The sequence below is a fragment of the Juglans microcarpa x Juglans regia genome, chromosome 6D (assembly GCF_004785595.1).
Source record: "Juglans microcarpa x Juglans regia isolate MS1-56 chromosome 6D, Jm3101_v1.0, whole genome shotgun sequence".
Taxonomy (NCBI): domain Eukaryota; kingdom Viridiplantae; phylum Streptophyta; class Magnoliopsida; order Fagales; family Juglandaceae; genus Juglans; species Juglans microcarpa x Juglans regia.
Genome location: NC_054604.1, coordinates 8148065 through 8220153, shown reverse-complemented (window position 1 = coordinate 8220153; position 72089 = coordinate 8148065). Strand labels below are relative to the sequence as shown.

Sequence of the window (72089 nt, the reverse complement as noted above, 5' to 3'; positions counted from 1 at the left end):
GTGAGATCGAATTTGTTCCATTGTTCCCAAATTCTTCTGAGTGTATTTCCCTTTTTTTAGTTATTCATGCACTTTGGTCTGGATGTTTTGGAGTGAGTAGAGGGTTCCTAGAGAGAGGAAAAAAACAAAAAACAAAAGTTGCCTAAATGAATGAGGCATGGTTTCCCATTTGTCAGTAATGAAAGATGCCGGGTTTCCATTATGTATAATGAATCTATACCTAGCCACATTAATGAAGCTCTCCAATTTTCTTTGCAGTATCCATTAATATTGGTCCAGCAATTGTACACAAAACGTCACAACCAGTGACAAAGCAAAACATTACCATAAAGTAGTGGTTAAAAAAAAAGAGTACTAAATTTTGGCGGGTGTGTAAAGATTGATGGCAACCCAAGTCTCTCATATACAATAGCCTGCACGCAACAGCACTTCATCCATGGAATATATATGTACTCATGTGAAAGTAATTAAAGAAAGCATGAAATTTCCACCGTCTAATTATCACTTTTTTCTGAACCCTTTTGAGAACCAAACAGTTGTTTGTTCATACTACTCGTGCTGACTGGGTGGAAAAAGTTATATATGCTTTTTCAGCCATTAAAGAATTGTAATAAGTTGTACTATTCTGCAGAATCTGTACACTCAATTGGTCTAAGTTATAAGTGCAGTAGTGCCTCATTCAATACTACTGCTTCTGCCACTGTGTCCATTAACAAAGCAGCCTAGTCTTCTTTTTAATCAAAATCAGAGAAATAAGCTAATTTCAACTATATATATGCATGATCTTCATCATCATCATCAAAGTGGGTCTAGTCCTGTGATTGATCATGGTTATGTTTACCTAATAAACAAAGCAACCACTTTTAATTCTTCTGTCTTTACTTTCCACCTGTAATTCATTGATCAAGTAATCTGATCCATTTGGATCTTTATATATAGTAGAGGACTGTTTTATAGAGTACATGTTAATTTTCTGGTGTTGAGATTCTGAATTTGGCTTACTGAATTACTGAGTTTGGCTTAGTTAAAAAAAAAAAAAAAAGGTGAAAAGGAGCAATGATCATCAGTTGAGGTTTGAAGCTAATTTACATCAGGAAATTAATCTCTTATCAGTAGTATTCCATTTGGAGAAAAATGAACACTTCGATCTTTTTATGATACAAACTGCATGCCATTTACTGACACTACAAAGATTATATATGTTGCATATTCGAGGAGATATTTAGGTCACAAGACATGGTTTTATCGTGAGTCCTATGTCATAAAGAAGAAAAAAAAAAGTGGTATTAGATTATTTTTCTTGACAAATTAATAAAAGTTGAAGACACCAACTTATTCATGATGATTTTACAGTCATCAGATTCTATAAGATCGAGCAGATGAAAGTGTTCTACTGATGGAAAAGTTCTTGCAGATCTCACTTACCTCTTTTTTTTTTTTTTTTTTTTGGGAGTCTCGCGATTTCAATTTTCGATCAGGACATCAATTTTATGAACCAGGAAATGAACTCTCATTTGTTGATCGAAACACTTTATTGCATTTGATTTCAAAAAGTAATTCCTTCTGAGTTTTGACAAAACCTAATTAATATGAAATAATACACAGAAAAAAAGAAAGAAAAGAAAAGAATGCTACAGTTCCATTTATTTTGAGCCAATGCCAGTGTATTAGAACAGTTAGATAACTAATCTTTAAATTCTTAATTAAACCCACATGGACTTGGATTAGGTATATACGAAACTATATATATATATATATATAGTAATACTAGATACAATCTTAGGATGTGCAAACTCCGTGTATTTCCTTTAAAAAAAGGGTGTGGTCCACTTTAATATTTTTTTATGAAGGTCTTATATTTATCTAGTTTTTATTAAATATAGTGTGCGAGATTTATATATTTTAAAACTATAAATATCATTTATCATGTATATATATACGTGTACACACACTGCAAAGAGGAATTTTGCTTGGAGAATTACCAAAATGCAACCAACAAACATATAGAGTATCTATCAGTGATAGTGATGAAGGCTTACTAAAATGCCAAATCCCAAAACCAACTCTTTAGTCCAAAAGCCGAAGGGGTAGGAAAAGGGTCCCACATAAAAGTTCTTATTTATTTTGCTCTATCCTTCATATTTTTGAAATTCATTGACTCTTTTGAGTATTTCCAAAGCATTGCTGGTGAGTAGTACTTGCTGATCACTACCACATGCACCATTATTGCTTATATGAAGCAACACATGCAACTTTATGATTAGGTCCTGTGTATGTGTGTGTGTATATATATATATATATATATATATATATATATATATATATATATATATATAGAGAGAGAGAGAGAGAGAGAGAGAGAGAGGGGGTAGTGGATTTGTAGTTGCTTCATATATTTAATACTAAAACAATCTAAAATGCATTATCCAGTACCCATATATTATTATATTGCATAAGAGAAAGTCCAGAAATATATGTACGTGTATTAATGGCATAGAAGATTTCATGAGAGAGGTGTTGGGAGTTTACTTCTGCAACTCCAGTAATACCACTCAGCTTTTCTTTCCCTTTTTTTTTTTTTCTGCAACACTAAGCAGAAAGCGATTGAATAAAATTGTCCCAACCACCAAGATTTTTACTGGCTAGCTGGCTTGTAAATTGATTAAAGCTTGATATGCTTGTAATCCATGCAACTTTTCTCATCATTTTTTATATCTTTATTGGTTTTTGATGGGTGGTGTCGGCTCAGCTAACTGCTGCTGTGCATGCAATCCAGAAATTTATATATAAAACCCTCATATATGATATTATATATATATATATATATATATATAGCTGACATAGGTTGGGCAGTTGCCCAGCTAGCGCTTGATCCCAAGCAAAGAAAGTAAGTTGGCTGAGGTTTCTAGGCCAGTACATCTTTTCATATTATTACTTCTCACTTGTTTGATTTTCATGATCTATGGTGACCTCTTCATGAAATGAGTGGTACAAATATTGTTGGAGATTAGATGGGAGATAATATATATATGTAGAGGGTTTTTTTTTTAAATAAAAAAATCATTTTTTGAATTTAATAGATTCTTTTAGGAGAATATGTTTTTATTTAATGAGTGCTATCGAGGATTCTCACCGATTAGTATTTGTTTTTATCTAATGATTAAAAAAGTATTTTTTAATAACTTTATGATTTTAAAAAAAATGTTTAAGAGGTTAATTTTTTTTTTTTTTTAACAAAAAAAAGGTTGTTTGGTGAGACTTCTCAATGGGTGTAGCATCACCCTTTTTTTAAAAATTCTAAAGGTAATATTTTCATTTAAGGGAAAAGGGAATATACTATAATTTTTGAATAGTTTGCGGGATGATTGTCGAAAATTAATATAATAGTTTGAGAGGTGATTGTAAATTTGATGATAGTTGGAGAAGGTTTTGTATATATTTCTCCCATTTAGTTTCTTGATGGTGAATTAGTAAGAGAAATAGTTTACATATTTACAAGAGATAAAAATGTTTATTTCTTAGTTGGAGGGGTAATAGGAGAAAGGGCAATTGAAGGGAGAGTAAGAAAGAAGAAAACAAAATCAATATTGGCTTTGAGCTAAAATATTATGAAGGAAATAATTTACATCTTGAAAAAAAATATGATTGATTTTGTTGGGTTGGATCTTAGTCAAAATTAAATTGAAGAATACTACTAATAAGATTAATTATTCAGCTACTTGTATTATGCATGTTTAGGGCAATAGGATCTCTTTTTTCTAAAAAATAAAAAATAAACATAAGATTTTTGCTAACATGGTATCTGTATGGCACAAAAGATATATATTAATTGGTTTAAACAAAATGGTGTTAGGAATTTGGCGTGGATATAATCATATACAGGGAGGCATAAGAGTAATTGCTTGAGGGAAGTGTTAAGAAAATAAATAATAAAAATTTATCGCCTCTTCCTATTAGTTTAAATTTTTTAGATAAGTGATAATTATACCTTATATCAAAACAAAAGATCCTGACTTATGAGTTCGAATCTTAATTCTACATTCTATCTCATTTAATAAAATATTCTACGTGTTTGGTTACTCATTAAGAAAAAATCTGATCCATACGTGAGAGAGTATTAAAATATAAAATAAATAATAAAAATTTATATTTTTTTTCAGATTAAAATTTTAAAATAAATGATAATTTTATACAATAAAGATGTCTCAACATGGGGCATCTTTTATCTTTCAGACTCTCGATAAACTGCTAGAAGTAGGAATGGCAGAAGACAAAGGAGTGGGTAATCTTTCCTTGGAAGGAGTGTACTTGTCTATTTCAGCATCACTTTTGGAGGGCCAACTCTCTTCTCTTTACTCACAAGTGAAGTCTCCTTCAGCTAGCAGTAGTACTCATTATGCCTAATGAAAATTATTGAAACCTAATTTAATATTAATCTATTGATCTTAGATTCTGAATTCGGGAGTCAACGGTTGGTTAGATGAGCTTAGAAACGATGCCAATGGAGGAGATACAAAGTTATAAACATAATAAAATAAAGGCAAATGGCAGGAAAAAAAAAATGAAACACTGAAGTTTGTAGTTTGACACTAAGATCTATGTTCATAAAATCATGGGAAAAAGTTTCACCATAAATTGTTTATAGATTACTAGCGCTCATATGTCTTTACATCTGTTACCAGGAAAAGGAAAGATGAGAAAAATTAGAGGTCAGGTTGCCGTGGAAGAGGTAGAGAAGAACCCTAAAAAAGCCGTCTAGACCTTTTAAGTTACTACAACAATATTTGGTTTTTGGGACAATTTTTGTTTGGAATGAAATGAAAATCATTCCAAAAAATGAGATGTAGGGATGAAATTCAGAGTTTGCTCCAAAAAGACTGAAACATGTTGACCGTTCGAACGTGTTCGAATGGTATATGTAGGGACGATAAATTTCGTCCCTAATAAAATAACAGTTCGAACATGATAAAGAAATTGGCTGGTTAAGCGCCAGAAATTGATTTTCCATTCGAACATACCACTTTACCCTTCGAACATGTAGATCATCAATGTTAAAATGTGGATAACAGAGTTTGAACGGTTTTTTTTCATTCGAATGGTATATGTGTTGTTCGAACGCTAACATTAATTTTAATTAAATAATATATAATATAAATCAATAGTTAGTTTATAAAAAAAATTAGATTTAATTCATAATTAATTAAATTTACCAAACATCAAATATTGTCCATACCAAAAACAAAAGAAAATATAAATTAAAAATACAAAATACTAAGATCCTAACTCTCTGCACACATCCTCGACTGAAGTAAGGCATGCCTCTAGCTGTGTTAGTCGAGTATAGATCATGAGCTGAGTCTCAGACACGAGATCAATCTCCATACGTAACTCAGAAATAGTAGCAGTAATCTCTGTAGTAAGTCAGAGAAGGTAATCCAGATCTCCGTACATACTGCAACGACCATCTTTGAAGCTTGTGTGCGGATCTCTACACGTATTATATTAGTAATTTGGTTAGGAGTAACAGTGCGTGAGGCCTCGGGTTGTGTGGATGTCTCACCGGCCGATACTCCATGATCTTTCGGGTGTGCATCTCTGGCATGAGTATCGACTAACTCATCCCTAGGAGCACGATGATGAAGTCTCGAGTGCATTGTGCTCTGTGATAGGGTGGAGGAGTTGATCGGTCCAATCGACTCTTGGACACGCTTGACAATATCTGGAAGACCTCGGCTTGTAGCAGAAATCGCGTGATGAGGATCCCAAAAGGTAAAATATATGTCGTAATGTAGAAAGCCTCTGATCGAATCCTACTGAATATATTGCCCACAATGTCGCACCATACGTTATATTTTTATATTTTTAAATAATGAATTTACATTGATATTATTATATTTTCTAAGTGATAATAGATGTATATATATTTTTCAAATATGACTTCGAACTAAATTTTAGTCAGAGAGAGGAGCGTAAGACTGTCGAAGAGCTTATGTGTAATGCATTCCGTAAATATAATGTAATGTGTCATGAGCATTACAATAAGTATAAAAATAAGGAAGATGTACACCAACATCATTTTCAAGATGTTCGACCTTCCAATTGGGAAAATTTTTGCGACATGTTTGAAGATGCATCATATAAGATAAATTAAATGAATTCTTTATCGCTTATTAATATTTGCAACTTCTATGCATGAGCGAAGTTCTATAAACAAAACAAATAGATCGTAGTTGAAGATTCATCATCATGCAAGCTCAAAATCTTTCCATCACCTCTCTATGAAATTGGTAATATAATTTTTATTTTTTATTCTATATAGTTTGTTTTTTTGGAGGTACTAATTTTAAAATTGATTTTATATATTAACAATGTCTTTTGTAGGAAGAGTCATACACCAATTATAATTTGAAAAAATTATATGTTGTATCACATACTAATCGTAATAGAGAGTGAACTCATCACGATACTCATAAAAATTATGTAAGTATTATAATCTGTTTTAATTAAATATATTTGAATATTTGTGACGATATTAATTATTTATGTTGGTGTAGGATTATTTATATTAATTAATTAAAATATTAATTATTTGAATATTTTAATTAATTATTTATATTAATTAATTAAAATAGTTGTCTTACGTGTTGAAATTGCATCAGATCAAAATTCTTCAACAAGTGATGTTAAAGATTTTACACAAGTTCTGGGTAAATGATCAGGATATTTAAGGGGTTTGGTTGTTGTGTAAAGCCTTCTAGCTCTTCCCTAACATCAAGTACCTCTATAGCATTAGAGAATGCGAATTCTAGAATTAAAAATTGACTGCAAGACAGCATGAGTTAAAGGCTCAATTGGCGAAATAAGCAAAATGGAGATGTGTATAAAACAACAAGAAGAACAACAAGAAGAGTTCAGAAGGGAGATGAAATTCTAAATGCAGATGTTTATGCAACAGTTCAGGCCTCCAAGTAACTAATTTTCGTGTTTTGCATAGATTTTGAGATTTAATTATGAAGTTCTATACGTATGACATTATTAGTATTATTCATATTTCATTTATTTAGTTCAGACTTATGACTAGTTTTATTTGTATTGAACAATTTGTAACATATTTTTTAAAATATTATTTAATTATGCCTATTTTGTTTTAAATTTTTGGTTAAAATAAAAGATTAACCATTCGAACATCTATGAAAAGTTCGAATAGGATACATCATAAACAACTATTCGAACATTACATGATACTGTTCGAATGGTTGTTATGTAGTAAATCACTCGATCCTTTCATTATATGTTTGAACAACTTACTCAATCCGTAGAAATATAATTTCCGTTCGATCATGAATTTATTTGTTTGAAGGTTCCCTCATGTCTATTTGGTCGAACGGATTAGTATCGATTAACCACCCATGTAGGATACGTTAGAACATACAATCTACGTTCGAACGTTTTTTGTTGGCATTCGAACTCCTTTCTAGGACGAAATTCAGCCGTCCAAAAAAAAAAATGGCCGTTCGAACGTGTTGGAACGGTCTAGCAAATTTTTGTCTTAAAATATATTTTTTGGGACGAAATTTTTATTTTTATCTCAAAATATCTTTTGGGACAGTGATATTTGGATGACCTTGAGATGCTTTGTTTTCATCTCAAAATGTATTTTGAGACAAAAATTAAATCTTTTGAGATGAAAATTTTCATTCCAAAAGATATGATCTGTTGTAGTGAGTAGTACTCCTCCATTTGCTAGTCATAATTATTCTTCTTTTGTACATGTCTTGTTCTATCTCATCTTTTACAAGTTATAAATGATGATAGAGTTTATTTATGTGAAATCTATGACCCGGTAACGTCCCCAACATAATCAAAATAAATGTGCTCAACATTTCGTCCCCTTCTTCTAGAGATGCTCAATACATATATAAATATATATATATATATATATATATATATATTTTGACATTTACAGTGTTCAACATGAATTTAATTTGTTGTTTTAGAAAGACATAATTTAATTTCTAAAAGGTAACTACTCCAACCAAGCTAGCTATAAAAGAAAATTAAGACTGATCATCATGTTTGTTTAATGTGTTTGAAGTTGTTCATCAAATATCAACCAAAAAAGAGATGATCAGCATCATTGGCTCACACGTTATCGTGCACACCACAAAGCTAGCTAGCCCTTTTTGGTGCATGCACCTGTTTGCAGTTGAAAAATCAGATTTTTTTTTTCCCTCATCCACAAACATTAAAATACAAAAAGAAAAAAAAGGAAGAAATGCTGAAAATCCAATCACACATTCAGACAAGTTACAGCTAAACATTGTACTCAACTGCCGGCAGAAAGGGGCACAAAGCGCAACATATATTGAGCAACTAATCACAAAGTCAATTGGATTTGGCTATACATATCGTATATATATTTTTCGTAGCTGCTGCTAATAAGACATTCACGTTGCGGTTAGTGCGATGAGAGTTGGCTTCAAAATCAAAGCGGCCGGCACTGTTTCTCACCATCTCTCTCGATCCGGGGCCATCGTCCCCATGGCCATGTCTCTGCCAATCGACAACTTTCCCGTTGTGTAAAACATTTATTTGCAAATCTGTTTATCGATCACGTGTTAAATGGATTGCTAATATGAAGGAAAGTATGAGAGCGCTAGCATTAGATTATGCATTTATATATATATATATATATCTATATATTTCTATAATATGATTACCTTAAATTAGGTTGTATTGGATTATGCGTATCTAAAAATTATTTCTACAAATTTGAAAAGGTACTGTTCACTCTCTAAATCTTATTTTATGATTTTTTTCTCTCTCCTCCCCTCTCTCTCTCTCCACCAACGGATAGAATTTTAAGAAAAAAATTTTAATAAGTGCTAAATGATAGAATTTGCAATGGTACTAATTGTAAAATATAAAAAAATAATTTTAGGAAAAAAATAAATAATAATTTTTTTTTTTTTATTATTTGGCTCAAATATATATAATCTAATGTGAGGGTTTTTCTTGATATGCAAAATTAATCTCCAAAAAATATGATTTTACATATGCATATGAAGAAACCAATGCTCGTGCTCACACATGCATCAATCGGCTGGCGTAAAAAAAATATGTATTTTATTTTATTTTTTCATAATTATAATGAATCTCATGATAAATAATATTTGTGTAACATAACTCTATAATTTTAACTCAGAACTACATCTTGCACCTCCTTAGTCTTCAAAAACTGAAAAAATATATGTAAATCTGAAACATCAGTTAGCATAAAAAAGTATTTGTGCTTTTTTTTTAAGAGTAATGCTACATATAGTCGTGGAGTGCGTAAGCGTCGTATAGTCATTTTGAAAAAGAGTGAAGTCTACTATTAAAAAATTAATTTTCTTTTCATGTGGATCTTATATTTATTCACTTTTTTTAAAATGATTACGTGGTGCTTCTACACTCATGATTGCAACTATCATTTTTTTTTTTTTAATTGTTATGAATTTTACAATAAATGATGCATTTATACACAAACTTATACTAATTAGTAGAACTCCAGAATAATAACAAAGACTACATCCAGCACTTCTTTTGTCTGTCACAAACTAAAAAAATATAGATATGAAATTAAATTAAGCACTCACAAGCCTAAGAAGCTTATACTAATTAAATATTTCACCCAAAAGCTTAGGCAGCTTGTACTAATTAATTAAATATTCAGGTGTATTTATGAGGGGAATTCCGATCCTATAAAGAGAAGATTCCCTTAGAGATTAACATAAATTCTTGCCTTTGTCTCTATGTCTAGTTTGTACTTTGTTTTAATATCTGTTTCAATTATTTAGAAAACTTGTAATAAGGTATTTTCACCTCTCCAAAGCCATAATGAGTTAGATATCCAATCAATAATTTTGAGCTCTTTATATAGAGGGTTTGATCTTGCAAAAATGGCTTGTCATGAGTAGGAGTGCATGTAAATTCACAATATATAGATCATGAGTTTCAAATTAAATGATTTCTATGCTGAAACAATTAGGAAATGCCATAAATTCTAGTTTCTTAATATTTAATTATATAAAAAAGAAAAACATAAAAAAAATCTGTCTAAAATTTATATACCATTTTCGCCTTAAAAAGAAAAGGAACTAGGTGCTATAGATGTGCAATAAAAAAAAATTAAGGTCACGTTTGAAAAGTAAGATGAGATGAAATAGTTTTAGATGAAAATTGAATAAAATATTATTAACATATTATTTTTTAATATTATTATTATTTTAAGATTTGAAAAAGTTTAATTATTTATTATATTTTATGTAAAAATTTAATAAAATTGTAATGATAAGATAAAACCGTTTCCGTATTCAAATAAACCCTAAAGCTGCCCAATTACCCTTGTCAATAGAATCACCGCATAGTGAAGATGGTTAATTTCCATCATGTCTTTCGTTCTATCCAATACACACACACATCTAAGGCTACCTAATGTATTGGATCTATGCTTAGAGAAACAGCACCATCACTTTGGCTCTTGCAGGAAAGATGTTATTCATTAAGGGTGTAACCGGTTCAGTCTTGTCCAGTTTTAGACAAAATTTAGGATCGACCGGTATATACCGGTTTTTTATTTTTTAAAACCGATTACGTCCCGGTTACATTCCTAAATCGGTACATTCGGTTTTATCAGTTTCCGGTCCGGTCCGGTCCGATTTTCCGATTTTTTTAAAATGTAAAAAATATATAATAAAGTATTACTTCTTATGATAAAATGTTATTAATAATTTAATATATATATTATGTTTAAAGCATATGATCAATTAAATTTTCATCTTTAAGATTAAACTTTTATTTTATATATTATAATAATATTATCTTATATATAATTATATTAATAACATATGATCAAACAAATTATAAATGTTCATATTTAAGATTAACATTTTATATTATAATTTATAAATTATAATATGAAATTATTTCATATATAATATATAATTATATATTATATATAAATATATAATATATAATTATATATTATACATAAAACTTATATATATATATTTTGTATAATATATAAAATTAATTTTTATACATATATATTTTTCCAACCAGTCCGGTTCGGTCCGGTCTGGTTCTGGAAACTACAGAATCAAAACCGGACGGGTTCAGACTGGTTTTCATAATATAGGAACCGGTTTCGGACCGAACCGGTTCAAAACCGGACCAACCGGTCCGATTTTTCGGTTTAAATTTACACCCCTATTATTCATGATTCTTTACCAAGTAAACATAACAAAGTATCGGTTGTAACCTGTACGTATGATTAAATTAATATAAAAGTAAACATATATAACAAAAAATAAAGATATTCTCTATTTCTCTATAAATCTACTTGTTCCTATCATCACATGAGTCGTTTGTGAACTCCATGCGTTGGTAAACCATCTTTGAAGCTTCGATATCCTTTCTGCTCTGCATTGTCTGGCTATCATGTTATTTGCTTTCTCTAAAATTAATTAAGACTTCTTATACTTTCATAGTTGATAATTAGACAACAAAACTCTCCAATAATGCTTACTCCGCTAGCTTCAGTATACAACAATGCATTTTCTATATAACACTCGTGTTATATTAACTCATATCTTAATAATCGCTCATTTTCTTGCATTCTTAATCAAACACAAAAAAAAAAAAAAAAAAAAAAATATTGAATCAAACATTAACTTAACTTGATTTGCCACTTTTTGTACTATATATATATTTTTTTATTGCACTAATGTGACATTAATGTAATGAGGAATGTTTTATATCAGTCACTATTTATTTTCACACTCCACACTTATAACTTTTTCATAAGGTATGAGGATGTTTTCATAGAATGTAGAAGTGTTTTCATAGGATGTGAGATGTGGAGTGTGAGGTGGTGAATAGTAACTGATGGGAAAAGAATTTTTGTAATGTAATAGGATTATTAAAGGAACTGTCCAACCTCTACTCATTTTTAATTATTGCAATTGGGTATTGAAAAAAAGGCAACGCTTTTGAGAAATTATTATCTCAATTTCATCACCAACCAATAAGCACACCAAACTACTCAAAACGCCCATAGAATAGCCAAGATAATTTATATATAGATTATATATGGTAAAGTGACAGAGCATGCTAGCTTCACTTTGGAAAACTAGTTTGAGGATAACTTGGTGGACCCAACTTGGGGAAAATCATGATATATGTCTTTGGAAATATAAAAATAACATTTGTTTTTTTTTTTTTTAAAAAAAAGGAGAAAGTCCAAAAGAATAACGGCCGGAGAGTGGAACCTTTCACTTGAGGAGGGAGCTGTGTATTTTAGAGAGAGAGAGAGAGAGAGAGAGAGGGAGGGTATTCCTTGATAGCAAGACAAAGGAAAGAATAGTTGGAAGGCAGTTAGTTTAGTGGGTTCCTCACCCATGGGGATGCTCACCTGGACAAATCTGAAGCCGTTAGATTTGTGGTGGCGTAGGATCCTCGGTTGAGTACACGTGCTGCTATCTTTCCACTCCTTTACCTCTCTCTCTCTCTCTCTCTTATCTTTGCTTCCATGCATGGATTTCTCCTCCAAATATAGTCAATCCCAGAGAGAGAAAGTAGTGGGAGAAAAGAGAAACGAGCGCTCGCTCACTCATTTTTAGTCTTTTTAATTTTTCTTCCTTGGCTTGTTCATCGCCATCATTAGCAACAAAGGTAACAGACCCCCCACCTTCTTCAAGTTTGATTTTTTCTTCAAATTTCAACTACCCATGAGAGAGCTACTAGTGAGAGAATAAAGCTACTACACATTTACTTGCCCTCTCCTCTCCTCCTTTCCTCGTGCGTGCGTCAGATCTTGGTTTCTGATTTACAGTTCTGTTAAATCTGAGATGGGTTCTTCTCTGATTAGTTCGGGGAGCAAGAAACCATGATCTAACACAATTTCCTAACCAGATTTGAGCTTCCAGCTTAATTTTCTGATTTGGGTTCCGTTCTCTTTCCTTGCGGTCCTCTGTTTCATTACCATTTGGCTTTTTAGTTTAAGAAACTTAGAAATCCTTGCATTGTTACGAATTCTGTGATCAGATTTGAAGTTCCATTTGCTAATCTGATCTGTGTTTTCCTTTGTGGTACTGTAATTCTAATTCAATGGAAGAAGGTCGAGCATTAGTACATGTGTGCAAGTTCTGCAGCAAGAGGTTTCCTTGTGGTAGATCCTTGGGAGGCCATATGAGGTCTCATTTGAGCAATAATTCAGCTGAAACAGAAGGAAAACTCAGCAAAATAAAGCTCTCCTCTTTCAACACTGGCAGAAACCAGACAAATACTGAGATGGGTTTGGAACCTGGGACTCATGCTGGTTATGGCCTCAGAGAGAATCCCAAGAAAACTAGGAGGCTTGCTGATTCAGGTGAAGAGGCTTCACTCTTTGACAAGTTCTGCAAAGAATGTGGAAAAAAGTTTCAGTCTTGGAAAGCTCTCTTTGGTCACATGAAGTGTCACTCAGAAAAAGAGAAGAATTCCAATAGCTTGGAGGATCAGGATTCATTGACTAGTGCTAACCAGAAGCTGGCCATGGACAGTCAATCCGACAATGAAACCGCAGCTCCAAATCGGAGGAGGAGATCAGAAAGAAAAACAAGGTACACGGCCACTGAAACCTCTTCTTTTTCTTTAGCCAATGCTTCCTCTTCTGCTTCTGAGATTGAGCAAGAACGAGAAGAGGTTGCTATGTGCTTGATGATGCTTTCTAGGGATGTGGGTCATTGGGGTGGTTTGAATTCTTCTGCTGAGTCTTCTGATAATAATTCCGTGTTCTTAGAAACTCCAGAATCTTTTCAAACTAACCCAATTTCCAAAATTGAGGGCAAGATTTCTGTCTGTAATGGTAGTGAGAATGAGAAAGTGAAGAAACTCAGTTATAAGAAGTTGGAGCCTGGTAATTTGGATTCTGAGGATCTCAAAGGGAGACGGTCAGAATTCTGTACTTCTGGCAATTCAAGAAGTCGGTCTAGAAGAAACAAAACTGAAGCTTCAAATGATGGGTTTTTCAATGATGACATGATAAAGACATCTCAGATCGATGATCAATTTGGATTTGACGATTCTGAAGTTGAATTGGGGAAGAATTTCTCCAAGGAGACTGCTTTAAGTCAAGCTCAATTGGCTTCCATTAAGTGTCACTCAAGCAAGAGAAAGTTCCACGATTCCTATGATCCTGAATTGAGATCCGAGTCCTTGAAAAATTTGACTACCAATTCTTTAGAGTCTGAAATCTGCAAGAATCCCCATAAGAGGAGCAAATTTGAGTGTACTACTTGCAACAAAGTCTTTCACTCATACCAAGCTCTTGGAGGACACAGAGCTAGTCATAAAAAGATCAAAGGCTGCTTTGCTTCAAGGATTGAGAGTAGTGAGAATAGCATCGAAACCGAACTCTCTCCCGACCCTACTGCAGATAGTAAGCTCGTGAAACTCTGCAAGAATGAGAATTCCATTGACCAAGAAATAGCTGCTGGTTGTGATAAAAAGACCGAGACAAGCCAAGGGTCCAAGAAGACTAGTAAGGGGCATAAGTGCCCAATTTGCCACAAGGTTTTTCAATCAGGCCAAGCCTTGGGAGGTCATAAAAGATCCCACTTGGTTGGGGGCTCTGACACTAGACACAATCCTATTCCTACCATTGTGATTCAGAAACCAGTCCCGGAAATTCGGGACTTTCTTGACCTCAATCTTCCTGCTCCTGTTGAAGAAGAGAGCAATGGCCATGTTGGGTTCCCACCGTGGTGGGCGGGAAGCACCCACAAGCATGAGGCCCTCGTGAATTGGATCTCTAACCGAATTTCTTAGTCCTGGCCACGGTTTCCACTAAAGATTCCCCAAGTGTATGTATACACAGACACAACAAGTTTCCGGATACTATTTCATTAATTCTTTCAAGTATTTCACCTAGTCATTCCTGCTCACTGCCTTCAAGTAGGCCATCTTCGAATTTCATAGATAAGCTTTTGTTAACACTTTTTTTTTTTTTTTTTATCTGTCAAAGGAATAAGCCACCTTTACTGCATACTAAATGCTCATATCAATTTGTTTCAACTTGAAACTTCAGTTCTGTAACCTGGTTCTTATATTTCTTCTCATACTCTCAGCTTCCATTAGAGATGTACTTTTTTCATATATCACTTCCGTTTTTGGGGGTAATTATTTATTCTTGGCATCAAAGAGAAAATGAGTGAGATGTTGAAAGCAGGTACTGGTATGCCAAGTCATGAGGAGATAAAAGGCAATTTTATAATGTTACATTACATAAAGATGGCATGTGAGCTGAAGGTGGTTGTTTAGTCACCCTCCATAAAACATGACAACCTATCTCACACTCCCCCTCCTTTCCCTCTCAAACTTATTAAGTCTTCACAAGATCACAAATCATGCCATCAAACCCCTGATCTGCATATATACTATGCTCAATATATATCTATTTTTCTTTATAGCAGAAGAGAGAATGGACCACAAGATGTAATAAGTATGGAGTTATTTCTGCGAGATAAAGCCGGTGCAAGCTGCTTCATTTGTTCCAAAAGTTTAAGCTAATGAGAAGAGGTAGATTTTATTATTTATTTTATATCTTAACACTTCTTCTCACTTTTGAGCCTGAATTTTCCTCAATGAGTAGGTCTAACAAATGTAATATTTAATTAAATGAATTAGAGTGTAGAGTCAGGGTTTAAACTCAGGACCTCTACTCTGATACCATGTGAAATCGCCACTTATCTCAAAAGTTTAAACTAATAGGAAGAAGTAGATTTTATTATTTATTTTATATCTTAACACTTCTTATTTATGTGAGAAAAACTCAAGCTGTCTGCAAATTGCAGTTATTGTTAGGTGGATGAATCACGCGAGCATGTTTTGGCCTCATTGGTCACACCATGCATGCTGAAAGATAAGAACTTGCAAATTGGGTTAAGCTTTACTCAGAGATCTGAAACTTTATTATCAAGTTTGCTAGAGACTTGGCTACATGAGTTTGAGATGGTAGTACAAAGAACTAACTTTCCATATATCTTCGAAGGGAAAAAAAATAAATTCTTTTTATAATAAATCTCTCTATATAGAAGAGAGAGCAAGATGACACGTGGCATCCGATCGTTGCTTCTTAAGACGTGAGAACAATGGTATTAAATATGAGTCAACTGTAATCAAAAGTCAACCCGGTGTTAGAAAATCTTATTTATTTTTGGAGCACCCAACTGTGGGACAATGCCTTGAAAAATGGAGAGTAACACTACGTGTACCGAAATTTTGTCCCGAATTAGTGTCCCGAGAAAAGTATATTTCATCTTTTTAAATTTTTTTAATCATCATAAAAAATTTTTAAAAAAAATAAAAAATTCATAACATCATTAAAAAACACTTCCTTAATCACTAAATAAAAAAATAAAAAAGAGTTTCGGGACACATTTTTGGGACACCAATTCGAGACGTTTAGCATTTCTGAAAAATGAATATATATATGTGTGTGCATTGGAGAATCATGTCCTGATAAATACTGAAAACCACGTTAAATGAGATAGAGATTGACAACTGGAGCAAATTGTATAAGGTGTCGTTTGGATTCGAAGATGAGTTGAGATGAGTTGTAAATAATAGTGAGATTTGTGATTTAAAGTTGATAAATAGTAATGAATAGTAGTGGAATGAGTTGAGATAAGTAATGAATATTTTATTTGGGTACGTAGCTTTGTGATCGATAGGGCTATTCAACTTTTTCAAATCTCAAAACAATAATAATATTAAAAAATAATATTCTAACAATATTTTATTCAACTCATATAAAATCATCTTATCTTACTATTTAAACGAATCCTAAAAAATCAAACTAGAGTAATATATGTTGCTTATGAAGTAGAAAGATAAATAAGCTATAGGTTGTCTTTTATTTTTTCTCCTCTATGCTCCCCCAAAGATATCCCCTCACCATTGTTTTTTATTTTTTATTTTTGAAGAAAAATGTTTTAACCAAGAAAAGATTTCATAAAAATAAACTGATGTGACTTAATGTAATATATTAGATTGTAAAGTTATTTTTATTATAAAATACGTACATCTAACATATCATATAAATGCATGTTAAGCTATAACTTCTTTTGTGGCATGCACAAAGACATCCCCGCACTACCCAATGCTTCCATCTTACAACCTGACCACCATGTGTGTAAGGTCCCCAATGCAATGTGATGGATCAATTGTTGACATCGATCATCCCTTTCACCATCGTTTCTAATATCTTATGACTTCCGTTCCGACTCGTATTAAATGCTCTTGATTAGTACATTGTCTCGTTTCAGAAAAAGCTTCGTTTATGGAAAATTAGGTAACGTGATTTATTTATTTTTATTGTGATTCTATATTCATGTTATTCTCATGATCTTTATAATATCTCTCCTTCACACATATTTTTTTACCACCGAGAAAACCCACCGACAAGGTATACCGATTTTTTTTTATTATTTAATGGTTAAGAAAATATTTTTTAATGAGTTTGTGATTTTTCTTAAATGTTTAAAGGGTTAAAAAAATATTTAGAAAAAAAATAAATTTACACTATTAGTATAGATTTTCTTGGTACCTACTTTCGGTTACTGTAGCAGTGCCCAACAATAAAGAAAAATATAATCCTTACTTATGTAATAGAGAAAATCTTGTATGCCGCTCAAAATGTACTGCTACAGAAAAAATTAGTGATTGAAGAAGTAATTTTAAGTGTATTAATGTATTTTTTTTATTTTTTAAAAATATTAAAATATATTAAAAAAATATGAAAAGAAAATTAAAAAGTAAAAGATGGTATAAACAAATGGTGGTACACTAGCGACAGAATAGCACCGCTCCATATATAATAAGAACCGATCCAAACTTGATGCTTGATACTACTTTGGAATGGGAAATTTGGCAGACGGCCCAAACCATTGGGCTTTCTAAGCATTCTCTCATGCTTTCAGTCTTTAAAGAATCACTACAAGATATTGGACTTTTATAAGGAAAAAGTTGTCGTAAGTAGTTTATTTTTCGTTGTAAAAGACTCTTTGCAACGATAGTTATTTATGATAGTTACAAATAACTATTCACGATCATCCTTTGCTATCATGTATTAATACATGTTGTTGTCTATACCAATACAAAATACCCTTCGTGTCCTCGGACCTCCAAACTTTCATTGTCCAAAGAAAAGAAAATACACATTGCCATTCAATATTCCTCCTAATAATTCTCTCTCTCTCTCTCTTTCTCTCTCTCTCTCAATATATATATATATAAGATACAAAAAAAGAGTAATTCGTGGGTTATAAGTTTAATTTTTCCTCATTAAAGATCGTAAAGCATACTCTACATTGAGATCTTATGTTTAAAATTATACCAAATAATCTATTTTCCATTTATAGTAATAATTAAATTATTGGATGAAGCAAAATCAATGGTTGTAGCTTGTGTTAAATCAATGCTTAGATAATGAGATTGGATTAAAATTTTATGAATAGTAATAAGGTGGTTTGTAAATAGTAATAAGATAGTTTGAGTTAGGCCCATTTATTTTTGCAGATGAGATGAGATAAACATTGAATAAAATATTGTTATTATATTTTTTTAATATTATATTTTTTTGGATTTTAAAAAGTTGAGTTTTTTATTTTATTTTATGTGGAATTTTAGAAAAATTATAATGATTAGAAGATATGAGATGAATTGATAATAGTTGTGAAAACAAACGATGCATGCTTTATGGAGTTTGGGAAAAGAGAAAAAAGTTGAATAAAAAATATTATAAAGTTAAAATATTGTTAGAATATATTTTTTTAATATTATTTTTATTTTAGAATTTGAAAAAGTTGAATTATTTTTTGTTTGAAAGTTTAGGAAAGTTGTAACGATTAGTTTGAAAAAATTGTAAATTGTAATAATTAGTTTGAAAGTATATGTGTTTTAGTGATGTTTGAAAAAGAAATGAGAAGAGATAAAATGAGATAGACGAGATGAGAACAAAAAAATTTCCAAATATCTCCTAAGTACATCTTACAACTAAACATATAATGCTGTCAATTTTTTTTTAAAAAAATATTAAGTGGCCTTTCCAATCTTCTTTTTAAAAAAAAAAAAAAAAAGCCAGTAGCCCCATACATAGTGACCTCGTCCTAATTAAATAAAGTATAAAATACATCAAAGTTTGGGTGGCTTAGACGTCTATGCCACATCTTATTTTCAGAACTAACATTACATGCAAATGAAAGTAAAAGAAAATTAGGAATAATAGTAGAATGAGAAATGTGAAGAGGAAAGAGTCGTCCCACTTTAGGCCCTTTTGTGATCATTTTCTCTGACACTTGATCCTGCACAACACAACTAGAACGGAAGAAATAGACATTATAATTATTATCAACCAATTGACCAACAGAAATAAGATTTGTGGAAAGGTTAGGAGATACAAAAATATCAGTTAAGGAAGATAAAAGATCACCAACAATATTGATAGACAAAGAACTGCCATCAGTAATGTTAATTTTCGAATATTGATAAGTATATAATATAAAGTAAGTCAATAATAAATAAGAAAATAATTTTGTTGGAGTCATCTCTATGATAACTCCAATAAATATATCGATACATATATATGTATATGTATATCACTAGGTGCATTGATATTCCCGATCCGTATCTATGGATGTCCATGCAAATAAAGAGGAGAAAGACATCTTAAACAAAGAACGAAACATAGTTGCCTGCTGCTGGTTTCTTATTTTTTTTAGCGGTGCTATTTTATCGTCTGAGTAATATCGTTCAGTATTATTGATTGTTATTTTTATAATTTTTTTTTATTTTTTTATTCAAAATTTTTAATATATTTAAATATTTTTAAAAAATAAAAAAAATATACTAATACATTTCAAATTATTTTCGTCATTATTAAGTAAAAAAAAAAAAAACAATTTCGTTAAATGGAGCAATAACTTTTGGGGCGGTACGCTAGTTTTTTTTTTTTTTTTTAATAATGCTTCTGTACAAGTTAACCCAAAGTTTTGGAATTGTCTATGTTTATGATACACGAAGCCCAAGGCTTTAACTCTCAAGAGGACAAGGCCGCGTAGGATTATGATGTCGGTTCAAGTCCAAGCCACCCATGGCTCTGAGGTGAATTTATAGGCATTTTTCCATATTCAGGATTCACCATTTCGCCGAGTCTGCAAAGGTCTCTTTCTGCGATCAAATGCTTTTTCCATGGACCATACCGCCAGATTGACTTCACGGCAATAGAACCAGCCAAACTCCAGCTTTTCTTCAATTTTACAAACCTTAATGCATCACCAGGCACCACCACCACCCTCCTCCACCTTGGCCTCCCACTTCTCTCACCAGCCTCACACCACCATCCCTAACCCTTTTCTATCTTTTCCTCAGCCAGTGCTTCCCTCTGATCTAACCTCCAGTTCAGACCTCCACCCTCCTGGAACAGACCCGTTTGCCTATCCGGGCTCTTACCCATCAACCCATGTCGAACATGGAGCACATTTTCAGTATTATGTGGACCCAAATGCAAGTTCGCAGAATTGGGTCTCCGAACCCATTGGATATGAAGCTGTAAGTCTCTCTCTCTCTCTCTCTTGGCTGGATTTATTTTTTATGGGGTTTGGGCAAATTTGTTTTTGCGTGCAAGTAATTTTCGGGTTTTTGAGCTCTTTATATAAATTTCTTTTCTGCGCAATTTAATTCTTTTTGTGGTGTACTGGTATTGGTATTTCGTTTGACTAGAAATGGAGTTTTTGGGTGTCTCTCTATGTGGGATCGTGGTTTGTGAAGTGGGTTTATGGAATGGTTTTCTACACCCCTCAAAGTAAAGGAAAGTGCAGTGAACTACTAGTGAAATGGATTTATGGAAGCTCCAGCTTTCAAAGCCAAACTGCAAAGACTCTAGTAGAGTGCATTCATTAGAATCACCTGCTTAATCTGCATCAAAGTGACAAGAAAAGTATGACCAGATGACCCACCCGTGGATAGCCAAAGTGGTAAGGGTGAACTTGTGTGCATGAGCCCCATGTCACAGGTTTGATTCTCCCTGGGATCAAATTGTGGGGGACCATTGCGGTGGGTTGCTGTGCTAGTCACCCCCGGGGTTTAGGTTATATGGGTGAGTCCTAAGGGCTTTGCAGTGGGGTGGTTCCCCGTCATAAAAAAAAGTATGACGAGATGTGTAAGACCATAATCCATAATGCCCTTTATATGCCCAAATATTCTTCTTGTGTTGCGAAGTCAATTGGCAAATATCCTTTAGTGGCAAAAGCTGACATTTGCCTCGGTAAAAGTGATGTATTGACAAGCCCCAGCAATGCTTTGATCAGTAGTGGGGTGAGATAAAGGAGGATTTCCATCCTTTTTAGAACGTTTGATAATGGCAATAGTCAGGAAGCATAAGGTTTGCAAGTGGTGGCCATATCATGCTTTGTGAGGTTGTTAACCAAATACTTAGGTTGATGTGGAAAAGTTCAATTTCCAGAACAGAAAACCTGTAATGTAAGGGCCCTATGCTCAGAAATGGTGCTCAACTGGAATACTTGATCCTCAATTCCATCAACTTGGTGGTGATGAATTGGTCATCAACATAAACTAAAATCATAATGGTACCTTAGATAAGAGAGTTTCAAGCAAAAAAGGTTTGGTTGGCAATAAAAAGTGAAACATGGTTGCCCATGGTGGTGCAATAAGTTACCGAACCAGGCCCAAGGTTCTTGTTTTGGTACATATGGTGGATTTGAACGCTCGTCCTTGGGTGCGATTTTAGGAAATATTTTTAGAAAATAAGATGAGAATTACAGAACTTTTTAAAACTTTTCCTTTCTTTCCTAGGATATAAAAGATTCTATAGTTAAAAACTTAAAATCTATTTTGTAAATTTAAGAGAGAGTTTGTAGCGGAATTCATTAAATTAAATTACAAAGTCTTTTTTACAAAATATAAGTTCATATGTTACATAAAACATGCCTAGGCTTCTGCCACATTTTCCTTGACCCATGTCCCTGACTCTTCATTCTCATCTCGTTCCCTGATGGGGTACACTTAAAAACAAAATGAGTCGAATACTTAAGGGGATGTTTGGGGAATGGGATGAGATGAGAAATCTGTGAATATTAATGAAATGATTTGTGAATAATAGTGATATAGTTTAAGTTAAGATATTTTATTGGATTTTAGAAAATGAGAGAGAAAAAGTTGAATATAAATATTATAAATTTAAAATATTATTATAATATTTTTTTTTGAATTTGGAAAAATTTTATTACTTTTTGGTAATAAATAATACCTCCTGTGTACTTGGGGTATGCCTATTCTTGATAATAAATCTCTTATTAATTATAAAAAAAAAAAATTGTATTATTTTTTGTGTTTTGTTTGGAAGTTTGAGAAAGTTTTCATGATTAGGTAATGATTAGATGAAGAAGTTGAAAATTTAAAAATTTGAAATTGAAAAGTGTTTGCATTTGAGTGATGTTTGGGAAGAAAATTATGGTAAATTTTTATATGAGATTAGATTAGATGGTTTGTGTTCCCAAATAATCTCTTGGTAAGCATTACTTCATAATGTAAACATATATTAACATAGGCTTTCATTCATATATTCTTCATTCATCTACCTACATTACATAAATCATTTTCTTCTTTTGAAAAATTACAAGGTGGGTTTATTTCTTAAATGGTTTTTCTCCTTCATAAAAACATTTTACACACCTTGTACATTCTTTCATAAAGAGTTAAAATGATTTCACAACATCCAATTTAACTATTATCACTTTCCATTGGTTGGTACACACTGTTATGCTCCCATATGTTACGACTGGTGGTGTTTTGGATCTAGACTCCGCCCGTGGCCATATGTTGGGAATTCCTTTCAGTCAGGGGGTAGCACTGAGTGCACTATCAGTACTACTTACCCGGCATTACAATCTACCCAGTCCATTGGTATCATCATTCATTTAATCATTGGCCGTTACGTAGGTTCATACAACAAAACATTCATTTTCTTTCACTTCCTTTCTTTTCATTCATTCCTTTTAATCATTTATTTTTCATTCATCAGTCCATTTCATTTCATAAAACATCAGTTCATAACATTGAGCATAAAACTTCACCATTTCATTTCATGGATCATAAAGACAATAATTATTATATATAACACCCACTTCATCATGCATACAATTATCATAAAGATGCATAAAAAGGGGGAAAGGCCATTACATACATATACTTCAAAACATTAATACTTGGCGTAGATTCATAAAGCATCATTTCATTTCTAAAAGATTTTCATTTCTAAAAGAAAACATCTCATTTCCTTTCATTGCATAAAAAGAGCATTTCTTTTTTCATAAAAACTTTTCATTTAATTTCCATATCCTTTAGAAAACTCTAGAAGAGTATGAATGTGAAGCCCCCAGGTCACTGCTTGGGATGGAACGGAGACTTGGAACGTCAAGACATGCAACACATGGTTACATATCCCTGTTCATGACAGTTAATATGCAATGTATCTTAGTATGTACCTAGCAGTATGCAATAATCACAGCGGAATTAAGGGTGATAAAAATATTTGATGCCAAAATGGACCAAACATCCCAATGATTAATAAACCATAAATAGGTATTTCCTCAGTTAAGAGGTCCACATAAGTTCAACATAACATGAGAGATAGAATCTCCATAATACAGAACTACATAGTCAGATTAACTCTCGCATCCGCTCTATAGTATATAGGGTCAATGTTATGAATGTTAATATCTCTTCTCCAAATCAGGCTCATCCTCAACCATCCGAAGCCAGCAGTACATCCTACTCGTCGTAAGCTGGTCTTGGCACAACTTCTGGGTTGTTGCTGCCAATGAAGCCTAGGAAACCATAAACTTTGAGGGCTATTAGAATGTGAAATTTCGATTTTAGATAGTTGGGAGGGCTTAACTTAATGGTGATGTGATTGAAGCTTAGCGATGAAGATCACACGTTGGAGGCTGAAGGGGGGGAGGCAAACATGATGTTTGTAAAGGCTAAAAGAAGAAAAAAGTGCATGCTGACAGAAGGAAAAAAAGATGATAGAGTGCCAACTATTGTTGTGTTGCACAAGATGGTGCAATCTCATTTCGATTCTTCTTAGTGAAATATGATGATAAGCATTGGCAATCTTACCTACACAATAAAAGGCTCGCTAGGCGGTCTTGCTAGTTCAATGATAAGATGGCTGTGTGTTCTGATCTTGGATGCAGTACATTGAAATCCGAGGTGGGTTTTTTTCAGCTCCTAGCTAGACAGAGACGAATTTCCTAGAAGAACAAAAATGAACTAGTCTAGAAGTGATTGGAGTAAAACCATCAGGGCCGGGAAAGTTTTCTCTCTCCTAAATATTTTCTCTCCGTACACATACGAAAATTTTTTGTGTTGCTTTATGATGATATGTTAAGTTTGTGATGGGACTCATAAGAGAAGTGGTGATTGAGTCTAAATTATTCATGTTAGTTAAGGAAGGTGGTTTTGTTCGCATTACAGAGAGGGGGTGGAAGAGGAAGCAAGAACTTCTGGTGGAGAAGAGCACTGCCCAATGGCTTCCCAATGGCTTGTTAAGTCGTTGGATGTCTGTTCAAGTGGGGTGAAATAGAATTTCTATAGCACCATTAGAGAGGGTTATTGTAGTTATTTAGTACATAAGTGCTCTAATAACAGGGGATGTTACCTAGTGGTGGCTGAATACAGAGAGGGGGGAAGGAGAAGCTTCATCCTCATTCTGGAAAGCAAGGAGGGGAGAGGTTGGAAAAGAATGAAGGAAGCTTTGGGGGAGTGTGTGTAGGAGGGCAGTTTGAGGGGTGGCCAATATGGTGGAGCCCTTTGGAGGCCCTAGTTGGAGGCGGTGCACTTGTATAAGGAGGCTCTGCTTCGTTTGAGACCACGGGGTGAGGTGAACGGAGAAGGAGGTGGGGCCTGGACCACTGACAATCGCGTGCCTCGAGCCTCAATCGGTGTACGAAAGCTTGACTTTGGCATGGAGAATTTGTAGGGCCAGATGAGGAACTTGTAGAGAGAGCTGGAGGATCTACGTAGGGTTGTCAGGCGAAATATGGAATGGAATACTTGTAGGGGGAAGGAGTTGCAGGGGCCGGGCCTTGCTGTGGAGCCCAAACAGCCCATTCAGCCCAAAATAGGTAACCATCGGTAGAGGGGAGATGGATTTAGGTGGAGACGTGTGCCTGGGCCGAAAGTGATGGGCCAAGTTACTGGATCTTAGCCCAATGGCCCAAAGAAAGGAAATGTGGATGGGCAAGGGCCCAGAGCCCGGAAGTCTCACGAAGATAGCCCGAGGGCTTCTCCTGCTGGTGTGTCTAGTGCACAGCGCACACTGCGCCACTTGCCGTCGCAGGGGGAGATGCCGACTGACACCCAAAAATCGCCAATGAAGACAGTAGCACTCTTCGATGACGACTTGTAGGTGTGGGGTACTCGGAAGGCAGTGGCTGATTCTGCAAAGTGTTCTGTGACAAGTATGGGAGGGTCGTCTCCGTCGTCTGGGGGCCAGACAGTGCCAATGAAGGGAATGGAGGTGTCCCTGCCTCCGACGAACCCTTTTATGCATATTCCTAAAGACACTGAGAAAGACAGGGCGTATTCTGACTGTGAAACAAATGGGCTACTATCTGACACTGTCAATGGGGTGTCTTCTAATGAAGAAAACAATTAGGCCATAGTAGATATGGCGGATGCTATGGTGGTGGAAGAGACTCGAGGTACCTCGATGGATAACAAGGAGGGTGAACCGGTTCTGCTAAATTTTATATTCCCCATGCATACTGGAGTTTCAGATTGGGTCTTTAGGAAGGTTAATGAAATCCAGAAAGTTGTGGGATTGGAGTACAAAGAGTACAAAGATCAGTTCATGGCCTTGCTCACGACCATTGAGGTGGGGCACCAGCAACATAGGAAGATTGGTTCGAAAAAACAGCGGGAGCTCAAAGTGTTGATGTGGTCGCTGAACACTAAGGGTAGCTCCAGTAGGGGCAAGTTGAAAGGAAAGGGGCTGACCTTGTTCCTATGAAATCCAAAATTGTGTTGTGGAATGTCTGCGGGCTCAATGAGGCCATCAAACATCTTTAGATAAGAAACTTGCTTCGTGAGTGGAAGGTGGACATCATTTGTCTATAAGAGACCAAGTTGAAGCTGATCAATAGGAGAATTGTGAGAAGCCTATGGAGTTGTGCACACGTGGATTGGGTTTATTTGGCTTCCAATGGGGCATTAGGAGGTATAATGGTGATGTGGGATAGACGAGTGGTGGAGAAAGTGGAGGAATTCATAGGGAGGTATGCGGTACCGTGCTCCTTTAAGAATGTGGTAGATAACTTTTTGTGGGCATTTGTAGGTGTCTATGGTCCAAATGTAGACAGTAATAGAGTATTGCTGTGGGAAGAATTAGCCGGAGTCCACAGCTGGTGGAACCTCCCATGGTGTATATGGGGTGATTTTAATGTTACTAGATTTTTGAGCGAGTCTTCCGGAAATAGAAGAGGACGACCAGCTATGATAGAATTCTTAGCATGCATCTCTGATTTGAATTTGGTAGATTTGCCACTTGCTGGGGGTCCCGCCACGTGGGCTAACAACCAAAGTTGGTCTAGGTTGGATCGTTTCTTAATTTTGCCAGAATGGGAAAGCCATTTCCCAGATGTGTGGCAAAAGCGCATGCCTCGTATTGGTTCAGATCACTGGCCTATTTTGCTTGATTGTGGTGGCCTCCGAGGAGGTCGAAGATACTTTAAATTTGAAAACATGTGGTTAAAATCTGACGGTTTTGTTAAAAGAGTAAGGCAGTGGTGGTCCTCGTATCAATTTTAGGGCACCCTTAGTTTCATCCTAGTTGGTAAATTGAGAATGTTGAAAAGAGATTTGAAGCTGTGGAACAGGCAATCTGTTGGTGATCTAGGGGAAAACAAGAAAGGCAAATTAAGGGAGATTCAGGAACTTGAGAGGCTCCAAGAGACCAGATCCCTTGTCTCAGAGGAAGTAGCTCGGATGACTTTGTTGGATGCGGAGCTAGAGAGAATTATCTTATCTGAAGAGACTTTCTAGTGGCAAAAGTAAAGAGCATTGTGGCTCAAAGAAGGAGACCGAAGCACAAAGTTTTTCCATCGAGTAGCAAATTCCCACAAGAGAAACAACAACATAGAGATGTTGAAAATTGAAGGTGTTGAGTGTAGAGAAGAATAGGTTATTTGTGACCATGTAGTTGGCTTCTATGAGCAACTCCTAACTGATCCTGTCAGTTGGCAGCCGTCTCTTGATGGCTTGGCATTTGACTCCATTGGACCGAGTGATGTGTCTCGGTTGGAGAGGGCTTTCGAGGAAGAGGAGGTTGTTGAAGTAGCGAGGAAAATGGCTAAGGACAAAGCTCTAGGCCGGATGGGTTCTCTATGGGTTTCTTCCAAGACTGTTGGGACGTTATTAAGGAAGATATTATGAAGGTGTTTCAAGAACTCTTCGTAGCGGGAAAATTCGAGAGAAGCCTATATACCACATTCTTTGTGTTGATCCCAAAGAAGGTGGGGGCAAATGAGGTAAAGAAGTTTTGCCCCATTAGCCTGGTGAGTGGAGTTTACAAGATCATTTCCAAAGTGTTAGCAAACCGGCTAAGTGAGGTGGTGGGGAAGATTATCACCAAGCCCCAAAACGCTTTTGTAAAAGGTAGGCAAATCCTAGATGTGGTACTTATTGCTAATGAATGCCTAGATAGCAAAATGAGGGCATGCACAACAGGGATCATTTGCAAGCTAGATATGGAGAAGGCGCGATCATGTCAATTGGGATTTTCTTCTCTACCTTCTTGGGAGATGTGGGTTTGGAGAGAGGTGGAAAACATGGATCCGTTGGTGTATTTCAACGGCGAAATTCTCTGTATTGATAAATGGCAGCCCAACGGGTTTTTTCCATAGTTTGCGAGGCCTGAGACAAGGCGATCCGTTGTCGCCTTTGTTGTTTGTTGTTGTGATGGAAGGGTTAGGCAGGATGATTTCGGCCTTGGTGAATAATGGCTTTGTGGAGGGATTCTCGATTGGAACCCTGGATAGGGGGATCATTAACATATCTCACTTATTGTTTGCAGATGATACTCTTGTGTTTTGCGAGCCAGATCAAAGTCAGGTGTGTGCGTTGAAGGCGGTGTTGTTGTGATTCGAAGCAGTTTCCGAGTTAAAAGTGAATTTTGAAAAATCTGAATTGGTGCCAATTGGAGTGGTACCAAATGTACAACAATTGGCCAGTTCGTTGGGCTGTAAGTTAGCCTCTCTCCCGTTGATGTATTTGGGACTTCCGTTGGGGCAAGAGCACGGACACCCTCTATATGAGAGTCAGTGATTGAGAAGATAGAGAAGAGATTAGCAAGTTGGAAGAGAATGTATTTGTCGAAAGGTGGTAGGCTCACACTGATAAAGAGTACACTTTCAAACTTACCAACCTATTTCCTTTCACTATTTCCTATACCTACAAGTGTGGTGTACAGAATTGAGAAACTCCAACGCCATTTTTTGTGGGGCGGTTTGGGGGAGGAGTTCAAATTTCACCTAGTTAAGTGGGAAACAGTATGTTGCCCTATATCTAACGGTGGCTTGGGTATTAGAAATGTGAGGACCTTCAATCGGGCGTTACTCGGCAAATGGTCATGGAGATATAGTAAAGAACTGGATGCCTTGTGGAGAGAGGTGATTGGGTGCAAATATGGTGACTCATGGGGGGGGGGGGGGGTTGGAGCACTAAAGAAGTTATAGGATCTTATAGAGTGGGCTTGTGGAAACACATTAGAAAAGGCTAGGGGTTTTTCTTCGACACACCCGTATTCAGTTGGGTGATGGCTCCACGATTAAATTCTGGAAAGATATATGGTGTGGCGATAATGCTTTACAAGATCGTTTTCCCCCACTATTCCAAATTGTGGAATAGTGGCGGAGGTTATGGAGATATTGGGTGGGCAAATTCACTGGAATATTAGCTTTAGTAGGGTAGCATAGGATTGGGAGATGGACAATTTTGATGATTTTTATAGCCTTTTGTATTCCGTGCAGCCAAGCAATCAACAAGAAGATGGTTTGTGGTGGTTACCCACCGGGAAATGTGCGTTTTCGGTTCGTTCATTTTTTAAAGCTCTTACCCAAGAGCCCAACACTCCGTTTCTGTGGAGAAGGCTTTGGAGGCACAAGGCGCCCCCAAAGCTGCTTTCTTCGTGTGGACAACATCTTTGGGAAAAATACTCACTACTGACAATTTGAGGAAGCGGAGAGCTATCAAGTAGATTGGTGTTGTATGTGTAGGGGTGGGGGTGAGTCGGTAGATCATCTTCTATTGCATTGTGAGATTGCAAGGGGCTCTATGGTATGAGGTACTTAGTGGAGTAGAGTTGGCTTGAGTTATGTCGGAGAATGTGGTGGCAGCACTGGCCAGCTGGCCAAACATTGGAGGTATGCATCAGATAAAAGCGGTTTGGAAGATGATTCCAATGTGTATCATGTGATGCCTGTGGCAGGAATGTAATGCGCGGATGTTTGAAGACGAGGAGAGATCGTTAGAGGAACTGTTAGCATCATTTTATAGCACTCTTTGTACTTGGGCCATTGCTGTTGATTTCAATGGCATGGCCCTTCATGATTTTCTTGTCTCTCTTGTGCCCTCTTAGCCAGGGCTCCCTATTGTACATACTGGGCTAGGCCTATTCTTTGAGTAATATAGTTTTCTTACCTACAAAAAAAAAAAAAAACTAGTCTAGAAGAATGCAGAAGAAATCTTCTCAACATTTACAGAGAAATATTCCATTATACGTATGTAAATGCATGTTTATAATCATACACATCTGAGCAGTGTTAGCAGGACCGTTCTTATCTAACTGAACATTGTACGAGCCATAAAATCTCATATATGCACTCTGAGTAGTTTGATCTACACTGTTTCTTAAACCTATATCGTTTGATTTGCAGGCTATCAATTCTTTATGCGAGAATTCTATTGTGCCCACTAGTTCAAGTTCTTTATGGAGCAACTATTTGGCAAATCAAACTTTGGCAAAAGATGCCACAGGGATAATACCAAAGCAAACTGATGTTGTTCAGTCCAATAGGTGTGAGCTCTGCAAAATTGATTGTAGTGGCAAAGAGGCTTACGAGAAACACATACTGGGAAAGAGACATAATAGGAATTTGCAAGTACAAAATAATCCTACTACGATGTTACCAGGAAGCTCTGTTTCAATGAGTGACATACCAAGCCAGGTGCCCAGTATGGATGGACAGACAATATTTGGGGCTTCAGGTTTGGTTGATGGTAAGGAGTTGGAGACAAAGAAACGGAAGCTTTTGGCAGGTGGGGCAGCAGTTGATTCTGTCAGGATTTGCTCAATATGCAATATTGCTTGCAATAGCCAAGAAGTTTTCAATAAACATCTGGCTGGGAAAAAACATGCTTCTCAGGTAAATCAAGCTTTTAACTAGCTTTTTGCAGGATTCACTTATGTACACTGTTTAGCACTTACTTTGCTTTTGAAGATTCTTCCATGCCTTCCACCAACCACTGCTTATCTTTCATGGAAATAAATATTCCTTCACGGCTTGCATAAATTATTGGAGTTAATTTTCTTTTGTTGATCTATGAGATTAACTTCATGTATTCATGAAATTTCTTCAAGCCTTCTTTTGGAAGTTACATCTTCCACCAACCATTTCTTTTCTTGATTTGATTGCAGCTACCGTGGACTGTGCAAGTATTGTCAGTGATTTTATCAATGGTGTAGATTAACAATATATACAATCTGTTGTAGTCGTGTTATATGCAAATAATGAGTCATCTTAGATCCGCTGAGTTATCTTTTATGCTGGTCCTCTAAACATTAAAATGTTATAACTATTATTGAAGTTTCACTTTAATGCTTTTGATTTGTGTCCTCCATTGATTTGCAGAACTGAGTTGTATAAGAAGTAATTGCAGATGGTGTGCATCTTGTCAAAATAAGCGTGTCCATTTGGACAGCCTAGTTCAGTTTTTGTTGTTTTAGCTACAGAAAGGAAAAGACATTCATTTATACCGCATAGAATCTCTTTGAGTTGCTTCCTCCTTAGCCTTGAATTGTTGTTGTAATTGTTTCTAGTCATTCAACAAAGTGTATCGTCAAACTTTCATACTATTTATATCTTTATGGTTTCTCCAAGTACTCTAACAAGTACTACCGTACTTGTGAGAGTTCTATTTTGTCTAATAAAAGACATGCATTCCTAATTGGATGGATATGTTTATTCCTTGATTGCATTTCATTACCACCTCTCACACTTATTCCTCTATTATCCTATTTTTCCACTTCTTATGCTGCACCTTCTACTTTCGCTATTTGTGTGTTCACGGGCTTGCCACAGAAGTTGAACTTCTCTTCTGTTTGGTTCGGTTCGGGATATGCAGTGTGGTGTACATTTTGTTATATGCACGGTTTCTCTCTGATTCCATTGATAACAGTATTTTGTTGCTTAGAGAAAGAGAAGGGGCCGGGGGGAGGAGAAAAAGATAATAGTATTTGGTTTGGTTAATAATTAATCATGTTGCTCTAAAATTAATGTACTGTTTAGTTATATTAGAAGCACATCAGGGTGGTTTAGCCACTACATACTAAAATATGGCGTATGACTACTAATGCAAGAACTATTGGAAATAAGAAATAAAAAGCAGAACTTTCAAGGCATCACAATTGTTATATTTTTCTATATGATTCTATTTTGGTCACAATGCAGGCTCGCTTAATATCTCTCAATGGCGTTGGCCCATATATTGCTGCAATCAGGGCTCAAGATGGTAGCATTTGGAAAAATACTCTAAAGAAAAACAAGGTCGTTCAATCTGCTTGGTGTGAAGTCTGCAAAATTAATTGTAACAGCACTGATATCTACACCAAACACATACTAGGAAAGAAACACCAGAAGAACTTGGAGAAACTGTCAAAATCAAATAATGATACTACTGCCCTTACCTCAAATGCTACACCAGCCTCAACAAATCCAGTGATTGGACCAATGGAAAACCCAGAGGCCAGTAAAGGCAATAGCGTTGTACCAAATTTGAGGAAGAAGGTAGCACTGTCACTGGCACCAGAAGAGCTGGAGATGAAGAAACTAAAGATTCTGCAAGGTGGAGCAGCAGCTGGAGCTCTTAGAACGTGCAGCATATGCAATGTGGTGTGCAACAGCCAGAAAGTGTTCAATTCTCACCTTGCCGGTCAGAAGCATGCCGCCATGGTGAAGAAACAGATGGAAGCTGAAACTGCAACCAGAGCCGGAGGCCCTCAACTGATAACTGCAGCATAAACACCTTATTTACCAGTTATCCTGATCATTTTTCAAAGCTTTTTGTACATTCTCCTTTTGCATACTTAACAGAGCTTTGAGAAAAGCTGGCTTCTCATATTGTTAGAACAAAAATGCATAATGTTTAGAGGGTACTCCTGTAGTATATTTAAATATTGCAACTTATGTACCGTACAATTTTATGTACAGAATGGGTGTGATTTCTTTTCTTAATAAATTTCTTTTCTGGATGGCTTCCATGTCAGAAAATGCAAACAACCATCATGGTTCTCAGGAATCCATGTAAAATTCCCATTTAGGAACCAAAAACATCACCCCATTGGTCTGTATTCTGTTGAAATTGGAATCATTAGATTAATTGATAAATCAATATCACCAAAGCCTTTGATTGGTGTCTCATCCTCTTACTAAAAATCCTCTTACTAAAAAAGAGAAGACAATAAAACTAATTATATAGCAAAACATTAAAGTTTACTAGTTTCATCATTTCTTACTTGGTAGAACATGGTTTGAGAATTTTCACTTATATTTATAAATTAAAGAGATTTTTTTCTTTTTCTTTTTTTTTTTTGTCTTTTTTTTTTTAAATTTGACAGATTTGCTGCATTTTCCCATCCTATTTCATAAGATTTTTTTGAAAATATTTTGTCTTCTCGTAGATCTTGAAAGCTTAAAAAAAGCAGCTCCTCAAGCACATTCGGTCTCGTTTGTTTTCACAGATGAGATGAGTTGAAATAAAAGTTGAAAATTGAATAAAATATTGTTAGAATATATATTTTTTAATATCATTTTTATTTTGAGATTTGAAAAAGTTAAATTGTTTATTTTATTTTGTGTGAGAATTTTAAAAAAATATAATAATTAGATGAAATGAGATGAAAATAATTGTAAAAACAAACGAGGCCAAAATCAGCATGTAAGTTATGACCTATTGAAGTAGGATTTTCAAAGTACATAAAACGTTTGACTTAATAAACAACTCAGAAACGATTTATTTCATACTGTTTCATAAAGCTATATTAAATTAATCTTTTTATCAAGTAGACAACCTTGAACTCCACCTACTAAAAAACAAAAATTAAGACCATTTTGATATTCATAGGTAACATCACGATGGCATGAGGCAAAAGATGTGTGAGCAATACGTTAAAAGGGGAAGGCAAATAGAAGCCCCAAAAGCTATAAAACTAGCATCCAATAATGGATTTTGGAAGATGAACTTACCTTGTTTAAGGATTGGCTTCCCTTTTGTTCAATGTTCTTGATATAGCACCTCATACCTTCCTCCAAGATTTTTTTGAAAAATTATGTCGCATTTTATTTACGCATTCGACCTTAGACTCGAATAAACTCGAATACCTTTGTGCGAATCTCTTGCTGTTGATTTACTAATATAATAGAAAGGTCTTTTCTTCTTTATTTAATAAAATCAAGTTTTTGGCCTTATCTTGTAGGTGACGACGATATTAAGTTGGCAGCGGAAAAAGACTTGGCACTCAAAAATTTGAGAAAGTCAGAATAAATTACTAAAACTAAAAAAGCGGCCGAATAAGCAGATGGAGCGCTGAACAGATATTTGAAAGGGCAAATAGCTTTATGAAAGTTAGAAAGAAAAAATTAATTATTTTCTTTGTCTCACTAAAATTACTCACTTGCTCAAAAATGAAATCACAATTTTCAATCATTACCTTTTATCGTCTTAAATCATAAATAGGTTTCAATCTGTATACCCTCCATTCAAATATAATTGTTAGTGTTATTTCGAGTACCTGATTTTTCAGTCTTGACTCATCTTAACAAAATAGTAATTACTCAAAAGTTTTTACTCAGCGACAGCGGGTAAGATAGTATCCATCCACTTGTTATTGACCCGACCCGTATGAGTTGGCAACTCAAACTGCGCTTTTTTTTTTTTTTTTTTTTGAGCTAAACCGCTCTCATTCAAATTACGCTTTTAAGCTGGCCACAGCCAAAATCCAAATTCTACCATCGTTTCAAAATTTCCCAATCAGAATTACAAACCCAAATCTCTCAGCCCTGAAAGTTTGAATCTTTCACTCTGATTCATATTTCCGAGGTATAAATGCTTTCCGAAATTTTAGGTGGTTGTGTCGATTTATTTCGTTTTGTTAATTTATGTTGGAATTGAATGGATAGTTTGATCATTTGATGAATAGGGTTCGGTTTTCTTTCACTCATATTGAAGGGTTGCATTTTAGCATCAAATGAATCATACCATGTTTTATTTTATTTTTTTTCTATTTATTATCTCTTCTTTCTGATATGGTTTTCAGAGAGATGTAAACCTATTAGCGTGAATATATTTATTCATTTTCTTTGGGATTCAGTGAATATTATTACTTTCTCTTTGGGAGCCATCATACATATTAGTGGGAACCTAAACTCAAATTTGAGGAGTATTTAAAGTGAAATTCATACAATTTTCCCTTTATTTAGATAAAATTGGGAAAATATTTCCACACTTTTTTTTTTTTTTTTTGGGGGGGGATTTTATCTCATGTCATTGCGTGGAAGGGAATTTTTTTTTTTTGAATGGACTGTGATTCTTGTGCACTTAGGATGACAAATACAATCAACTTCTCACATTTATTTTTGCTCTTTTAGCTTTTTTTTTTTTTTTTTTTTGTGTGTTTTTTTTGCGTTTTTTTTTTTTGGGCTTTCATTGAAAGGTTACACAATTATGCTGCATATTATCTTTATGTTGCATCATCTAAGTTCATCATTTGTTTATTATAGATGATGCCATGTATTGCTCTTCTTATTTTTAGGGATGGACTTAATCTTTTAAGAAATGATACAGGTATTTATTTGTTTTGCACATCTGTGTATATTTTTCTTGCACATATGTCACATCAGACAAAGACGGACACTGAAAACTTTTCTGACATCGAGGAACTCTTTCAGATTGAGACTAGATGTAGAGAGGTATGTTTTGTGCCTATTGTATCTACTTTTAAATATAATTCTAAAGATGTTAGAGGAGTTGCAATTTGTGGCTTTAAGATTGTCTGAGAGTATTGCAAGCATATAGTTTTTAAGTTGAGTTCTTGACATTAATTTATATTTGCTTGTATATCAAAATCACCATCAACGATTTTTCTTATCAGTAAGTAAGAACTTTATTGATGAGAGAAATATGCATAGTCTAAGTACGTGGGAAATATACAAGAGTAACACCTATGCATGATTGTCTAGAAATACAAGAAAGTCATTAATATTTATGCTGTTAAAATCTATCACAATCGATCAAATGAAATAAAATATTAAAGAAAAACATTCTAAGCTCATCCATTGACAGCTTGCGACCTCTAAAACTTCTTTCATTCCTCTCTCTCTAAAGGCACCACCATAGACAAATCTGAACCATCTTTCAAATTACTACGATTTGTGAGTTACCATGTAGGCCTCTCCAATTTGCTAGAAACTCAACCACCCTTCTCGGCATTGCCCAAGTTAACCCCACTCTAGCAAAGAACAATTTGCAAGGAACATTTTGAGGTTGTAAACATTATCGTATGAGCCATTCATTTCCATTTTCCTACAATCATTTCTGAGTTTAGTATTAGTGATTGAGAGCTGAAAAAAGAAAGAGAAGAAAAAGAAGTGGCCACTTGTCCTTTTTCAGAAGACTTTGGTTTAGTAATATTTACGAGCCGTTGGCTATTTGTTAGTAATTGAATTTTTTAATATGTATAAATTTCAATTTTCATTCTAATTGATTTTTGTTCATCCTCTTATTGATCTATCTATATACTTCTCTATTTGCATGCAGTTAAAGAAAGAAAAGAACATGCTGAAAGATTCTCAATCTGAAAGCTTTGAACTGATTCGGGTAATGTTTGGATGCTATACGGTTTTCTTTCAATTCCATTAGGTTATGTAACAGGAATTTTTATTTTATTTTATTATAAGCTTAAGTCATTGATTTTTCTCCTTTGGATGAATCATGGAAATCCTTATTTTCCCATTTCCATGGCCTCTTGATGTGTTTATTTTTCTATTGATTTTCAGTTCATTGTTTTTCACATTGTCCTGTAATAGAGGAACTAGTCAAGATTAAACACTGCATGGGTGGTTATGGTTGAACCTCTCATAGCCTCTTGCATACGAATCTTCTAATTGCATTTTTCGGGTTATGACATGTAAAAGTAGATTGAAGACTCTACCCAGTAAATATTATAAACCATATTGTTGTACTTGATACTATGTATTTGCAAGTCAGCTGCTGGACAAAGAGTGTCCAAGTCGGATATACCTATACTCCAATTTGTGCACAAATTGTCTTCTGATACTTTTCAAAATAACATGATGAAAACCCCTCATTTGAAGCAGAAGGTCAAAAAGAGGGCAAAAAAGGTAAAATGAATAAAAGGACATAAAAAAAGAAACTAAAGATGGTTTTAACCATTTGTTCCATTCCTCTTCTTCGCTCAATAAAGAAGTTTATGTTTAACAAGAAGAATATACTCTGGCAGAATATCAATGAAGACTTTTTTTTTTTTTTTTTAATAGGTTTTTTATAGGTTTATTTTATTTTTTTAAAATGGGCTCATGGCAATAAATCTTGTCCACTGCCCCAAAACACACCAAGCATTTAATTTCATCATAGCAAATGAAGACTTTTGTTTCATGCAGAGACTAGAACAACATGTGAAATCATTGTCAGAGGCTCGTTCAGAAGACAAGAAACACATTCAAAAGTTGGAAAAAGAGCTATTGAACTGCTCTCAAGAAATAGGTAGTTATTCTTGTATCTATACATACATGTTTTCTTAGGTTGTCCATCATTTTAACTGATTGTACAATTTTCATTTTATTATTTAAGGAATGTGTTTCATGCCATTCTGATCAAAAGAATATTAAGATGCGCTAACCTTTTTATGTGTAAAAGAATTTTTTTGTTTTGGAATACGTTCACTTGCTCTATGGTTGTGTGGTTGTGGAAACTCAAATTTTATATCGTTGTTTGGGCAACATATCTATTGTGTCTCTGTGTTTTGTAGTTCTTTGTCCTTACATAACCCTGAGGAAACTTTGACATGGCCATGGTGATTTAGGATAACCCTATGCAAGGATAAATATTTGGGTGTTATGTTCAACTCTTGAGTTTTATTCCCTGATCAGTTATCCTGAAAAATCATATGTAGAGGTGGGGCTTAATGCCCTCTCTTCTCTATATAGTTCATGTAGAATTTGTGCATGGTTTAGGGGAAAGCAGTTCATGTATATGTCGGTTTCACCAACAAGATCAGTTGTGTTCAACCATTGGATATTTATATAATATATAATTCATAGAGTTAAAAGTTTTTCTTTAAATATTTTTCATCCATCCAATGGGTTACTTAAGACATATGGTATTTGTCAATGAAAAAGTAACAGCATATGCACATTGATGGAAGGTGCTCTTTAACTCAATCACAGCTTCATCACAGATTACCTGCAGGATCAACTAAATGTGAGGAACACGGAGGTGAACTGCCTGATAGAGCATGTACACAGCCTTGAGCTGAAATTAGCAGACATTGAAGATTTACATGACAAAGTTGACAGGTCAAGGGAGGAGCTAAAGAGGTCTGATTCAGAGCGCTTACTCTTGCTGCAGGAACTAGATAGAAAAGAAGCAGAGTTACGAAATTCAGCTTCGTGCATAGAGAAATTAGAGGAATCCATCACAGCCATGGCATTAGAGTCTCAATGTGAAATAGAAAGCATGAAAATTGATATCATGGCCTTGGAACAGAGTTGCTTTGAGGCTAATAAAATCCAGGAGGAAACTACTGAAGAAAGAGCTAGGATGAATGGGATGATTCAAGAGCTTGAGGCTCAGTTTCAGGATGCACAGAAAATTATTGAATCTCTGGATGGGGAAAATAAGGAACTGAAAGAGAAGCTTGATATGTCTGAAAAGAATGCTAGACTATTTTGTCAGGGGATTGAAGAGTGGCTGCACAACAAGGACAGATCCCACCAGAAGTCTCAGACCTGCTTGAGCAAGCCAGAGGATAAGCTTAGTATATTAAAAGAATTCGGGTACGTTACACTGTATAATTATGCATTAATTTGTGTGTGATTTATGTCCAGAAACATTGTAATGTGTTAGAGGGAAGAACCTCTTTTTTCCAGTCCACTTTTTAGACCTGCCTCATGGACTTTTGCTAACCATCTATCAATAGTCTCTAGCCATAAATTCTTGTTCACTGTTATCCATCTGATTCCTTCTCTTCACTTATCAAGTCATCATATTTTGTAGCATTAGAATAATAATTAGTTATATTTTGATTGGTTAGTGGATACCACCACTTGGTATCTGTCTTGGATCTTGAGGTCTTTCTTGGTGAGTCATTTTATTGGTGGTTTACTACAAATCTGGGTGGTTGTTTCTTGGTAACTGGTTGAATATCATGTACCTTAAATTATAACGTGTTTCATGAAAACTGTCACTGTTTGTATTTTAGGGGAAAAATTTACCATTCCTGAAATTTTAGTGTTTCATGAAAACTGTGTCACCGTTTATATTTTAGGGGAAATTTGAAATGACAACGAAAAATGATATTATGATTTTTTGGGTGGGTGGGGGATGGATGTTTGAAATTATATGTTTTTAACTTGCAAAAGGCACAATCTTAGAGGGATGATCTTAGAAGATGAAAGAAATTTCTTCTTCAATAGATTATAAATCATCAATTTTGATTCATATGGCTACCTTGCACTACTATATAGGCCTTAAACATGGTCCTCTTTTGAAGTTTTTTGGATTCGATAAGTGTCTTATAAGGTTGCTAAAAAAAGTTCTTTTAAGAAATTGTTGTTATGGTTGTCTTGAGAAGAAATTGTTGCAGTAAGTTTTGTTTTCAAAGTCCTAACAGCTTATTAAATTATTGCATAAAATTATATCTGTCACTTTGTTTTCTGTCAAAATTCATGTTTTGACATCCTTACTAATAATTGGATAATACTTGAAGCACTTGTGGAGAAGTCTTGGGTCCACTCCTTTCACAGTTGGCAAAGGAGTGCAGAGTTGATGCCGATTCAAGAATGAAGATGGAGAATATGTCAAGACAGATTCAAGAATATGAATGTCTTGTGAAGCAACTTAAGGTATGACCATATGTGGAAGCATTGCCTTCGATATGATCTAAATGACTAATTGCAGTATGTTTCAAGTGGGATCAGTGCACTAGGTTTTTGTCCTTTCTGGACTTCAAGGTTACATGACTTGTTGATTGTATCCGGTAATGGTTTCTAGGAAGAATTGAGAGAGGAAAAGTTGAAAGCAAAAGAAGAAGCAGAGGACCTAGCACAAGAAATGGCCGAGCTAAGGTACCAAATTACAGGTTTGCTTGAAGAAGAGTGCAAGCGTCGTGCTTACATTGAACAGGCATCTTTACAGAGAATTTCTGAGTTAGAGGCACAGGTATTGATGTTTATATTTGCAATCTTCCTTGTCAGCCTCATAGGGAATAGTCTTATGGTTTAAAAGATACAATCTTGTTTTGTGATCAAGGTCCAAAAAGAAAAGAATAAATCATTTGCTGCTGTCAGGCATCTCCATGAAGCATAGAGATTGTGTTATCAAAAGGATTGAGGATCTGTGTGTAGAAGAAGTTATTCAGGTGTGTTTTTTCACTCTAAAGTTCCCATCTAAATTTCCCATTCTTCTCAATGTCAATGTGGCATAACCGACATTGTATTTGCACAGTTCCCTTGCCCATGGATCTATCCTTTGCATTTATGTTAGGTGCTCTAATTCATATCCTAGCACACTCTGACTTCAATAAGAACATGAATATTGTTCTTGCTTTTCTTAGATGCATGCTTAATCTTTCTGTGCAGGGCTGATGCTTCTGACAGACACTGTGAAGCTGTCAAGGGTACCAAACTCAAGAGTATTTTTATAGATTGCTCTGTGCAAGAACCTATAGAAATTAAAACTTGTCAATTTTACTACGGATGATGATGCCCGCTATAAAGCCGCCACATCTAGTAGGGAATTGAAGAAGAAGTTATGCGACCTGTTGTGCTGTAAGTGCAATTTGTATCCATGACATCATTACCGGAGCATCAATGTTTGGGTAGTTCTGAAGTCCAGTAGAGTCTCCTACATGCATGGGGTGCTAAGTTTACTGAACATTACAATATTATCTCCACAGCATGCCAATGGAGCATGCTGCAGACACTGCACAGGCCCTTTTGTTTTTTTCACTTTTCTGGCATATGATTCAGGAAGAGATATAGATATCTATGTTCCTGAGCACGTGGGCTTAGTAGCCGAAAGTGTCAAAAAGCCCTGTAGTCTCTGTTTCTATCTCAGACTGTTAGTGCTTAAGCAGTCGAGAATATTAGTTATGTATCAATTTTTGCGTATAATGATTCATGCAAAAGGATCCATTTCGATCCCTTGTTTGCATATTGTGAGTGAGATGTAATCCCCAGATATATCTTAAGTGCGCATAAAGTTCATGGGCTCCAGAATAGTAGGTGTTTGGTTTTTAATACCTATTTCTTAACTAAAACTGTATCAATGGCACATAGTTCATGAATTCTCACAGTTCAAAATGTCATTTTTTTTAACCCTTTTCTACGTTTGTTTTTAAAATAATAGAAGTGAGTTGATCAAAATCTCCAAAGTCTATAAGCTATTATGGTTTTTTTTTCTTAAAAAAGTAAAAGTAAAAGTAAAAATAAAAATAGATTGTATTGCATTAATATCAATATAGTAGAATGAAAATAGGATAGAATATTATGCTCTATAACTCATTGTAATTACTTTCTTTTTCTTTTAAGAAAATAAAATTTGTAATAAAAAATATATTTAGGGTACAGACACTGTTACTACAGAAGGCCTTGCAAGCAAGCAAGCAAGCAAATTGTGACTCATAAAATTATCAAAAATGTTAAGAGTCACTGATTGTTGGGTTCCGACAATTTTTTTTTTTTTTCTTTTTTGTTGTTGTTTTACTTAGTGATTAAGGAAGTATTTTTTAGTAATGTTGTGATTTTTTTAAAAATGTTTAAGAATATAAACAAAAATGAAAAAAAAATACTTTTTGTTCTTATCGAGATGGGTCTCATGTTAAAATTATAACGTTAGTCACTAAAGCAACATGAAAATCCATGTCTCTCTATATCAAATAAAAATGAAAAATAATAAAATAATTAAAAATGAATTTAGGAGATTTTAAATAATTTTTTTAAAAATATTAATTAGGAAATTGACTGATGATGACTATTAGGTGAGTGTTGGCCACAACAAGGATGGATCTAGTCATCTCTGCTCACCCCCAAAGATATATGAATTAATAAGTTGATTTTTAATGAGTGATGCTAAAAACAAAACCATTATCCCCTAATTATCTTCTTTGCTAACGTTTTTTTTCTAATTATTTAGATTTATCATATTACTTTTTAAATGAGTAATATTAAAAAGTACACCTTTATTCTACTACCATTACTCCCACTTGCAAGCATGATGATAGCGTTTAATAACTCATAAATTCTAATCTTTTATGACAATGATTGCTCTAAGGGTAAGCACCACCACCTCAATAGAATGGGAGTAACAAGGAGATAGTGATATAGCTTCTAGCATTTTTTAAATAAATTTTAGATATATCCTTACTAATATATATTTAATGCTGCCGTGGCATTTGAGTAACATGGATTGTCACACTAATTTAGTTGTTATGTGTTAGTTTCGCATTACATTACCGTGTCAACTCATAAGCGTTTTGTTGTAAAAGTATTTGTAACCCTAACATTAATCTTTTTACTCTTGTAAAAAGGTCTAAAAGGGGTGGAAAGTAGGTCTTAAACAAATATATAACAATTATAATAGCTAACTTTTCAAATATTAGCTGAAGGACTTGAAATAGGTCCCAAATGACTGTTGTCGAAGGAATATCGTGGGACTATTTTTTATTAGTAATCGATGTAAGTGGCTCTTTAATGGGTTTTTAATAAAAGAACTGTTGGTTTTGTTTGGAATGGTGCACTTGAGTATTATATTTCAAACTTGTGTAAACTTTAAATTTGTGTATATTCTTATATGCTATTTTGGCTTTATTTGTGGGATTTGTGCAAATTTTGTAACGATTAGAATGTTTGAAAAATGTTATGTGGCAATGTGTATTGAATATTAAATTCTTGCTAATATCCACCACTTACACTTGAATATTAAATTCATCTTCAAATCCAAAATCATAAACGAACAGAATTCCACCTATATTTTCAAAATTTTCTCATTGTTTATAAATATATATATTAAATACATAATCTCCAAACTATTTACAACTATAATACAATGATCCTAAAAAATCCATTCACAAGTTCGACTAAAGCCATTAAATTCTAAATAATTACAATTCAGATACTCCAACAAAAACTGTAAAATAACTAAATATGATCATAAGAAAACTCTCTGTATAACCAAAACCATCTTCAAACAACAAAATCATCAAGTCCCAAAACTTCCAACTTCAAGTGACTAACCCGAGTCTACTCTGAAATCTTTGGCTCAAAAGATATTACTTCAAAAGAATGAACTTTCTACAACTTTGAAAAATATGTGAATTGAAGTGGTGAGTTGCCACGTGCTCAATAAGTAGCAATTTAATGGGAGTGTGGGAGTTGGCAATTTTCTTGACTATAAGAGAGTAAATAATTTTTTAATAAAATAATGTGAGCAATACAATTTTATTTTAACCAACATATTCAGCCAAATATTATATTCAAGGCACATGATAATAGGAAAATCACCAATATACCACAGAGATATAATGCCACGAAGACATCACACTGTGAGGGACGTCAAACTTGTCACAAAGACATTCCAAGAATAAATAGCATGCTCACATTTAACTTTCAAATTTAATAAGTCACATAGCATTTTTCAAACATTCCAACCGTCACAAAATTTGCACAAATCCCACAAGCAAAGCCAAAATAACAGAAAAATATGCACAAATCCAAAGTGTAAGAAAGTATAGCGGAAAAATACCTCAAGTTCAGCTTATAAAATTGCTCCACAAGTTTCTCCAGATTGACAAATCTGCAACGTTTTCTCTTAGTGATGAAGTGTACTACGTAGTATAAAACTAAAGTAACACTTAACAAATCCACAGCCTAAATATCTTATCAAGAGAGAACAAAAAAAGAGAGAGCTTTTATGTATTTCAGATGATGCCAAAGCCAAACTGAGGGGGACTATTTATAGTCCACCAACACAGGCTGGCCTTGAATTACTCTGCAATCAAATTGCAAATGCTACAAGCTGCAATGTAACGTATAGCATTTAAGCCATCCATTACAAGTCAAGTCAAGTCAAGCAATGAAGGGAGGGGGTCAGCCCACGTGGGCACCCCTCCTACTAGCACAAAATTTACAAAAGTTTGAAATATAATACCCAAGTGTACCATCCAAACAAAACCAACAAATCTTTTATTAAAAACCCATTAAAGAGCCACTTACCTCATTTTTTTTTGTCAAAATAGTCATGATATTCTTTTGCCAACAGTCACTCAGAACCTATTTCAAAGTAATTATAATCCGTCAACTTTTACACTAAAAATGATTTCATTTAACACTAAAATTTCACTCAATTCTTAATAATATGAATTGAAACTTGTCCTAAAAAATTATCTTCCAAAATTGATGAACTCCAAATTTCTAGATTGAAAATACGTTACTGGACAACACGTACACCAGCCTTTATTCCCTTATTATTCTAGCTAATACCCACCACTAGTACTTGAATATTAATTTCATCTTTAATACACCCTAATAGCCTAGTCAACTAGGTATAGTCTCAACAATTCACAACATAAAATTTTATATTCAAAATTCATTAAATATACTATGTAAGAGGGATGATAATTTATCTAATATTGTCGTTGATGATGATGAAATAACAAGTAGTAGTGGCTGTAGGTGGAGGTTACACAAAGATAGAAAAAATATATGTACTGTTTAGATAGAGAGAAAAAGAGAGTAAAATAAATAATATATATATATATACACAGAGGGTTAGAGAGAGAGAGAGAGATGATTGGGGGTTGAGAGAGAATAGGGGAAAGAGAGAGATATTGGTGAGAGAGGGAGAGAGAGAGATATGGCGCGCGTGCGAGGGGCGGAGGGGAACTTATGGGAAGTAAGGAGAAGGAGTAGGGGAAAAAGAAAAGAAAAAGGGATTGGACTGGCTAGGCAAGGCTTATGGGCTTGGGTTATTACAATCTTTCCTCCTTCAAGAAATTTCATCTCCAAAATTTGATATATTATCCATAGAAACAACTGAGAATATTTTGCTTACATTTCATCCTCTCGTTCCCATGATGCTTCTTGTAAAGTTTGATTTCTCCAAAGAACTTTTTACTAATTTTATTATTTTGGAGCGTAACACTTGCTCTTTGAAATCCATAATTTGAATTGGGGTCTCTTCATATAATAAATCTTCTTGGATTTGCAATAGTACATAATGTAATATGTACGAAAGATCAAATACATATTTTCGTAGTATGAATACATGAAAGACATTATGTATTCTAGAAAGTACGGAGGTAATTCAACTTCACGATGGGCAAGGCCAAAGCTGCCCAAGGTTTCCCTCGTTTGGCATGGCCCTATATATATTAACATTTTTTCTTTTTAATAAAACGACGTTGTTCTAGTGTTTTACTTGAGTAATGTATAAGGGAAAATAACAAAACCCTAAATCGCTTGGTCTCCTCTCTTCTCTCTCTCCCTCCACCATTCAACCTCTACCTCCCATTCTCTCTTCTTATGTTCTTCACCTCCTCCTTCGTCGCCGCCCCAACCCTGTAGCAAGCAGAAGTCGTAGTTGTGAATCTGAGGCCACGAATGACCATGGGTTTGAGAAGACCCATGGCCAGTCGTGGCCGTAGTTCTTTGCCCCACAACCACGTCTTGGTCTTGTCAGAGCATAAGGTTGCTATTTTTTTGGATCTGTGTTCGTAAATTTGTTGTTAGATAATGGATGTGTGGATTTTAGGGATAGGTTTGTGGTTTTGATGAAAAATCTGGGTTGTTTAGTGGATTCCGGCCTGTTAGCATGGCCAATCCACCCCTCGACATCCAGACGGGAACACCCGCCTATGGAGGGCTGTGCCGGGGCACGGGGGCCCAAGTTCCCCCCCCCCCCCCCCCCCCCCCCCCCCCCCCCCCCCCCCCCCCCCCTCTGGGGGTGGTGCCAGTGGTGGAGGGTGTGGGTTGCGTCCTTAATCTGCACCATTTTTAACATAGAAGCTCATTTATTTTTGGCTTGTCCCTTTACATGAATCATCTGGCGTCAAAGTAGTTGGCCATTGAACATTTCAGCATTTTCATCGTCAATTATAGACTGGGTACAAATTATTATCAACCTAGAACCTCAATTAGGTTTAACAGGGGAGGAAGCTCATCATTTTCAGCTCCTTGTTGTCCTCATTATAGACATCATATGGCAACTTCACAATAGAGTCATCCATGACCAAATCAAGCTTGAAATTTGGAAAATAATTAACCTTCTCCTTGCAAAGCTTTATCGATAATACATACAAGCATGGGAAAGAAAGTTCACCATCTGTATACTCATAAATGGAACACCACCCCCCCCCCCCCAAAAAAAAAAAAAAAAAAAAAAAATCAATTTCTATAGTTTAAGCTTTGATGCAGCTCTTAGGGACAGACACTTTCATCATAACAACAACAGTTTGACGCAATTCATAAGGAAAGATTCTATAGCTCAGACATCAAAACTTGAATCAACCAATCCACTAATCCAGGTGTAGGTAAAGCTACTGTAGCACTAAAAGCAGTACAACTTGCAAATTCTCCCCATCTCAAATTAATCATTTTACAATGAGATGCTCTGCTCGTCACAATAGACATCGAACATGCTAACATCACAACAAATTGGCAAATTTAACCGATCATTGAGGATGTTCATCGTGGATTGAAATCATTTGATCATTGGAAAGTTTGATGCACGCATTTAATTGCGTAATGGGCTGTGACCAATCTTATTATTGGCCGTATACCCTTGGCTACTCTTCCTAGATGTATTCTCTTGATAGATGGTGGAAATGATCGACCCTCTATGCAATATGAACCTTTTACTCTATGAATATTATGCTTGCTTGATTATTTATTTATTTATTTAAAAAAAAAAAACAAAAAGAACACATTGAAGTTGCCCGTAAATGTTGTGAATGGGGGAGGTCAACACCACTAAGCTAGTGTTGGGCGTTTTGGCTACCTTCGAAAGAAAAATTGTTTCTTTTATGCTGGCTATGATTCTGTTTCTGGTTGACTTCTAGTGGCAGGATTCTGGGGGTAGTTTTTTCTTTTTCTTTCTTTCGTTTCCTGGCCATAATCCCACCAAGATTCTACCTTTAAAAATGCCATTTCCCCTACACAGCGAAAATCTGTAAGCACTTCTTTTCTTTTTCTTTTTAGCAACAAAGCATAAGAAGTTAAATTGCAAAAGATGTAAAAACTATATGCACTTCTTTTCTTTTCTTTTTTGGCATAAAAGCATAGGAAGTTAAATTGCAAAAGATGTAGACAAAGAGTTCAACCCCCATAAGATCATAGTACATAATCATAGCTATACTCTCGACTGTGACAAAAATACATGAAAACTCCAAATGCACCAAAGGTCGTCTAATTCATATGTCTACAAATCGACAGCAGTGATTGGGTATTGGAGAGGAGAGTGCTGGAAGTATCAGCTGCGACTGTTATGAATCTGCACTCTACTTTCCAAGTAAACGACGAGCACGTTGATTTGCACCATCCACCCGTCTGCCCAACACATCAACATCTTCATCGAAAGGATCCAGAGCCTTGTTCTGGCTGCAATTATCATGAGTAATGTAGTTAGATCTTTTACATGACACAGGTGATCAAGAGATAAGTTGACAGTTTCAACACTTTGGCACCCTCACTTTGTTTAAAGAAGAGGAAAAAGAAAAGAGGGGGGGGGGGGGGGGGGGGGGGGGGGTGGTTGTAACAGAAATGGCAAAACATTGAATTGATAAAGAAAGTTCTGGGACTTCCATGCAATTGACAACACAACTGACCTCTCAATTTCAGAGCCCATGTCAATAGCCATTTCCTTCAGCTCTCCCAATAGATTGCTCAGATCAGACAGTGCATCATCTTGCTTTGAATGTTCCATCTGTAGCAGAAATGATGAGATTGAGTGATAGATACAAATTGTGCTGGAAAGCGACCACTAATACCACAAACCAGAGTTTGAAAGGTTGGGGGGGGGGGGGGGGGGGGGGGGGGGGGGGGGGGGGGGGGGGGACTACAAATGTTGAAAAAGAACTAAGTGATAAATATAATGTGTTCAGGCCCCGAAGATTCTACAGGAAGGGAAAAAAAATCATAAAGCAAGCAAAAAAGCATTAATATGAGCATAGTTTGCTTTAGTTGGGTTTGTGGGAGAATCTACAACCTAACTGAGGTCGGCCAGAAATCAAATTGAACCAGAGCAAAATAAAACGATAAAAGAAGAAGAAAATTGAAACCAAACTGGGGTTGGTTCAGTTCGTTTCATAGTGTCATGGTTTGAGTTAAATTAGGAACTGAACAAATAACCAACCAAATATTCATTTCTTCCATCTTTCTTTACCTGAGCCAACTATGTTGAAACAGTTATGTCACCCATTAGTATTGCTTACGTGACGGTGTTTGTCGATTGACATACCAATAATGAAACCCCTGTCGAGTATATAAGTTTGATGTTTATGAAAAGAATACATAGATGTTGCTTTAATAGGCTGGTTTCCTATTTTATGGTGAATGAACTGAAACTACACCAAACTGATGAGCCCTCAAAACCCCATCAGGACCTACACGATAAATCTGCTTTGATTTCGTATTACCCTTTGGTTGGCTTCTTTGCGTACCTCTAACAAAATGGAGCGATGTTGTTTCATGCTTTGCTCTATTTTGTTTTTCAACTCATGCTTTGTTAAAAAACCAGTCATTGGTGCTTAATTAATGGAAAGATATACATACATCAACTTTCTGAAGTGCACTTGTGGGTTCAGCAAGTGAATTTGGTGTGTTTGACCGTCCCTTGGCTGGATTCAATCCTAACCTTTCCTTCTGCTCCAAGTGGCTACCCTTTCTCCTGGATGAATCATCTGCATAACCAAGTAAATCACATCTGAAGAAACAAAACAAAAGAATAAAAACAGAAGGGAAAGTGCGAATAATTTTGCAAGGCCCACATAGTTCAGTCATGGCCAGTCTTCGTTTCTCATTTTCCAAAACCAATATAATCTTTGATATTTGAGAGAGGGGGGTGGGGATCACAAATAAGTCATGAAAGGTATAGAACAGAAAGAAAACTGACCTCTGAAAACAGGGCCTCTAACTGGGCGTGTCTTCTTTGGCTTCCACGTCTTAGAGAACATGCCACCAAGACTTCCAAGAAGCTTCTCACCCTGAAATCAACGAAACGAAACAAAAAAAAAAAAAAAATCAATTAATTTTTTTTTATTCCAGTTCAGCCAATCCAAAAAACCCAAATGCCAACAGAATAAATTGAGAGGGCTGTATTTGTCATCAGAGGATTGCAATGCCAAAGGAAGCAATATTTCCTACATCAAGACTCCAGAAAAAATATACCACAAAGAAATTTGAGCCTACAAGTCATCTATCTTGACATTTACAATTGATTTTCTCCTTATTTCACAGTAATTATTTGTTAATTAACAATACTTTTTGCTTCTACTTCAGCAATTCCAGGAAGATGGAAAAATAATCTGACAAGAAACTCCAACAAAATGAAGCATTGATGATATAACTTAGTCAAACAAGGGTACAACAGAAAAAAAGTGGATACAAAACGTAATGCCAATTATGAAACTCAAATCCAACGTGTGTGTGTGTGTGTGTGTGTGTGTGTGTGTGTGTGTGTGTGTGTGTGTGAGAGAGAGAGAGAGAGAGAGAGAGAGAGAGGTAATGGCTCAAACAAAGAATGACAAAGAATGAAATTATACATCTCCTAGAAGCATGACATGCATACAAGAATATTAATAATAATATAATATAAAAAGTGGTGCAACCAAAACGCATGGTCTATTTTTTGAGTTATTTTGTTCTCAAACCGGTGTATAGAGTACACCATCCAAATCACTTAAAGGGTAAGATTTCATTTGTAAGATTCAAATTTTAAAATTTATCTTCCACAAATTATACCATGCAAGCAGTGTGTGGTGTAGAGGCCTTAGAATAACAGTACTCTTATTTTATTGTATTATGTATGTCATCATATAAAGACACGACTCCTTTGGTTTTCGAGCTAGAAAGCAGGATCAAAATTCATAAAAATAAAAGTTATTTCCCCAATTCAGGAACATTCCTAATCAAGTTTATAAATCATGCAGTCGATATCCTAAATTAATGACTACCAACATACCAAGAAAAAAGATTGAATATGCACATGTATACAATCACAAAGACATCGATGTATATTCAACAGAAAAACAGACAAATATTAGAAATTTACACACGAGGACTCTAAGATATCATGTCAAAGCCCATAAAGTTCAAGTTAGTGCAGATGAAGCACAAATGATAAGGCAAAGAAAACTATGCAGAATAAGAAAACTATGCAAAGAAAACTTTAAGTTTGATTTGTGTTATTATATAAACTAAATTCTTAAAGTATATATTCTGATTTGAGGAATAAGAGCAATACCCTGCTGAGATTCTGATCAATGTCAGTAGCGACCATGTGGGTCCGGGTAATTTGCTCACCCTGGTGGTGCAAGGTGACCAAAGTATTGGTAGCATCCTCTCTTATTTCCTCAGCTATCTTCAGGCAGCTGTTGACAGCCTTCGTATTCTCCTCAGCCTTGTAAACAGCATAGTTCTCCAGCTCTTGCACAGATTGATTGTCTAATCCACCTGAGTCACGGAAATCATTCTTGTACTTGTTTCTCGCTGCTGAAGTAAGTGCATAAGGAGATGAAGAAGAGGAGGTTGTTTGCCGCTCATCATCATCAAAAGGGTTGGTGCCAAAGTTTGGTGTCATTAGGGAAGACTCAGAAGAAGTCCTCCTTGAGGAATTGTGTTTTTGCTTATTATTTAACTTATCATCATGGCCAAAAGGGTTTGAGCTAGAATGAACAGCATATCCAGGATCAACTGAGTTATGTTTTGCAATCTTCACGGGAGATTTCTTTAAACCAAACATTTTGCAGTGATAAATATGCAGACTTCAGTCAGAAATTTTTTTGGGCGTAAACGATCCTGCAAATGAAACCACGATACTACCGAACTGTAGACTGATCAACAATGATTCTGCAGAAAGAAACAAGGACAAATATGTGAGCTCGCCACTGGTTGCAACGAGCAACAACTGAAAGCCAACAAGCTAAATACAAAGAGCATTTCGTATCAAAATATGCAGTACTCGAGAATGAAAACAAGCCAATGATAAGGAAAAAAAAACTTCAAAGAATAACCCAAAGCCACCAGAACTCAAGATTCAAAGAGGGAAAATAAATAAATAAACACGAGCAATAAAATCAAGTCTATTTATCACCATAAATAAGCACAATGAAAAGAGGGAATAAAAATCATTACCCGAAGCAGACCGGTAGATCTTAGAAGTAATTGACTCATACGGCATATCCAAAATTCCAAAAGCAACACATGATATGACCAAACGAATCAAGAAAAGTTATCGTAGTTTTCTATTAGTTGTTTTTTAAAAATAAAAATTCTGCGGGACAGTCTGACATGAAAATAAACAGAGCAAAAGGGAAAAAAAAATCAACCAAAAACTGTACTATCGTTTGTGTAAACAAATAATAAAAATGCACTCAAATAATAAACATACTCGTATACACTGCTAGATCGGAAACAGAATGCAGGAAAATTCTTGAATATGAGGCTATTCAACATTCGAGAACTAAGGAACCAAAACCTTGTCTAAGATGAACCTAAGGCGGCAATTTGACTTAGTCGACATGACTTTTATTCTCTATCAGCCATAAAACATTAAAAAAAACATTGTTTTCTTTTTACTTTCATCCCTTCCTCACCAACTAAACAAGGGATCACCAAAACACAAAAAACAAAAATAAAAACGTGCGACCCATGTAAAACATAACAAAAAATCTAAATCTTAGAAATGAAAGTTCAAGGACAAACCCAGAAACGCATTACCAGAAAAGGGAACATGGTTTTTGATATTATAACCTGAGAGACTTGCTATAGGCGAGCAAATGGAAGTAGTATTGAGCGTATGATAAAGAAAACAAGAAACTCCAAGATAAAAATGAAAATTAGAGAAAAACCCATAAAAACCCAGAAACGGAATCCATCATTTTAACAAAAAACGAATCATTATAATTAGTGGGAAACACAATCTCAATCTGGGTACCTCAGAAATTCCACCAAATGAAGGAGACAATCCTGCAAGAATGGAGAGTTGCACAAAACAAAGGCATTATATGAGAGAGAGAGAGAGATGTAGAGAGGGGACGGCTTCAAAGGAAGACTGGGCAAAGCATGGGGCAGAAACACGTAAAACGCATCAAGAAAAGTCTTCGGGGTAGGAAACTGGCACGAAAGTGCCAGTTTGAAAGCGAGTAAATTCACTGTAGACGTCTTTGTTTATCTTCCTTTATTTTTTTTCTCCAGAATAGTACAAATTTACAACTCAATTTATAAACTCAATCACGATTCACACCCGCCTACTCTTTTCAATAATTTTTTTTTTATTTTTAAATTTATCCGTAACTTTTTGTTTTATTCAAAATTTTTGGGCAGAATAGAATGAAGGAATATCTCTAATCTCTCTTGCAAACAAGGAAAACCAGTTCAACCAATTTTACTCACACAAGAATATAAGACTATGCCAAGTTGGTTTCCATAATTAAAGCCAAGCAAACCATATTAGACTTTTTTGATAAGTTTTGTACAAATGATGCATAGATTCTAGAAACTGGAAAAAGATATTTATAAAAAACAGATAGATATTGATTGTGAGGAGACCAGAAGATTAGGATTAAAGTTTAGAATAATTATTTTGAGTAGAAGTTTTCGTGAGGGGACCAATCTTGATAAAAAAAAATTAAAATTGTGAAAAACAACTTCTCGTTTTAAGATTTTAAAGCAAAATGATCAAAATACTGGAATATATATGTGAAGGAAAATGCTATCTATACTTATAATTTTAATGCTATCTATACTTATAATTATATGTACAATCATACATTCTGATGTATCCGCTACTAAAAATGATTAAAAAAAGTTAAATTTTAAAATTTGAAAAAAAAATACGATAAAATGTGGTTGCTATTCAATACATATAATATTCTACATGAAAATCATATATTTTCTCACTATGCTCTCATCATCCGATGATGTGACATTAAATTATATGTTTACAAATAAAATATAATAAATAATCTCTAATCATCTAATATCACATCATAAGATGATGAGAATTAAGATGATGAGTAGAATTGTTCATTGTACATAAAGTTGTGCATACGTGTAGCACTACTCATACATGAATGTGGCAAAAATGTTATTAACTTGTTTAGGGGGCAAAATAAATAAATAAAAATTGATAATTGGAAGATTACCAATTTTAATATATTTTAAACTTGTATATTTCATGATATATAATATTGGAGCATTTTTGTTATAAATCGAGTCAATTTAAAAAGTCGATACTTTATGTATTCTAAATTTCTAGATTAAATATCTTGTTTTGATATTTTCTTCACTTATTTACATCTTATTAAAAAAATATTGATTTGAAATAAGCTTCCCATCCAAACAAAAACAAAAACAAAAACCAAGTCAAAGACCGAAAGGCCAAAAACTCATAAACGATATTCTTGTTAGAGCAATGCTACATACAGTTCCTATTTCGGGATTGTAATATAAGCCTAGATAATTTTATATTTAAATTTTTTTAAAATTACATAAATATCTCTTTTAAAATGATGCATTTTCTCATTTAATAAAATATTTGCACATACAATTCTCAAGTAAGAACTGCAAATAGAATTTCTTTTTTTTGTTATACCTTCCACAAAATAGTGTCCATGATTATGAAGACGGGACCCCTAAATGAAAAAGCTCCAATTATTAGTGATCCAATTGGAGAACAACACATGGCAAAGGGATTATTATATGAATACGAAGAAAAATTATATTTATAAGTCAGTATAAAAGATAGATATACACTTTATGCAGCTGACATGACGATATTTGATTTTCAATAAGATTTAATTTTAAAATAAGATTTAATTTGCAATATATGAGTTGTATGATCAAGGGCACACCCTCTAAGAGGTGTGTGTGATCAACGAAGAGGATATGTAAATAAGGAAAGGCACATGATCTCCATGATCTCTTCTTGTTCAAAAGAAGTCAATTATGTGGACAAAAGCATTTTTCCATCTAATTACATCAAATGTTTGTATTTTTATCGTTGATGACTCTGGATTTCACTTGCTTTACCCTTTTGTCAAGTTGAATAACTTGAATCATTTCACATCGTTGAGTTATTTCATATCGTTAAGTCCGACACAAGACATCAAATCACTTATTAATTGTCTAAACTAGTCTTGGTATCATTAAAGATATGTCCATCAAGAGTCATATGCAACTCTTAGGACAATGAGTTTTAATAGTAAATTTAAGGGGCATAATTAGGATTTGGTGTTTGGGGGGCGATTGACAAAATGTGTGGTATGTCTGAGTATAAGTAATATGTATTTTTTGCACGTGGCTATATAAAAAATAAAAATCATACATCATAAAATTGTATACAAAAAAGAGATAATCTTATAACCAGTCGGTCTGTCATCTACCAAAAAGCAGCCCACCAATAAATTAGTGCCACGTAGGCTCGTCCAATGAAACACGATTGCCACTGCATTGTAGGAGATAACCTTGCAGCCCCTTCCAGAATCCGTTGCAGACTCTCCTCTCCTTTGCAAACTTGCAGATGACTATCAGATAAAATTCAGTGAGAGGGAAAACAAAATCGAAATCATTAAATAAGAGAGGGGGAGTGTAAGGAGACCTTGTGATGGGACGATTTGGTTTGACCTTGATTCCTCGAATGGTTATCAGATTCCCAATATCACCAAGTGCTCTGCAGTTTCTTGCTTCGGTTGCATCATTCTTTTTCTACTGCTTAACTACTGCCTCACCTAAAAAAAATCAAAGTAAGTCAAATGATAAATATTATAATGTTTGGTCTGAAATAAAGGATTCCAAGGCATTCAGACAGAAAAAGAAATGCATTAATCAAATAAAGAAGATGGTGGGCCACAGAGATGATGGGTGCGACGGAAATGGTGGCGCTGAAACTGGTGGCTGACGGATATGAAATTTGTGAGGGGTGTTTGACTAGGTTAAGGCATCTGAAGAAGAGATGTACTTTGCAAGGGAATTTTGACTGGGGCTTTCGACTGTGATGACCCTCATGTGAATTGTGTGAAATCACTGACATGTCGGGTTATTATTGGAGGCTGGTAATCCCTTGAGAATTGCCCGACCGGTGCAAAGTGGTTTTCTACAAAAAATATATGTCTATAAATCATCTTATAAGATAATTCTCCTTAGGATTTTCGTAGTTTGCTAGAGACCATTACAAAAAGAAAAGAAACTGAAATATCAACTTAGGATTTTTCCTTCAAATTAAGCTCGACAACGATCTTTCATGAAATAAATTCATCTATTATCATCTCTGAAGTGAAATTCTTGGAAATTTCTTTCTCAATATAAACTAACAAATGATCTACAAGAAACTCGTATTCCATTCGAGTTCACAATCTAGTTTTTATAAGTTTTATGGCAGAAAATGTTCGTTTAGTAGTAGCAGTAGAAACAATAATAGTTAATACTAGAAGAATTAACCTATCAATCAAATAATAAATCTTTGACTTTTATGAAATTGCTAGTCCTTTGCATAGCTTAGATAATGTAGACATATCTAAAAAATCTAGATGAGTCAGCACATCAAGCTCCTAGTGCTGCAATTGAATTATTAAAAGGAATTTTTCTTGCTCAGTAAAATCTTGTGCATAAAACTTCTAAACCAATTTGCATATATCATCAATTTTAAATTATTTGTATGCATCTTTAGGGTTTAAAGCAGCACTAAGAATAAGAAGTTTTATTGTATGGTCATTAAATCTATTGTTCAATTCTTGCAACTGGAAATCTATTGTAGCAATAAATATATCAATCCTAAAATGATGCTCCATTGTTGTTAATGACTTGTCAACTTGATAACTAGATTTGCCTCGAGCTTTAGTATATTAATCATTCATATCAGAAATATCAATTTGGTATTTTTCACAAAATGATTTAATATAGTGAACAAAGACTCCCACCCATCATCTCTCAGCTTTTGAATGAGTACTTTTGTGGTCGAAACTTGAAACTAGGTTCATGGCATTCACAATATCTTGAAAATTTTGTTGCAAAGATTGATAAAGTGTATTAGTGATTCCCATGATTTTTTTCATCATATGTAATATCAGAATAAATTCAAAAGATGTTAATATCATGTAAGCCGCTTTAGTACCAGCATGTTGAGAATAATTTAATCCCTCATTTGAGATAGTATTGATAATTGAGCAAGTAGCATCAAGTAGCATTAATCATCCTCATCAAGCTACAAATAAATTGAAAATGAGATCCCCATTTAGTATCTCCAGCTCGTTGTAGCATACCAATTTGATTTACCCCTTTTTGAGTCTCGATCTCATTGGAAGCAATCAAACTTTTAATTTCAGTAGCTTGAGCAATTGTAATTCATCATTACGTTTAGAAGAACCAACAACAACATTAATAATGGATGTTAAATGGACAAAGAACTGATTAACATGCTTAGCTTCTCTAGAGGCTGCAACTAAAGCTAATTGTAGTTTATGAGCCCAACAATGCACATAATATGCATAGAGATAGTCTTTAAGAAATAAAGTTTGTAATCTATTCCATTCATCACGCATATTACTTCCTCTATCATATTCTTGACCTCGAATATTCTCAATTTGAAGATCGTAATGAGAAAAAAAAGAACACATATTTTTTAGAGTTAGTGCCATAGTATCTTTGACATGCATAATATGAAAAAATCGCACTCCAATAAAACCATATTTATTAACAAACCTCAAAATGAAACACATTTGTTTTCTTTTGGACTCATCTCGAGCTTTATCAACGAGAAAAAAATTGGCATTGCGAATCACATTTTGCACTTTATTTATAAATATATGCAAAATTTCCTTTTGAATTTTCGGTGATATATATTTGGCATTCTGTGAAGTATTTTTCATGACAACTCATTCAACTTGATCATTATAATTTGCTAGAAGTTTTATTAGTTTAATGAAGTTACCTTGATTTTTTGAGTTAGAGCTTTCATCATGATTTCTAAAGGCACAAGCTTGAAACGTAAGCCATCGAACACTATCTATTGAAGTTTTGAGTAGCAACCGATTATTTGTAATTTCTTTTGATACTTGTTTTTCAACTAACTTGTCAATATATCTTGATTGATTCATTACATCCCCACAACATTTCACAGCATTTTTATGTGGTGAATTTGGATCTCTCCTCACATGTCCTATTAAAGGACAATTCATTTTATCATTCACTTTTTTCTAATTGTCACAACCTTTATTGGTAAATGCATCTGATCTAGGACGGCCCGTTGATTTCTTAGCAAAAACATAGCATAGAAGACAAAATATAACATTTTTCGATGGTGAGTACTCCAACCAATTTTAATATATTTGAAACCAATAAAATTGAAATCAGCAACGTTGATTGCTCATTCCTGAAAATAAATATTCTGAAAGTTTAGGTAGATATGGACCAGCACTCAAATCTCATCTTGTATGTTAATAGGAAATTTCCATATTTGTGGAAGTAATCCTAGATCACGTCCTAAAGAGGTAGCATCCATCTCTTCAATTTGGATTCTTGAAGTTTTAGAGGGACTCTCATCAGTGACAGAAGTATCACGTTCCGTTGTTACCAAGCTCTCTAAACGTATATTACTCTCCGAATTGTCCACATCTTTCTTTTTAAAAAAAGAATCAATTGTTCTCAGCTTACTCATATTTTTCTATACTTTAAGAAAAATTTATAGATAAAAAATAAATCTAAGAAGTATCTAATAAGTAATGATATAAAGTTATTAGATTTTTTTATATAGTTTGTATTACTATTAATAAGTGAACAAAAAAAAATGTGAATAACAAATAAATTTCATAAAAGTAAGTGAAAAAAAAAAAAAACATGTGACCATGTGAGTCTCTCACAAATAAATTATAATTAATGGGTCATCACAAATAAAAAGAAAAAACATGTGACTCATCAATGGCTCAGGCTCAAGTAAGTGAACAAAAAAAAAACCATATGAGTCTTTCACAAATAAATTATAATCAATGGGTCATCACAAATAATAATAAATAAATAAAATTTGTGGCTCATCAATGGCTCGGGCTTAAGATAAATTATAATCATCATGATTTATAAACTTCTAGATCCATGAATTTAGAACATTACTACAAAGATGAAATGAAATAAAATATAGTTGTTCTTGGAAGTAAATAATAATAATGTACAGCAGTACACTGTACATGTTTAGATTAACATACTCAAAACTGTAAATATAGTTTTACTGTGGGGGCTGCTTTAGGAGAAAACTAACTGGAAACTTTGGTCTGTGCATCTGTACTTTCGCTCTAGCGTTAGTGTTGTAGAGACTGAGAAGAAAGCTTAAAGAGATGGGTTGTGTAATGGAGAAAGAGAGATACACGGTATCATATATGTGATGAATTGATAATGTGTGTGTCAGAATATAAAGTCAAAATATTAGATTAATCCCATGCCGAAAGCTATGTTCAAATCAAAAATTGTGTTGATCAGTTAGTAGCATGTCAAATCACTAGAGTTAGAGTGATGGTGTTTGAGTATTGTAGGATGTTAGAGTCTAGGGTGTCAGGTAAAGTGAAAGTCATCTATATTAAATTTAATTTTTTTATACAATTTGGGGGCTATTTTAGTATTGGGGGGGGGGGGGGACAATTTCAATAAAAGTTTTGGAGGCTACCTGAGTATTGGGGGCAATTTCAGTTATACAAAAAATATATATATAATAATTTATATAGTATATTAATTTTTGGGGGAGGCAGTAACCCCTACCTTCTATATAGTTCCGAAGCGTACTTCTAATAATTAACATACTTATTTTGAAGAATATTACAAAGCAAGTAAATGTTATCATGCTTTTTAAGTGAACTCCCAGAATAAAAAAAACTTGTTAAAAGTCTATTTCACTCAATAACCCTCTTTACTCTTGAGTGCTTGGAGAACTATTACCTTTTACCCTCCACTACCCCACATGCCAAATTCATATAGATTTAAAGGGGCTCAACAATCCAATCCATTGTTGGGATCAAATAGAGATAATGATACATCAGTGACCTAGCACGACAAAACACTCCAAAGTCTTGGACTGTCTAGTTTCAAATCTTATTAAAATCCCTTTAAAGCTCCACTTCTCTCACCCAACATTTAGCACCGCATTCCCACATATGCATATTACTCATGTGTCACCACAAATAACTGAGTTTGGAATTTATCTATATATTCATGCTTTCTCCCCTTTTTTCCAAGGGGTTCCATGCTCCTTTAACTAAGTAGATGAGAGTGTACACTTTCAAGTTTTACCTTTCAATTTAGTTAGCACCCACTTGTTGCAATCTCCAAGCTTTGTTGTAAATATAAAACTCAATAATCCAATTTTTGAATTATCGCATAAATTGCCTTTACAACAATAAACATTTGTTTTAGAAATCATGAGATCAAATAAGCTTACTCTATTTTCTAAATTTTATTAACACTACAGTGATGCATGAGATTTCAAAAAAAAAAAAAAAAAAAAAGGATGGGAGACTAAAGTTATTATATAGAAATATCTTTTCATGACCGCCCTCTTTCTGAGGTTTTTGCTCCCTGCCATTATCATGGATGAACGACCATCGCATCATTTCTCCTACTTTTCTCTTATTCTTCTACTCCCCTTATGAATTTTGGATTTTAATTCATATATCTTTAGCTTAGGTACATTCGTTCTAACTCTCCACTTTATTTCGTAGCCAATGTGATTGTCCAAGCTTACCTTGTTCACACCCTCCTCTGATAGTATCATCCTTGTCCGTATCAATCATTATGTCAAGCCTTTCAGCTAATATTTGAAAAATTTGCTATTATAATCGTTGTATATTTGTTTGAGCGCACATTTCAACCTCTTTTAGGCCTTTTTACAAGAGTATTGCTACGTAGTAGTTTCACATTACATTATCATGTCAATTTACGTTTTGTTGCAAAATATTTATATCCCTAACATTATTCTTAAATTAATGTGACAATTCATGTTACTCAAATGCCATGGTGGTATTAAAAATAAATAATACTAAAAAGATATTAAAAAAATGCAAGAAACTATACCGCTAACTTCTTGTTAGTCCCATTCTATTGACGTGGTAATACTTATGATCCTTAGAATAATCATTATCATAGATAAAAAAATAAAAAAATAAAATAAAAAATAAAAAATTAAGAGGTATTAAACATTTTCATGCTTGCAGAGTGGGACTAATGGTAGTAAATGATGGTCTACTTTTTATTATTACTCATTTAAAAAGTAATATGATAAATCTAAATAATTAGCAAAAACCTTAACATTGATTAATAATATTGTGACGTTAGAAATATAGATAATGAGGGGATCGAATAGTGGAGATGAAACACAGCTGAATGTTTCTCACAGATGAAGTGAAAGTCAACTTTAATATACTTAGTTCGAGCATGGAACATAGTCAACTTTATAGTGTTACAAATATATTCCATCGCACTCAACTTATCTAGGCTTAGGCTTCGTTTGGTTACTCAACTCACCTCAACTTATCTCAATTCATCATTACAAATTTTTCAAATTCCAATACAAAATATAATAAATAATTCAACTTTTTTAAATCTCAAAAAAATAATAATATTAAAAAATAATATTCTAACAATATTTTATCATCTCAACTCAACTCAGTTCAATATCCAAACGCAACCTTAGTGGATGGGTTGTGCTGGTTTAGTGAATTGGAGGAGGGTTGAAGTCAGAAGGTGGTGATTGTGTATAAGGTGACGTGGCCTGAGTAGAAGTCTTAGTAGAAGGAAGAGAAGGTAGATGCATAAGTTGAAATTTCAAAGTAAGGACTACTTGAGCTAGTGGTGACCTGACAGTAATCCTTGTAGAATAGTTGAATACTTGGCTGGAAATTTAGACTCATTGAACACAACACTCCGAGAGGAATAAACCTTTAGTGAGCACGGATCAAAGCACTTATAACCTTGTTGATTAGAGCAATACCCCAAAGAGATGCAAGGTTTGTTGTGATATGTTAGCTTATGATCTGCATAAGCTCTTAATAAGGGATAACAAATACAGGCAAACATACAAAGGAGACTGTAGTCTGGTTTTTTACCAAAAAACTTAAAGAATGGTGTTTCAAAGTTCAAAACTGCAAATGATAATCTATTAATGAAGTATACTGCAATAAGAAATGAGTCTGCCCAGTAGGTTTGACAAAGTGCTAGTTATGTTTCGACAATATTTCCATGCTTCCTCTCAACAATACAGTTTTGTTGAGAGGTGTGAGGACACGTTAATCTATGAAAAATGTTGTGTTGACTTAAGAAAGGTTTCAAATTGGATAGAGGCATATTCACCTCCATTGAGATATTGCAGCTATTTAATAGTGTAACATAATAGTTTTCTTCTAGAAGCTTGAATTTAAGAAAGCAATTGAAAACTTTAGCTTTATTTGAAATAGGATACAACCATGTGAATCTACTAAAATCCTATAAAGAGTACATAAAATTTGGACCGACGATTAGACATCATAGGTAAGTACTAAACATCATAATGAATTAATCTCTTAGTGTGACTTAGAGATTTTGGTTGAATCTGAAAATGGTTGTTGTTTAGCTTTGCTAAGCTGACAAGGTTCACAAACATGCCCTTTTGACACAGTTTTTTGGTACCATGAAAATATTGTAAAAATGTTTTAGTTTCACAACATAATAAAATTGAGTGAATGAATATATTTATAGTGTTACATCAGTGTTTTAGTTGTACATAGAAGTATGCTATACACGATCATATATTTAGGATTACACACTTGATTCTATCAATATTATATTATTACAGAGGATTATCACAAGGGATAAGCATCACAGAGGATAAGCTCCAGTATTTGAATATTTGATAGTGTTGATCTTCTAGGTTTAAGATAACTATTATCATTTAGCTCTGAGTGTTGTTTGAAATAGGATACAATCATGTGAATCTACTAAAATCATCTAAAAAGATTACATAGAATTTGGACCCACGATTATACATCAAAAGTGTGATCTGTCCGGTTTGGATTCACAAATTATCTCAACTCATCTCACTATTATTCACTACTATTCATTAACTTTAACTCACAAATCTCACTACTATTCACAACCCATCTCACTGTTATTCACAACTCATCTCAACTTATCTTCGAATCCAAACGAGATAGAGATCCTAGTTGAATCTGAAAAACGGTTGTTGTTTAGCTTTGCCAAGCTGACAAAATTTACAAACATGCCCTTTTGACACAGAAGCACTTAAAGGAAGCTGATGACTCTAAAGTAAATGTTGGAGGATTGACTTTGAAGGATGTCTCAGTCATAGATGCTAGGTGCTAGTAGAGGCTTTGACACCAAGTAATGTTGTGAGACCCCTTGATTTATTTGCAGCAAGTTAAATAGGATATAAGCTGTTCTTACTGGGACTCTGGAGGAGTACCATGCATGTCTTGTTGTCCTCCACAGTGTAATCAAATCCAATTAGTTGAAAGTGATAATTATGATCCAAACAAAATTAATTAATTGATAGTAGGTTAGCTGATGCAGTAGAACAATAGAGCACATTGTATAAATGAAGTTTAGATGTTTGGGATTTTATATAAGAAGATCCTGTATGAGAGATGTGCAAACCTAAGCCATTATCTACGCCTACTGTCTCAATCCCTTCGAAAATTTGTCGATTGATGATGTTGTTTGCATCAGGTATAATGTGGGCATTTGCACCACTATCAAGAAACCAGTCTGCATTACTAAACTGAGTGTTGGTCTAAGGTGTTATGGCTGCCAGTTGTGCAGGTGGGTGACATCCTTGGTAGGAGTAGTTCATGTGATTAAAGTAATTGAGAGCTCGATGATTGCTTTTACCACATATTTGGCAAGGTGATCTGCTGCCTGAGTTACCAACTAAGAGATTTTGAGATTTGGGTGGGTTGGAGTCATGTGCATTTGATTGTGGTCTTTGATTGCCTTTTTCATTGTTTGAGAATTTGGGATACGAAATGGATAATGAGTAAAGTTATTTGAAGAGGGTTTGGTAGTGTAAAAGACAAAGGATCCATTAACACCAGCAACAACAACATGTTGATGTTGGGTCTCAAGGAGGATTTCATGATTTAGTAGCTCAACTTGGAAGTCTAAAAAGGACATGTCATGTTCATGAATTGAAAGTGTGAATACAGTTATGAATTACTTATATGTGGAGTTGAGTCCTCCAAGAACAAAGGAGATTAAATCTTCACATGGGACAAGATTTAGTGCCTTGATTAAGACTTTGCAATTGTCGCTTGAGATGGGAGATCCTTGATCTAGACATAGCAGCATATCGATTAACAAGTGTATCCCATGCTAATTTACAAGTACTAATGTCATATATAGATGAGACTAATGTTGGTGAGAGAGAACACAGGATCCAACTTAATAGATGCTAGTCCTTTTCCTACCAATTGATATAGACAGGGTTGACATTCCCAATATCATGATATGTGTCTGAGATGAATTTAGGTGGATAGAGTTTTGTATCGTCAATTATTCCCAAGAGATCATAACTAAAAAGAATAAGGAGAAATTGTGAGACCCAACCAAGATAGTTAGTGTCATCATGTTTAATCTCATAAATAGAGTTGAATGATGGAAGGATGGTGGTGATGGAATGAGTTGTAGATATGGAGGATGGAATTAAGATGTTGAATAGAACCTAGATTGGCCATGATCATAGGAATGACGTTGGCCAACAATGCTTTGGTACCATATAAATATTGCAAAACTATTTTGGTTTCACAACTTAACAAAAAGTGAGTGTGACTGAATATATTTATAGTGTTACATCAGTGTTTGAGTTATACAGGGAAGTACGCTATACACAATCATATATTTAGGATTACACCCTTGATTCTATAAGTATTATGTAGTTACAAATTATTATCACAAGGGATTAGCTACAGTATTTGAATATCTAATAGTGTTGATCTTCTAGGTGATGTGCAGACCCTTATCTTGTTTGAGATAACTGTTATCATTTAACTCTGTGTATTGTTGATATGTACCCTTAACAGGGATTACATCTCACACACAACATGCAAACAAGGGATCGAGATGGATCATTTGCATGAATCATTATACTAAAAACTAATACATAACAAATATTCTCAACTGCTTAAGCACTAACAGTCTGAGATAGAAACAGAGACTACATGGCTTTTTAACACTTTTGGCTATTAAGCAAACATGCTCAGGAACATAAATATCTATATCACTTCCTGAATCATATACCAGAAAAGTGAAACTATTGGACTTTAGGACTACCCAAACATTGATACTACAGTGACAAAAAAATGTCACGGATACAAACTGTACTCACAACACAACAAGTCACAAAGCCTCTTCTTCAATTCCCTATAGATGTGATGGCTTTATAACAGGCATCATCATCTGTAGTAAATTGATAAGTTTTACTTTATAAATGTTCTTGCACAAAGCAATAATTTATAAAAGACTTTGAGTTCAATACTCTTGACAGCTTCACATATTGTCTGTGAGAAGTACTAGCCTTGCACATAAAGATTAAGCATGTATCTGAGAATAGCAAGAACAATATTCATTTTCCTATTGAAGTTAGAGAGTGTTGGGATATGAATTAAAGAACTTAACATAATGCAAAGTACACATCCATGGGCAAGAGAACCGTGCAAATACAATATCGACTATGCTACTTGACATTGAGAAGTATGAGAATTTTGAGCGTACAGGTCATCTATCTTGACATTTTCCAGTGATTTTCTGCTTATTTCACTGTAGTTAACTTTTTATTCCTACTTAAACAATTCGAGGAAGATGGAAAAATAATCTAACAAGAAAGTCCAACAAAACGAAGTATTGATGATGTATCTTACCAAACAAGAGTACAACAGAAAAGACTGGATACAAAACATAATGTCAGTTATGAAACTCAAATCCATCAAGAAATCTCTCTCTCTCAAGAGAGAGTGAGAGAGAAAAGAGGGTAATGGCTCAAACAAATAATGACAAAGAAGAAAATGATACATCTTCAAGAAACATAACATGCATGCGTACAAGAACAATGATATAAACTCGGTAGGTGCTATTTGATAACGATATTAGAAACTCAAAATATCACCTACTCCATCTCTTATCATAATAACAAGTACAAACTCTATCAAGCTATAAGTAATATGCTTCTTGGTAATATATTACCTTGATTTCTAGAGCATAGAATATTTTCTTGAGATCATATCCACACACACTTCTTAATGGGGGAAAGTAAAATTGTTAGAATTTAAGAACAATGTGTTTGTGTTTTAGAAAAATGGTAACAATCCTGATATGGTGTTTGTCTCACAGGTTGATGTGTGATAGAGGAATTTCAAGCGAATAAATTGTGCACATTCAGTATCTATTTATAGACCACAAGGCAAATAAGACACTAGTTGGCATGGGGCACAACCAATAACAAGAGGCACAACCGTTTGACTGAGTCAAATGATTTTGTCACTTGACACTTCCTTAACCAACACCCTCATGGGAACCATCATCATAGAGAGGGTGCAAGTCTAAGGGATACGTTGTTTAGTGTGTGATCACCACTCCTCCAATCTACATCTCCCTCTTGAACACACAACAATAGTGATGAATCCATAGTTGAGTATTTTACCTATTTACTTTTCAAGCTTTCATCCTCTTTTTGCAAATTCGATTATACTTATCTAACAATAATTGTATGTAAATATTAGACCTTAATCCATAATTACCTTCAAATGTATCCATAATTTCCTTAATAGTTTCATAGTTTTCAAAAAGAGGAATGATATCATCATTCATGCAATGTAAAATCGAAGCTTTTGCCTAAGAGAGAGAGAGTGACAGTGATAGTGAGAGAGTGTAAGAGAAAATGGGTAATGACTCAAAAAAATAATGACAGAATAAAATGTTACATCTCCCATAACATGCATACAAGAACAATAATATAAACTCGGCATGTGATATTTGATAACAATAGTAGAAATTCAAAATATAACCTACTCCATCTCTTATTATAATAAGAAGTACAAACTCTATCAAGCTATAAGTAGCATGCTTCTTGATAATATAATACCTTGATTCCTAGAGCATAGAATATTTTGTTGAGACTATATACACACACTGCTTGATTATGGAATGTAAAATTGTTAGAATTTAAGAACAACAACATATTGGTATTTTAGTAAAATGGTGAAAATTATGTTAGGGTATTTTTCCCACATGTGGGTGTTCGATAGAAGAGCTGCAAGTGAGTAAATTGTACACATTCAGTCTATAGACTATAAGGCACTGGTTGGTAAGGGGTAGAACCATTAGCGAGGCACAACCTTTTGAATGAATCAAACGGTTGGGTCACTTGACACTTCCTCAACCAACACCCCCATGGAAATCATCATCATACAGAATGTGCTAATTGACATTATAATCTCTTTACACTCTTTTGCTTTTCCCTTATTAGTAGATTGTGATTGGTAACGCCTATTCTTTCCACACTTAAAAAAACAATTTCCATTAAATGATTTACTTTGACTATTTTTCAACCATTTTTTTTTCTTAAACTATTTTCGTTTTATCTTGTTCTGTGGAGAACATGTGTCTTGAGTCATCATTAAATTCGATGACCCATTCTTTTTGTTCCTCCACTTCATCCATTCTTCTTCAAGTACCAAAATTACTGGAAGTGAAGTCATTGTTATTTCATTCCACTATGTGTTAAGGAAGTAACAATATGATTCTAAGATGAAAAAAGACTATCGAGTATGGTTGTAACTTGCATTTTTTTAGTATGAGGATGACTAACATCAAATAATTCTTTCGTAATTAATTTCATTTGAAGTACGTACTCGCTCATGCTTTCATCCAAGTACTATATTATATTTATCTAACAATAATTGAATGGAAGTATCATACCTCAATCCTACTTACCTTCAACTGCATCCCTAACTTCTTTAGTAGTTTTATAGTATTAAAAAAGATGAATGATACCATCATTCATGCAATGTAAAACCAAGGCTCTTACCCAATCTGTTCTTCCCATTTGTTTCTACTTCTTATACCGCTTCCGCTTCCACTTGGTCTATTTTCCATATTTTCATGGGTTAAAGAAAAGTTATATGTCTCTTCCATGCTCAAAAATTTATTCCATTTAATTTTTCAATCCGCGAGGGATCAATGCTTTTCTTCGATACCATAAATAATAAACCTTAAAATTAACAACAAAAATGTAGAAATAGTAGATGTGTTCTATTACAAATATAGAAATACAATAGTACAAAATATGAAAATCAAATTAATTATAACAAATTTATAATTATAACCCTTGAATTTAATCTAAGATGGTTACCTAGAAATCCTTATGTTTGACTTGAAATAATAATGGAAGTGGTGCCTCGATCGAGTGTTGTCATGAACTCTCCTTGTTGAAGTTGCTCATTTTTCAAGGAACTTTTGACAATTTTCTCAAACAACATGTGCCCTATATAGATTTGGCTCCGAACTAGAAGCGTAACGGCTTTTGAATGGACCAAATGGGGGTAAAAATGACTTAAATGACCAAAAACACGAAAATTGGTCTGAACCGGTTCATAAAATCAAGTCAAACGGTTCAAACCGAGTTCAGGCATGGCAATCCATTTCTGGGGCGGTCAACAATTCAATGCACGACTCTAGATGAAACGATATTATCGCGTTGCCTCTGCCCGATGCCTCTAGAGTCCTCAAAACAACATCATGCTAGGCTTCTACTGAAACTACATCGTTTATGACTGAAAAAGAATCGGCACGCAGCTGAACGACAATGTCATTTAGTAGAAAATTTAAATTTTAAGGACTAGGTGTCATTTTGACCCATAGTGTTGTCTTAAACTCGCATTCGCTAGAGTTCAAATTCGACACTCTAACTTTTTCCCTCCTCCAGCATATTGAACAGTGACAACTCAATATCTAATGTGTCCCTGACACTCTTGAACCCCAACAACAATGAGGGACTTTGGTGACTGGCCAAGAAAATTTTTTGGAACTTCTCTATGTTTCTCGGTTTTGGATAATATTCCTTTCTTCCTTTGAGTGAAGATTTTTCAACAATTTTGTTTAAAGTAGTTACTAGTAATCAAATTCTCAGATTGTCGGTATATTCAAGTCCTTCTACCATGATTTGGAAAAAATTTTGAGTTGATTTTGAAAGCCTCCATAAATGTTTTATTATGCAAGTGTGGTTGTCATACCAAGCATTTGCCTTTTGTTGTGGTTCTGATACTACTTTTAGAATTTAAGAACAATAACGTGTTGATATTTTAGCAAAATGGTGACAATCTCGTTAGGGTGTTTGTCCCATAAATGGTGTTCAATAGAGGAATTGCAAGTGAGTAGATTGTGTACATTTGATCTCTATTTATAGATCACAAGGCACTAGTTGGCAAGGTGCATAGCCATTGGCAAAAGGCACAACACGTTGACTGAATCAAATAGTCATGTCACTTGACACTACCTCAACCAACACCCTTCATGGGAACCATCACCATAAAAAGGGTGCAAATCCAAGAGATATACCGTTTGGTGTGTGATCACCACGCCTCAAATCTACAAAATGAATGAGCACAATGAGATGGTGGTGCCAGTTGAGGAAGGATGGTGATGCACGTAGGCTGTGCTGCATTAGGATTTGTTGTGATGATAATAGCAGGGTGGTTATATAATTCTTGGGATAGAGATGTCAAAGAACCAGGTTAGAAGTTGGTGGTACTCATCTTAAATAAGTTTCCTTATCACTCTTTCTCATTGTTTTTCACCCATGTGGCAATAATTGAAAGCTCAGGGAAGTGTAATATATTACATTTATTGGATGGGAGTGGTGAAACCAAAAAGCATGGTCTATTTTATTATACTGTCTTTATATAAAGATACGACTCCTTTGGTTTCCAAGCTAGAAGCAGGGATATTCCTAATCAAATTTATACATCATGCAGTCGATATCCTAAATAAATGATGAACAACATACTAAGAAAAAAGATTGAACATACAATCAAGTCAAATGGTTTAGATTGGGTTCAGGCATAACAGACCATCTTGGCGTGGTTAACGGCTCAATGCACATCTTCAGATGAAACAATGTCGTTGTCTTGCCTTTGCTTAATGCCTCCAAAGTCCTTGAAAAGACGTCGTGTTGGGATTTTAGTGAAACAACGTCGTTTATGACTTAAGAAGAATTGCTAGCAACAACCAAAGACATTGTCGTTTTGGTCAATATTCTTCTTGTGCGGATGAATGACAATGTTGTTTTAGAAAATCTAAATTTTAAAGAGCGTTGGTCGAAATGGTGTCGTTTTGACCAATAGTGTTGTCTTCAACCTTGCATTCGCTGGAGTCCAAATTTGTAAAACTCCAACTTTCTCCCTCCTCCGATGAACTGGACGGTGACAACTCAATATCTAATGTGTCCCTGACACTCTCAAACCTTGACGATAGTGAGGGACTTAGGCAACCAGCTGGAAAAATTTCTTGAAAATTTTCCGAAACTTCTCTATGTTTCTCAATTTTGGATGGTGTTCATTTCTTCATTTGAGTGATAATTTTGGAATAGTTTTGTTCAAAGTAGTAACTAGTAATCAAAATTTTCAAATTTCCAATATATTTAAGTCCTGCCACTATGATTTGGAAAATTTTCTAAGTTGATTTTAAAAGCCTTCATAAATGGTTTGTTATGCAAATGTGGTTGTCAAACTAAGTACTTGCCTCTTGTCAGGGCTTTATAGCAATGTTAGAATTTAAGAACAACAACGTGTTGGCATTTTAGCAAAATGGAGACAATTCATTTAGGGTGTTTGTCCCACATAATGGTGTTCAATAGAGGAATTGCAAGTGAGTAAACTGTGTACATTCGATCTCTATTTATAGACCACTAGATACTGGTTGGCAAGGAGCATGGCCATTGGCAAGAGGCACATTGGTTGAGGAAGTGTCACTTTACACTTCCTCAACCAACAACTTCATGGAAACCATCATCATAAAGAAGATGCAAATCCAAGAGATATACGTTTGGTGTGTGATCACCCTCTCTCAAATCTACAAAATGAATGAGCACAATGAGATGGTGGTGCCAATTGAGGAGAGATGGTAATGCAGGTAGATGATGCAGCATTGGGGTTAGTTGTGGTGATAATAGCATGGTGGTTATACAATTCTGGTGATAGAGTTGGCAAAGAAGCAAGTTAGAAGTTGATGGTACTCATCTTGATTAAGTTTCCCATCACTCTTTCTCACTGTTTTCCACCCAATGTGGCAACAATTGGAAAGCTCAAGGAAGTATAATATTATATTATATTAATTGGATAAGAATGGTGCAACCAAAAAGCATGGTCTATTATATTATATTTTGAGTGTCATTATATAAAGATACGACTCCTTTGGTTTTCAAGCTAGAAAAAAAGATTTCTAATCAAATTTATACATCGTGCAGTCAATATCCTATATTAATGACGACCTACATACCAAGAAAAAAGATTGAACATGCACATGTATACAACATCAAAGACACCAATGTATTTTTAACGGGTAAAATCAAATTTTAGAAATTTATCCGATAACTTTAAGATATCATGTAAAAGCCCATAAAGTTCAAGTTAATGCCAGATGAAGCACAAACGATAAGGCAAGGAAATCTATGCAGAACATCTCTCTTTGATTTGTGTTATCATATAAACTAATTTCTTAAAGTAGATATCTTGATTTGACAAATAAGAGCAATACGGTTGGGAATTTGTGTTTTCAAGTCGTGTTCTTGTCGTGTCAAGTTATAAACATTTGACTATATAGATCAACTTAAACACGGTTCGTTAAGCTAAACGGGTAAGACCTTCAAATCCTAACATTAGTCATTTAAATAACGGGTCGCGTCATTTTACTCATTTTGACCTGGATAATAATTAATTAAAAAAAGTCAACACGACATGATTCATTTTAATCTGTTTCATGTAAATGAATTGAACTGACCCGTATAATCCATTTAATCTGATTCAACATAATTTTACATAAAAAGTTAAAATCTGTACTTATTGCTAGCCACAATATCTCAAAAAAAAAAAAAAAATTAGACTATCTACTAATAAAAAATATCCATATTTTTTGAGTTTTAACCTATAATAAAACTAATATTACAAAACCAACAACAACAAATATAAACATAGATCCAGACTTAAAATTTCAACAATAAAAACATAAGTATATTGATAAATATATACTAATATTACAACCCAACAATAATAAAATTATAATTTTGAAATAAAATTTAAGCTAGTTATTGCGGATTGACCTGTTTATTAATCGTGTATTAATATGTCAACCTATTTTGACCTGAACCCATTTATATCAAACTCAAATCTGCTAATTTGGTATCGTATTCGTGTTAGATTTATTGATCATGTCACAGATTACTCCCAAATTCTGATCAATGTCAGTAGCGACAATGTGGGTCTGGGAAATTTGCTCACCCTGGTGCTGCAAGGTGACCAAAGTTTTGGTAGCATCGTGTCTTTTTTCCTCAGCTATCTTCAGGCACCTGTTGACACTCTCCATATTCATCTCAATCATGTAAGAATCATAGTTATGCCCCTCTTGCACAGGTTGTGATCCAACTAAGTAGCAGGAATCATTCCTGAGCGTCGCAAATGAAGTAACGCTAGAAAAAGCTCCCAAAGAAGTCCTCCCAGAGGAATTATGTTTTTGCTTATCATCCAACGTCTCATCGACATGGTCAACAGGGTTTGTGCTAGAATGAACAACATCTTTAGGATCAACTGAGTTATGTTCCACAATCTTCACAGCAGATTTATTTAAACCAGACATTTTGCAGTGATAAATATGCAGACTTCAATCAGAAAAAAAAAGTTTCTGGCGTACACGATCTTGCAAATGATTCTACAGAAAGAAACAAGGACAAATATGGTAAGTTGCAAAGAGCAACAACTGAAAGCCAACAAGCTAAATAAAAAGAGTATTTAGTATCAAAATAGGCAGCCTCCCGTGAAGTTACGTCAGTTTATATAATTATTTTAGTGATATCTCTTTGTGGTTGTAGCATTTTTTTTTTTTTTACAAGAAAAGTTAGTCATAGTTTTCTATTACTTGTTTTTTTTTAAAATAAAAAATTAAAAAAAAAACTGTGGGACACTACAAGAA

At 34.4% G+C, this 72089-nt stretch overlaps 5 protein-coding genes across 11 annotated transcripts; 3 read left to right on the top strand and 2 right to left on the bottom strand.

Annotated features, from left to right (window-relative positions):
- The first annotated feature begins 12563 nt into the window (after positions 1-12563).
- LOC121234223 lies at positions 12564-15274 on the top strand. Of its 2 annotated transcripts, XM_041130084.1 has the most exons (2): positions 12564-12714; positions 13160-15274. In XM_041130084.1, exon 2 carries the CDS (start codon positions 13231-13233, stop codon positions 14848-14850), a length of 1620 nt encoding a protein of 539 aa, XP_040986018.1. In that variant the 5' UTR covers positions 12564-12714; positions 13160-13230; the 3' UTR covers positions 14851-15274. The 2 variants fall into 2 exon arrangements, with proteins under 2 accessions (XP_040986018.1, XP_040986017.1); XM_041130083.1 differs by having other exon boundaries at positions 12564-15274.
- A 4930-nt stretch (positions 15275-20204) lies between these two features.
- On the top strand, positions 20205-32611 carry LOC121234229 (zinc finger protein 346). Of its 2 annotated transcripts, none has more exons than XM_041130098.1 (3): positions 20205-20631; positions 30039-30527; positions 31833-32611. In XM_041130098.1, the coding sequence occupies exons 1-3, from the start codon at positions 20350-20352 to the stop codon at positions 32400-32402; spliced, it is 1341 nt and encodes a 446-aa protein (XP_040986032.1). In that variant the 5' UTR covers positions 20205-20349; the 3' UTR covers positions 32403-32611. The 2 variants fall into 2 exon arrangements, with proteins under 2 accessions (XP_040986032.1, XP_040986031.1); XM_041130097.1 differs by having other exon boundaries at positions 20206-20631; positions 30027-30527.
- A 1713-nt stretch (positions 32612-34324) lies between these two features.
- LOC121234233 (centrosomal protein of 63 kDa-like) lies at positions 34325-40830 on the top strand. Of its 4 annotated transcripts, none has more exons than XM_041130103.1 (9): positions 34325-34479; positions 35224-35348; positions 36196-36255; positions 37059-37161; positions 37856-38453; positions 39386-39521; positions 39670-39837; positions 39934-40036; positions 40257-40830. In XM_041130103.1, the coding sequence occupies exons 2-8, from the start codon at positions 35268-35270 to the stop codon at positions 39982-39984; spliced, it is 1197 nt and encodes a 398-aa protein (XP_040986037.1). In that variant the 5' UTR covers positions 34325-34479; positions 35224-35267; the 3' UTR covers positions 39985-40036; positions 40257-40830. The 4 variants fall into 4 exon arrangements, with proteins under 4 accessions (XP_040986037.1, XP_040986035.1, XP_040986038.1 ...); XM_041130101.1 differs by having other exon boundaries at positions 39928-40036; XM_041130104.1 differs by having other exon boundaries at positions 34326-34479; positions 35280-35348; positions 39928-40036.
- Positions 40831-46824: 5994 nt separating this feature from the next.
- LOC121234242 (SNAP25 homologous protein SNAP33-like) lies at positions 46825-52074 on the bottom strand. Of its 2 annotated transcripts, XR_005934343.1 has the most exons (7): positions 51826-52074; positions 50134-50738; positions 48783-48874; positions 48444-48573; positions 47498-47595; positions 46976-47270; positions 46825-46904 (listed from the first exon to the last, which is right to left on the bottom strand). XR_005934343.1 is itself a non-coding variant. In XM_041130119.1 (6 exons), the coding sequence occupies exons 2-6, from the start codon at positions 50629-50631 to the stop codon at positions 47171-47173; spliced, it is 918 nt and encodes a 305-aa protein (XP_040986053.1). In that variant the 5' UTR covers positions 50632-50738; positions 51280-51406; the 3' UTR covers positions 46988-47170. The 2 variants fall into 2 exon arrangements, 1 of the variants encoding a protein (XP_040986053.1); XM_041130119.1 differs by lacking the exons at positions 46825-46904; positions 51826-52074 and adding an exon at positions 51280-51406 and having other exon boundaries at positions 46988-47270.
- Positions 52075-71294: 19220 nt separating this feature from the next.
- Positions 71295-71756, bottom strand: LOC121235356 (SNAP25 homologous protein SNAP33-like). Its single transcript, XM_041131705.1, has one exon. The coding sequence runs from the start codon at positions 71754-71756 to the stop codon at positions 71295-71297; it is 462 nt and encodes a 153-aa protein (XP_040987639.1).
- Positions 71757-72089: the final 333 nt, after the last annotated feature.

What these genes read in the sequence shown, in the direction of transcription:
- LOC121234223 (XM_041130083.1), top strand. Translation starts at nt 13,150, where the DNA reads ATGGAAGAAGGTCGAGCATTAGTACATGTGTGCAAGTTCTGCAGCAAG.
- LOC121234229 (XM_041130097.1), top strand. Translation starts at nt 20,350, where the DNA reads ATGCATCACCAGGCACCACCACCACCCTCCTCCACCTTGGCCTCCCAC. An exon ending in AACCCATTGGATATGAAGCT is followed by an intron (nt 20,632 to 30,026) that starts GTAAGTCTCTCT and finishes AAACCTATATCG; the next exon opens with TTTGATTTGCAGGCTATCAA. An exon ending in GGAAAAAACATGCTTCTCAG is followed by an intron (nt 30,528 to 31,832) that starts GTAAATCAAGCT and finishes GTCACAATGCAG; the next exon opens with GCTCGCTTAATATCTCTCAA.
- LOC121234233 (XM_041130101.1), top strand. Translation starts at nt 35,268, where the DNA reads ATGTCACATCAGACAAAGACGGACACTGAAAACTTTTCTGACATCGAG. An exon ending in AGTATATTAAAAGAATTCGG is followed by an intron (nt 38,454 to 39,385) that starts GTACGTTACACT and finishes TAATACTTGAAG; the next exon opens with CACTTGTGGAGAAGTCTTGG. An exon ending in GTCTTGTGAAGCAACTTAAG is followed by an intron (nt 39,522 to 39,669) that starts GTATGACCATAT and finishes AATGGTTTCTAG; the next exon opens with GAAGAATTGAGAGAGGAAAA.
- LOC121234242 (XM_041130119.1), bottom strand. Translation starts at nt 50,631, where the DNA reads ATGTTTGGTTTAAAGAAATCTCCCGTGAAGATTGCAAAACATAACTCA. An exon ending in TTGATCAGAATCTCAGCAGG is followed by an intron (nt 48,875 to 50,133) that starts GTATTGCTCTTA and finishes CGTTGATTTCAG; the next exon opens with GGTGAGAAGCTTCTTGGAAG. An exon ending in GTGCACTTCAGAAAGTTGAT is followed by an intron (nt 47,596 to 48,443) that starts GTATGTATATCT and finishes TTTCTGCTACAG; the next exon opens with ATGGAACATTCAAAGCAAGA.
- LOC121235356 (XM_041131705.1), bottom strand. Translation starts at nt 71,756, where the DNA reads ATGTCTGGTTTAAATAAATCTGCTGTGAAGATTGTGGAACATAACTCA.